This window comes from Diadema setosum, chromosome 12 (genome assembly GCF_964275005.1).
Source record: "Diadema setosum chromosome 12, eeDiaSeto1, whole genome shotgun sequence".
NCBI lineage: Eukaryota > Metazoa > Echinodermata > Echinoidea > Diadematoida > Diadematidae > Diadema > Diadema setosum.
Window position 1 is genome coordinate 9,774,969 of NC_092696.1, and position 72,089 is coordinate 9,847,057.

Sequence of the window (72,089 nt, forward strand, 5' to 3'; positions counted from 1 at the left end):
ATAAAGTGTCAATAAGCACAGTAAGAGTAAAAGACACAGAAGTCTGTCCAAAGTCAAAACAAACAGACAACAAACTAAGATTTTCTTCTTTTTTTTTGCATGTGTTTGCTATCAATATTCTGCATAATGTATAAACAAAGTACACAGTGTAATTAAAGTGAACCTCCCTCTCATAAGAACAGACTTTGATATCATATATCCATAGTATAACACGGAACAAACCTCAAAAGTTTAAATGAACTGTTGTATAGGCACTGCACTTCTTATTAATCTCTACGAGTCTCCATTACGCTGGGCGGAAACTTAAGATGCATTCCAATGAAAACACCTGCAGATTTGTCTCTTAACTCTATTAATGGTCCATGCCAATATGAACACTTGGAATGGTACAGTCACAAAAACAGTGAAAGTACAGAAATGATGTGAAACACTGATGAATCCACTGGAGCAACATCTATCACGATCATTGCATCCTCTAAACACACTGCAAACTGTATAATTTTCTTTCTCTCTCCCTCCCTCGTTTTGTTGTTGATTTTTTTTTTCTTTCTTTTTTTTTTTTTTGCAAGAGGAAAGGTGATGTTTGCGTCGTTTCTGTTTGACAGTGTGCATACAAATTTCTGGACCAGCAGCAACAGTTGGCATTTTTGGTATTGGCTGGTGCAATACAAAAGAGAAAGCATGAAAAAGCTCCTACTGCGGCATCAATGAATAACTGCTCCTGAATTTGCTCACAACTTTCTTCAAACTCCCACAAAAGTCAGGTAAACCTGACCAGAGCAAGTTTAACTGCATCGATTCATGCCCCCATCAACTTCCAGATTCACGGCTGAAAAGTTCGTAATTTACAGACGAAATGAAAAGGCAACACTGTCATACAATAATGATTGTACATAATAGTATAGTGAGAAATAAGTTATGCTTGCACACCTAACAAGTATCAGAATACACAAGCAAAGAGGATCACAGTTCTCATTTCAGACTGACCTGATTTTACATTCAAACAAGGCTCAGAGCCGACATCTCATTGCCTATCAGGTTTCACTTTCTACATGTGTTCAGGCAACATGGTACAGTTTCATATAGACATGTACATTTGGTCTTCTGAGTAACGTGTCGGCTTGGTGACAGAATGAAAATTTTTTTTTTTTAAACAATACGTGTCAATTCATCTTTGAAAGTTGTCTTGGAAACACCAACAGCTTTTGACATTGCCCAAGTGGTACGGACTTGATACTCATACATACAAGTGCAGATACATGTAGCAATGCACAGTTGTATTACTACGCGAGAAGAAAGTAGCAACATAACCTTGTACATATCAGTGCACTTTATAATGCATATATTTTGTACATGAGAGCAAAATTTGGAGCAAAGTGTTTCTGGTATACCCAGTAAATCAAAAACATATATCAACCGAATACATGTGCTTGCATGATAATGCAGCAGTACTGACACATGCATTTCTTGTAATTGTGACATGTAAAATTATTTCCCCTTCCAAAGAAACCATTGCAAGAATGAAATTGCAACTCCCTCCATTTTAATCACAAATGGAAATAAACCATTGATGCCATTTCTTGCAGCCAAAGCAGTTGAAACAGGGTCAAACTTTCTTGGGGTACATACAGTACATGTTTGTCATATCTTAAGAATAAAATCCTGAATTCAGTTCAGTTCAGTTCAGTTCATTTCTTTTCTTTTTTTTTCTTTTGCGGGCATATCAGTATGTTAAAACACATGACCTTGATAGCCTCACTTCCAGGCTGCTGTCTAGACACATACTCTGCTTCATGATGACCTCGTGTAATCCCGCTGAAATGACTGGGAGCACCGTAAGGCAAGCTTCTGAAAGCAATTTCCTCGTCTGCCAACAGTCCCCCATCCAAATCAGCAAGATTCCAAGGAGCAATTGCAGAGATGACCTTGTGTTACATTCATCTCACTGGGTAAAATACTTCCCAATTCAGAGAGATTTTTTAATATTCTCTTATTTCAGACATGAAGAGATATTGCAGCTCTCAGAAAGGTTCTTGCACATTCAGATATTTTACTTTTTTCACTATTATCTCTTAGTGAAACTTTTTTCTTTTTTTTTTTTCTAAATTAACTTGCGATGGAAAACCAGTTGCCAGCAGAGGCATATCATCTGTCGGCTAGGGTTTGACAAAGAGAAGAAGAAGCAATATGGATCTCATGGTTACACTCTCCTCCATATTTCTACCCTTCAGCTACAAGTAAGCCAAAACAGATATGCAAAATCTTCTGCTTTAAAAGTCTGCTTTTGGTTTTGAATTGTTCATTTTTGTTTTGGAGTATGTTGGAGATTTTTTTTTTTTTCTGGGGGGGGGGGGTGGGGGCTTGGCCTCAAATACAAATTCATTGTGAAACCTGATGCAAACTAATGATTACACTGGATTCTGGAAAGATAGAAGATACTAAGAACACTTCTGATGGAGTTGAAATTAAACACATGCCAAGCAGACATGAAACTTGTGTCAAAAGAGACAGATTCCTGGCTTAGCAATATCAAGCAAAACACAAAACAAAAACGAGAAAAAAAAATGGATAGGCAACATAAGCACAGAAATCATTAACACAGAAATGATTACCATCATCGCTACACCTCAATGTCACAATAAAACTTTCCAACAAGTTTATGATTTTTTTACACAGCATGGAATGATAAGAGCCTGATAAATTCCACCTTCAAAACAAACTTTGCACAAAAATTCTATAATTCAAAATTAATTTTTGAATTCAAAAAGATTTGAAATAATCTGGCATTAACAACCTCAAAATGCATTCTTTCTTTCATGTCCATTTCTTTTTTCTCTTTTTTTCTGTCTCTTCTCACCTCTTGCATTCTCACATAATCGAATATCAATATCTGCAAATGGTGTTTCCTTGGATACGAATACACAACAGAGATTACCCACTAAAATCATTTCCTGGATTAATACTGCTGAACAATCACATGTTAAGAAAGTCACCTTGTAATGATCGAGTGCATATCTCCAGCACACATATTATAGTTATCCTGAAATACAAAGATACTGTTGCACCAGTCAATATGACTATATACATGTACTTGCAAGGCATACAATGAACTATGTGGTAGGGAGTACATTCGAGATATGAGGTTTCCATGGGGGGGGGGGGGGGGGGGGGGGATGATTTTGCCATCATCAGCTGTTGAGGAAATCATCCAGCTCGTCGAGGAGGTTGTCGTCATCATCATCCTGTGCTGCCACGGCAACCGCGGGTTGGTTGTCGAGGTCGTCGTCGTCGTGCTCTTCCAAAAATCTGTCGAGATCCTCGTCGGTCACACTCGCTAACCTCCTCGGGGACAGCTTGGTATCACTAGGCCTACTGAATAAGAAACATATTATGTTGTCATTAGTGAAGAGGTCAATGCAAGTGATACTTTGTACAATGAGTATGTGGTGCATCGTTACATTACCTGTATAAAGTCAGAGGTAAAAGGAAGAGAATGTGCGTAAAGCTGACTTGGGCAAAATAACCTACACAGTTTTCTAACTTTCAGTTTATTATTTTTTTTTTTTCCTGACAATGAAGTAAGCCAAGTATATATTGATTCAAAGCTTATAATCTGGCAATCAAAAAGCGCATCAAAAATGCTAGTATGTGCATGTCCTTTTTACATCAAATAATACCCTCTCCTCACAAGTAAACTTCTACTTGCAATTGCACCTGGCAAATGATACATAAATATGTTGGTGTTGTCTGATGTTCAGGGGCATTACTGATTGTGTTCAATGACATTAATTGATTACCTCCAGCCCTTGTTCATTTCCACCCAATTGAACTCTTACTTCCTTAGGGTCAACAAGATGTATCTTGGGGTTGTAGTAGAAAGTTTTCTGCTTTAAATGAATGCATTCTCATCTCTATCATGAATCAACCTGAAGTTGCAGACAAGGAAAGTCTCCAAGGAGAAGGAGTAAAGTGTGTGGTATCACACCCTAATGATAGAACAACAAGCCTACACAATCCTACCAGAAAGTTTAGGAGAAACAAATGAAAGGAAAAGAAAGAAAATGGTGGCTCACCGACGGACGGACGCTGTGGTCGTATCAGCCTCCTTCTGAACAGCTTTCTCCATATCCTCGCCAAGGACATCTTTCTCTGCAACATCCACCTTGGTGCTGTCCTCCTTCGCCTCATCTTCCTGGAAGCCAGCTTGGTCGAGGGCTGATGTGGCTTTGGTATCGTTGCTAGGCGTGGCCACCGGGATGTCCTCAGTAGTGACCGCATCACCAGGCACCACCTGTGGAGGAGAACTGGGTGGTAGATGCCTCTCCTGCTGTGCCTGTTTGTTTTGGGGGTTGATAGTTTGCGAGAAGGAACAAGAAAATTATCAATAAAGTGGAGGGAAGGCATGCTCCAAAAACCTTCACTCCTGAATCACTAATTTCATTTCTACTGAAAGTCCTGCCTATACTTATTGACAAGACATAATGGGTATTCCTCTTTTTTGTTTTCTTTTTCATCAAGTATCAAAAAATTCAATTCCAGGGCTGCTAACATTCACATATCAACATATGACAGGTACTTCACACATCATCATATGACAGGTACGTGGGTGTCACATGCATCTCAATATCTCAATCAGAAAATAAGAAATAATCTAAGTCAGGGATATTTTTTTTCTTCTATTACCTATTTCTCTTATCAAGATGTGAAGAGTTAATGAAGTTTTCAGCCAGCCTCCTGCAGGTTTAGGGAGAGGTGATAGTCCAGCTATTCAAGATCATAATCAAACAGCACCTTCATTGCAAAACTACTCTACTAGATTCTTTTTCAGAAAGGCACACATTATTTGATTGTATTCAAAGTCCCAAGCACTGCTACCAAGACACAATCTATCAAAAACAAAATTCCACACAATTTCTTTCACAGTCGATTTGTAGGTGTTGCACTGTTGCCATGGGAACATCCATCTGATGTTGCAGTGGTTACATGGTACTCCATGACTCTGGGATCTCAACCAACATACATGTAAGCCATTGAATGTCAATATCATTCTCTATCCTTTCTTACCTTCTCTTCCACAGCTGCCTCACTAGGTGTCGTAGTGTTTCCCTGAGATGTCTTTGAGGCCTGTCTACCTCTCCTTGCCCTCACTGGCTTCGTGGTTAATTTCACAGCTGTTAACACAATCACAAAACCAAAACAAAACCAGAATGAATGTAAAGTTGAAATGACTTTGGGCCTCACTAATTACAGATCTAATCCTAATTATCTTACATTCTCTATCCTCAAAACTCATCTTCACAATCTTGAAATGGATCAAACTTTTATTTCAAGAGTGAATAGATAAATTTCATTACACGTCAGTATCGCATCAGTTCCTAACTGTGTAGAAAATGGATGCAAAATGAAGAGAAAAATGTACCAGAGACCATACACACTACAAACCATACCTTGGAATGTAGTCACTTTGTTGGTTTCTTTACAAAGGTGATAATGTCAAAAATCCAATTAATTGATTTTGATCATGAAAGTCATTTTGTGAATAAGCTTTACATTTACACAAAATTGTTTCATGTCTTTTTACTCACAATCTACTCCTGCTCTCTCCCCCCCCCCCCTTGAAAAAAAAAATAATATAATAAATAAATAAAAGCTATTGAAGCCAGTGACTCCTAAGAACTATGCATTGAAAAAAGAAAAAAAAAAACAAAGGCAAACACACAGACACAGGAGTGGGAAAAACCAGGCAAATCTCAGCAATGAAAACTGAGATATGGTTTCTCAGCAAAGATAAAGAAATCACATAGAAATTACACTCTCAGGACATTCTGAGATTATTGGTAATGTAAACAGCTACTACATGTCGGGGGGGGGGGGGGGGGGGCAATGGCTCAAGGATTTGGTACGCTGGGTGGCAACACAAGAAAGAGTCAGACTTACGGGGTCGTGTTATCTTTCGTAGTGAACCCAGCCCGGCTTGTGAAGCTTCCCTCACATCTCCATCCTCTTTCCTCTCATCTGAGATACTGGAGGAGGAATCTGGGATGCTGGCCTCCGGGCCAGGCGTTGCCATGGTTACCTCCTGCTCTACCGGTCCAACAACCACCTGCTGGTCCTCCACGGGTGCACTGTCGGCAGTCTTCCCGTCTCTCAGCTGCTTTTCCCTCCGAATCTCATCCAGGGTCTTGATCTTGATCTCTGCTTTGCTCAAGGCGGGGTCCGCCGCCCTGCGAGTTGCTGTGGTGATGGAATCGCCAGATGGGGCGAGGTTCCATAGTCTGGCCCGCCTCTCGCGTCGCAGCTCATCTAAACTCTTCTTCTCAACCCCTTCGCCAGCTACAGTGAACATGAAGTGAGAGGAAGATGCTGCCATTCATTAATGCACCAAAACCTGACATGTTCCTCAACAATTCTGCAACCTCTTTCAAAGGTCAAGCAGAGGCCAATTAAGATCGGTAACAAAATTACTGTAAAAAACATAATTTGTTATCTTCACATTTCAGAGGGGGGAGTGAAGCTTTGCATATAATAAACGTTGAGTCAATTGCTGGAAGAAAATATGGTACTGCCTTTTTTCTGGACTTTGGTATGCAAATGCATCATGCCAAAAAAAAAAAAAAAAAAAAAAAGAAGTTCTCTCTGCATGGGGTGCTCTTTGACAGACTTCATCATGTGTGCTGATTTTGTGATGCTGTGAAAAGTGCTAACATTGTCTATAAATCTTTTCACTGTGAAATATGAAATAATTCCAATGAATCGTCAGTTCTCCTGACCTTTAACTACTGGCTTGTCAGACTTGGTGTCCGTCCTGCTCCAAATCAGGGCTCGCCTCTGGCGTTTCCTCTCCTCCTCGTTGTCGGGGGCAACTGCATCATCTTCTGAGGACGGCTTGGATGCCCCTTCCTCTGTAGATGCAGTCACCTTGGCGGTGCTGGTCACCTGACCAAGACGCTGTTTCTCTGCCCTGATTTCAGCCAGACTCTTGATCTACAACAGATTAATTTGCATATTGAGTGGCAAAAATCAAACAGAATTACAAATATTTACATGATCTACAGCAGATGAATATAATTGATGTAACTATTTTATTCCACCTGACCAGATTTAGACAAATAACACTGACTTTGGTAAATGGTAAAAATTAAACTTTAAAGTAGAAGTTGTGTAATAACTAGCCAAAAACTGGGTGGTTTCCTCTAAAAATAAAATGAACCTACCAATGAACACTAGAAACCACAATATCAATGTAGGGAAAAAAATAAATATTGGGTTGACAATAATTGGAAAACAGCATACATGAAATGATCAGTTGACTTTCACATGACTGCTATTTGTAACTGTACACAGACATTAGTATGTACGTAGTAATGAGCAATTTCAATGACATGCGCACCCTGATTGACATGTTACAACACTCCACAGGCATATCTGATATGAGCAATGATTATGTTATCAAAATGATGCAGTCACAGAAAATTGGGAGGGGTCAATTCCCCTTGCATTCTATTCCAGGTCCACAGAAAATTCAGGCAACTGTAAACTCAATGTGCTTCATAGAGTCGGAGATTCATACCTGGATAGATGGAGCATCGCCTGCAGCGTCCACTTTCTTGGTCCGAATGATGGACAAGAGGGACTCTGTCCCCTTGTTGGCACTCTCCACTGACTTGGAAAGATTCAGTCGACGAACTTTGGTGGCAGGTTGCTCCACGTCCACCTAAAATTGAAACATTGCAAAGTTCAAACAATAAACAACAGGAAAAGATATTATTCTTTCATACATCTAATGTCTTTGACGTAATTTGAAAATCTTGAGGTTTTAATTTGAATATCTTGGGGCTTTACTGTTCATTGTCAAGAGCTCTTAAAGAGCCATTTACGGTGACTTTTTTTTTTTGGGGGGGGGGGGGGAGGGTTCAATATTTTAGACACATGCTATTCTTGGACCTAATGCCATAATAACATTTGTTGAAATTACATAGGGCTTCAAGTTGAAGACTTTTAGAGCTACATTGTACAGCCTGGAAGAGTTTCAGTTCATGGTTGTGTCCATCTGCCCAAACTTGGTGAATTTTGCGCCTAAATGTTGATTTTACAAAGTTACAAAGCAAAATGACTCAAATTATGAAGATAAAAGAAGACTGCACAAAGGATGAAGCAGGTGTTGTACGTATCAGGTCGGTCTGCAGGGAAACATTCTGGTTCTTTGCAAAACAACTTAACTATAACGGCACAAAAACACTGCAATCATAAAGAGAGTATGATGACCTATTTCTTTGTGGCACTACATTGTATAGTATTTAGGATACATGTCCTCCATGGTAAAGAATACACATACATATGTCCTTCACATCAAGGACACCAGCTTCTGTTAATACTAAATAAGCATACCTTATCTGTGGTATTGATTCTCCGAATCATGGGCTGAGATTCTGGCTTCATCGTCACTAGAAATAAAAGTCAAGGCAATTAGAGTTGATGAGTTGGAGTGAACAAAAAAGACAACACAAAACAAAAACAAAACAAAAATAGAAACAGCCAAAACGATAGTAGACTGGTTCAGCACATGTGGAGACCATTGTAAGTGTGAGGGAAACATGTACAACTATCTAAACATCCTCTCACAATTTCAAAATATCAAAACACTACTGGTATTCCATTCAAGAGTGCCAGAAGTAACAACTATACCACCCACACTTATTGTCCATGTCTTGGTTATGGTGAGAAACTCCTCATCAAATAATGATGAGATTACAATATCTTCATGCTCAATAGTGTCTTGTTTACTCTGCATATCAGGCACAACATATCACCAAACAAATTCACTCGCCCACTACCCCACAAAGTCATGACAGTCACTTCTCTTGTATTACCCTCTTCACATGCTATCCATATTTGTAGGCCATATCTTGTCATGGGTGAGCAGACCTCCTTCAAGCATTCTTTGTAGCTACAGAATCACAAAATCTTTTTCTCTGTCCATAACCATGTGTTACATACTTGAAGAGAAAGATTATATTTTTTATTCCCTCTACCTCTTGAAGCAGCTGCTGGAGGCTTGTAGAGTGCAATCTCCCTCTTTTTCCTCACTCTCCTCCCAAGGGCAGACTGCACTCCTTTCTCGGGCGAGTCGGCTGCATCTTTGTCACCTTGCGCTTCATCGCTCTGTGGTGAGACTGGTGCGCTCAACCTTGCCTTCTTCTCCTGCCTGATCTCAGCCAGGGTCTTTATCCTGCATCGTGAAAGTCCACATCAGAAAATACGGAAAATCACCGAGTCTTCTTTTAGGCATAACAATAGGTACATTGTACAAACTTCATTTATAAATACCTGTCATTTTCTGCAAAAGAGAATTAACCAGCGGTAGTAGAAGCAAATTTGGCAAAAAGTATCAAACACATGTCATTCTGCTTGATCTAATAACTCTGAAGATCCAACAACTGTTCAGAAAAAAAAAAAAAAAAAAAAAACTATTAGACACTCCATTTCAATCATTCCTAATGTCGCTGCATTTATCCAACAAAGCAACAAGCTTTGTGTAAAAATTATTCTGTTCCCAAATGAAAAGAAAAAAATAAGGAAATACTAGTAGCCATGCACAGATTGCCACCAGTTTTGCAACCAGATCCCGCAGGGTTTGTTTTGGAATATTTGTGACTCTGCACCTCAAAACAAACAAAAAGTCGCCAGACATGAATTTTTAGTTAAGACCATATTCTGAAAGAGCAGACTTTAAGCTTTAAAATGATGTATAACTCAAATCAAATGGACTCTCCTAACCTATCTAAATATTGGAAAGAACGCACAAACTCAGGAAAAGTGTGAACTGAGAAAAGAGGCTCTGAAGTACAGTGTCTATTCAAGCGCTTAATCTTTACCAAACCGTGCTGGCTGCGCGATGAATGGGACAAAAAACAGGAAGTAAACCACCAGAGTAACAACAATGAAGGAATTATCAGATTAAACTGAAATTAGGCATGCCTCATAAACACATTCTGTCCATAATTAATGCCAACTTTCAAAGCAGTAGTACTATCCTTTCAAAAGTTATTAGAGTTGAAAGTGAAGAGTGTGGACAAGGTTTTTCAGAAATGAAAAAGGGATTCTAAAGACACACCTAGTCACACTATTCTACCAAAAATGTTCGAGATAAACTGCTAAAAAACACACTTTCCTGCCCGTTTTATGATACCAAATTTTAGCATAATGTAAAACAAGACCCGCTCTTTCAGAAAATATGAAAAAGTCAAGTTTGACTAGGTTGACCCATTTCACTTATTTTTTAGTCCTCACGCAAAATCAGTGTGTGCGACTTTATGTTCGTTTTGAGGTGCACGGTCACATTTCATACCTGATTTCTTTTGGTTTGCTTTCCTTCTGGCTCTCATCTCCCTCATCCTCCTCTTCTTCCTCCTCTCCCTGTGAAGAGCTCTCTGCTCTCGTCTCTCCTGTCCTGTTCTCGCTGTCAGAATCTGATCCTGCCTTCCCAAGGCGCCTCAGGAGCTTCTCTCTCCTGATTTCCGCCAAGCTCTTCACCTTCACACCTCCCTCCGAGCTGTTCTCGGCATCTCCTTTGTCTGCATTCAGAACTTTCACCTGGCGTGAGACCAGACGTCGCCTCTGCCCACTGGTGGCACCCTCCGCCACATTTGATGCCTCAGTCTCGGATTCGCCTGCCTTGATGGGCCTGCCTAGTCGCGCTAGCATTCTCCCTTTAGCTGTGGTCTCTCTCTCCTCCTTATCATCTTCCTTTGGTCCTTGAGGTTGCCCCGCCCTGATTGGGATACCCAACCTGGAAGCCAAGCTTCCTCCCTTGGAGCCAAGACCACGCCCTGGTAGTGATTCCCCTCCTTTACCGATGCCAGCATCTTCCACTTTCACTCCCAGCCGCCCGGCAAGACCCACCTTCTGCTTGGCGGGAGAATTGTCGGCTACTGCCCTTCTGACACTGTTTTCATCCTTCTCAGCTTTGATGGTTATCCCTAGCCTGGAAGAGATTGTCCTCAGTTTGCCGCTGTTGTCCTCGGAAAGAACAGCACTGTCCTCGCTGGCACCCTTCTTTGCAATTACGCGCTTTGTCACCTGCAGCTTCCCCTGGCCGGGCTTGGCACCCACAGCCACTCTTCCACTGAGCAGCCCCGTTACCGTGGAGTCCGGCTCCACCTGCCTCCCGCCTCCTCCGACCAGAATGCGCCGCACAGTCATGCTTGGCTGGACAGCCTCCTCCAATGATCCATCACCGAATGCTTCCTCTTCCAGCACTGGAACCTGCATGCCAATGACCAAACACAGGAAGACATTATATGCAGAGACGTTCCGCCTGGGCCATGGTGGAGTTTCCCAACATATCACTGATACGTCTTACACACACATACACTCCACTGCACTTTTTTTCTCTCAAACATCCAGTACGGACTCAAGTCACTATTTAAATCGCGTCCAGTAAAGACAGGTCCCATGCATCAAATGATTCACTTTCCAGTTTGTCAAATCGAACAAGTATAGAAGCCGAGAATGATTACTGGTGCATCCTTAAAATAACCAAATAAAAAAAAAAAAAAAGGCCGACTGACAGAAAGAGTTGGAACAACAGATGGAAACTACCAAAGAATGAAAAAAAGAAAAAAAGAAAAAAGAAAAGAGAAGTACTCTAACCTTTAGTTTCTTCTTTGCACCTGCCTCTGGATCTAAGCTACTTCCCAGCCTCTTTTTCTGTTCTTTCCTGATCTGACTCAGACTCTTGATGCCAAAATCATCCTTGGGCTTTGAGGGGAGGCCAGCTGCAGGTGAGATGGTTCCATTGTCCTCCTCCACCTCCATTTTCTGAGGGTCTGCGGGATGGAATACAATTATGAGGGAAACCTTGATTTCTACTTGTCATATCACTCAAGACATTAGAAGAGACCAATGTTGCTGGCACTGCTCAATACAAGAGAAGAAAGAAATAACTCCTACTTGATGCAATTGTTGGATACAGGTTCACAGATGATTTGAAGAGAGCCCTGATCCTTGTGATGGCACAAAGTGATGTATGATGAGATTGTATACCTGTACACTAACTGTGATCCAACCTGTGCATGTCCTGCATTTCTATGCATTCAATTTTTCACTTGGACTTTAAATATATACAGGGACATGAAGAACATTTCACAAGAATAAGTCATAATTCATAATATTAAGTTCGCTCAATTTCTCTAGGTATGACTTCATAGTGTAACAACTTACCAACATAATCAAGAATCGGCAAAGTACTGTATAATATCTGATCTATGTATGTGTTGGGAACTTATACAGAGGTCTGAGCAACCAAGCCTTTCTCAAATTACACAGCATCACTTGATCTGTTGGCACTGGATTGGGGCTCTGTGAGAAAAATATGTCACCAGAAAACTGCCTGTTTCCACATTCTCAGCCAAGGAGTTAAAACAATTTGACAGCACGAACTACCCCCCCCCCAACAAAAACACACTTTTACCACCAAAGTTACACGTATTATAAATGCCATCCTCTCCTACCAAATAACACAGATTCTCAACCTTCCATAACAGCTAGTACCATTTCATTTCTCCATAAAGCAGCACCACTCTTCAAAACATCATCATTCTCAAGCTAAAGGTGAAAGGTGACTCAAGCTAAAGGTGAAAAGGGGGTCAAGTGATGGGGCAGATTCAGTGGAATCACACGACTCAAAAAAGGTCACGCAGCTTCTCACCTTTTCTGCTAGTGCTAACCGAGATGATTCTGCGGCTGAAGAGCGGCGCTCCTCCTCTTCTCCGATTCTCCGCAGTGTCCATCTTCTCCACGCCATCCTCCGTGACGTGGCCCCTCTCTATGTTCTTCTCGCGGCGGATCTCGGCCAAAGTCTTCACTTTGACTGTCAGAGGCTTGTCTGTACAGTAGTATATCAGGAGAGGAATGCCAACATGAGGAAGGAACTGACGTTTTGGGAGCCTGGCACTCGAGCAATGCAAACATCTCTAATCATTTAACATCACAAACATATTACTTTAGATGCACATCACATTCAAACAATGAAACTGCTCGCAAGTCTTTGATTCTAAAATACAGACATCCTTTAAATACAGTATAGTACCACAACACACTGAAAATTATCATTCTATGAGTGTCTTGATGATGTACTCAATAAGAGTGAAGTTTCTAATATTTTCCGAGATTTTCACACCACTGTAGTTAAAAAAATGTAAAACCTACGTAACTAAATTTCATCTGTCATTGCAGCCAGTGGACACTAAACCAGAATAGTAACACAAAAAATTGAGCACTAAAATCCTCTTTTTGTTACTTTGAATGGTTTCATTTATGCACATTACAAGACACGAAAGAACAGTTTGTCATTCTGCAAACCAACAGTCTGAAAAACACTGCCAAAGGAACTCTGCTCATCACCCTCATTATCAAGTTTCAGCAAGAATCTTGAAAAGGTTTTGATGTTCTACTTGAGATGATTTTTTTCCAGAATGCTATGATGTAAAGAACACTGAACGGCATCATACTGGACGTGCGCTAGATGAAATATCATTTATAATCAGTGCTTACCATTAATACTGCTCCTTACCGTTAGTGCTATCTGGCCCCGCCCCTCCGCCAAGTCGCGAGGTCACCTTGAGCGGGGAGACGTTGTCGCGGACAGGGTGCTTGTTCGAGGGACGCAGCGGCGATACCAACAGCTTCTTGGATGGGCTGCCATCCACACTCAGGGTACCCAAGCTCTCATCATCTGTCACCCACAATCACAGTCATAAATTAAAACACAAGGGTTATACACCGTTTTACTATCAGTCAATTCAGACGCTGCCTTGTAATGACTGACTTTTTGATCTACTCTGATGACAAATGTGATATTTTACACGCAGAAGAAAAAGAGATTGTTTGTTTTGTTTTATTTTGTTTTTTGGCAGCAGACATAGAGCTTTAATTTTACATCCCAAGAGACAGTATCATATGAAGATAGTATACACATAGGCCCGAATTCACAAAGGTGGTACAAGTGAAACCATGGTTTAAACCATGGACAAAAACCATGGAGCGCCAAGTGTCGCACGGAATATTTCTTTACGAAATTAGTCATTTCGTCGACAAAATGATCGTTTCGTTAACGCAATTATCATTTCGTGGACGAAATGTTCATTTAGTAACAAAATGTTGTCATTTCGTTACAAAATAATCATTTCATCGACGAAATGACTGATTTCGTAACGAAATATTCCATGTGACACTTGGCGCTCCATAGTTTTTGTCCACGGTTTAAACCATGGTTTCATTTGTACCACCTTCGTGAATTCGGGCCCTTGATTCTTTGTGAAATAAAACTTCAAAAGCAAATTAGACTTTCTGTGCGTCATAGTAGTATGAAGCTGTGATAGATTTCCAAATGAAAAGACGAAATCATAATGAAGTATTCATTCTGCATTGCTACTTTTCTTGCATAACACTCAGCAAACTCTGGATGAGATTAGCATACTTGTTTAATATACAAATGTAAACCTCACTGTACTATACTCTCTTAACACTGACTAGTCCTCAAGCTTCTTATCATTGAAGTTTGCAACTTCACCTTTTGAAGATTACAGTTTAACAACCAAATCAGTATTCCACAAGGGAATGTGTATTTCATATCAACTTGAAAGTATACTTTAAATTCTCTCCAAAAAATTGAAATAATTATAGGACTTTTCCCCAATATAAATGTCCATATCACAACTTGATGTTTGGTTGCAGTTGTTTGTAAAATTAATGATCCCTGTGGCATCCATAATTTTGATGATGTGAAGAAGATATTTATTATGATTATGCAAGGACGAGAAGATAAAACTGTACAGAATAACAGTTTCAGGTAAAAATTCTGACACCACCACAAGGTACAAGTCGCACCGGGATCACGGATCAAAGGGGCACACCTTCACTATCCATAGGGGTGAAGACCACTGGCTTCACGGCAGGCACGTCAATAGCTTCTTTGTCTTCGGCCATGGAGGGGTTGCTGGGCGTGGCACCAGGTACAGCCTGCTTGACGGAGATGGGGAGGGGCCTGCTGGTGGCTGGTGGGAGTGGCTTGGTGACTTTGCAGCAGAATAAGAGCCAATCAGAGTTATCAATTGCTTTTAGTCACCAGAGATCCACATAATGAGATGGAGTACCTGACATCTTCATTTGTATTAATGTTCCAAACCCCATCTGTGCATACTTATTCCGCAACAATCTTTGGATCACCCTTTCTTTACACACAAGAAAATATTGCTTGAGTTACACATACAAGAGCCTCAGCCACAGTGTCACAAAAAACAACAATAACAAATTAATAATTACTGTGCCTATTTATTTTGTATCTTTCTTAATCTTTTCCTTTTTAAATGCAAACTATTCTGGGGCATTAGATGTTATCTGTTTGTGGTAAACAGTTCTCACAGTTCTTATGTTGAAATTAGTCCAGCAGAGTACATCAGCAACGTATAAATTAATTCAAAGAAGTATTCCCGAGACTTGACAGCTTATGACTGTAACTGTCAAACTTTTAGGGCGCTCAACCACTTTCTAGACACTCAAAGGGTGTGTCATTGCCATAGCTTCTTTTAACCCGCTGTGTAAGGGAACCTGGTGGCCTGTGTATTAACCTTATTCCCACCGGGGGGGGGGGGGGGGGGCATTTTGGCCCCTCCCCCCCCCCCTCGACGTTTCGCGTGATTATTCCGCAACGCATGATGCTCTTGCCGCCACATTTGATGACTTTTTTCTTCCAAGTAGAGCGCAACTTTTGAGACCAAATTTGTCGCTCCCGGGCATACCATTTTGAAGCCACGCCCCTTTGAAAACAATTTGTCGACCCAAAAATTGCTCAAAAACATGATTTTGAGTACAAATCCAATGTAAATTGTGTTTTTGCAATTAATTCATATAAAAATAAATATTTTCACTTTCAATGGCTGATATTGATTTATTTTAGCCTGATTATGCTTTAAAAAGTTTCTGCGACAAATTTTGACGAAAAAAACAACAAAAACAAAAAGTAAAAAACAAGGAAGAAAGAAATAAGAAATTCAATAAACAATAAAATGCATAAGAAATAATTATGAAGCCGAATTTTTGCTTCAATATTATTGTTGAGGATATTGAAAAGAATATGTTCACCAAAAATTGGAAGTCTTGGAGCTTTATCTTTTTTTTTATAGGCAAAAAAAAAACAAACAAATTGCATAAATTAGCATAAATTAATATAAAATACAAAAATTAAAATTAGAAAAATCTAACTATACAGTCTTGTAAATTACTTTGGCCTCTACCTTAGTGCAAATTTTCACGAGGATCGCGCAATTCACGACTCAGATCGGGGGGGGGGGGGGGGGGGCGCTGAAAAGGCGGTGGTTTCAAGTCCCTCAAAAAACCTGGTGGGATTAGGGTTAAGAGGGTAAAACTGTAAAGTCCGAATTCACGAAGGTGGTACAAATGAAACCATGGTTTAAACCATGGACAAAAACCATGGAGCGCCAAGTGTTGCACGGAATATTTTGTTACGAAATTGATCATTTCGTCGACAAAATGACCGTTTCATTAACGAAATTTTCATTCCGTGGACGAAATGTTCATTTAGCTACAAAATGTTGTCATTTCGTTACAAAATAATCATTTCATTGACGAAATGACTGATTTTGTAACGAAATATTCCATGCAACACTTGGCGTTCCATGGTTTTTGTCCATGGTTTAAACCATGGTTTCATTTGTACCACCTCCGTGAATTCGGGCCTATATGTCTGTAAGCTGGACTCACCAGGGCCAGTGATGGTGGGGAGTTTGTTGATGAGAGACATCGATGAGGCAGGCAGACTCTCGGAGGAAGTGGATTTCCTGACGTGCTTAAAGGGACAGTGAGGTTTCTGGCATCCCATCGGCTGGCTCTCCCAGTAGCATGGGATCTCTGCCCGATTTTTCTGTCGGGGGGGAAAAAAAAAAAGCAGCTTGATGTTACCCTACTTTATAAACTCTTGCAGTGCTTTGTTCTGTGACTGGCAAGCATGTTGGAATGTGTTCTTTGCGGACTGACACGGATGCCTGGAATCTAATTGCCACTGATTAGAGATTCTTAACCCGTTGAGGACAGACTGATTTTGCTACAGCACGCATTTCCAATAGACACCTGCCCGAGTATAATACCTCTTCAAGCACTTTGGCACCGTATGACTATTAAAAACTTCTGGATATGAAGTGTATTGTTGTGTATAACAAAACATGCAAAATGTCTTTGCATGTAGGGATAACATTTACAAAACCGTAACACCCATGAATAGAGGTGGCTTGAGTGGAAAAAACAATAACAAATTTAAATCAAACAAACAATCAAGAAATAAACACACATAGGGACTGGATTTTTCTCCCTGAGCCTACTCACAGTGATTTCCATGTGCCGAAATGCACAGTTGGGTCTAAGGCACTGACCATTCTGCCAGTTGATACAGACCACCTCATTTCCCAGCGCTGGTTCGGAGTGGCGGTACGGGCAGCTGGGTCCCTGGAATGACACAAATTCACAGGAATCGGGTATTAAAAAAAACAAAGAAACATAAAAAAAAAAACACACACACACAAACAAGCTATGTTTACTGGTGTGGTTCATATCAGGCAACAATCACTAGGTTAAACCTTGTTAACGATTCCTCACATACAGTGTACATATACCTCTGGCAACACCAGATTGATAGTAATGGCAGGGTCCCCAAAAGGAGTTTCAACAACTCCACAGACATTGAATACTCGTGTTAAATATAAACATGGCTAAACATTTCTACACAGGTGATTAATTTTTCATGTATTGTAAAATACTTCTCTATACAATCAGGGTTGTCCGAGTACATGAAGAAAAAAAATAAGGAAAAATCTGAAACTTATGAAAAAAAAAAAAAAAAAAAAAAATCCGAAGTGCATTAACTGTGAACATTTCAATGGATTTGAATTCGCAAAAAAAGTCTAAAAGAATTCTTTACACAGAGTACAAAAATGTGTACAGAATACAGTACGTATCAACAGTCCTAGCCCTGTAGAAACCTTCACAGGAAGAATAAACTCTTTTAATTTATGATTATAAACTGAAACGAGGAAAGGTTGGCCCAATATCAAGCTTTCAAGAGCATGAAAGCCACACCTTTGACATGCACATACTTGTAGCCACCCAAGTTTGGAAACTTACCTTTGTGCAGGTGGAGTAGAAGAAGAAGTAGCAATCGTCTCCAGTAGCTGACATGGTTGTGGACGATATACTCTGCAGAAGCAGACGATCCTTGATCATTCAAAAGCACAGACGTTCCAAGGTGAGAAATTCCCACATGTGGTCACTCGCTAATGTTCGTTTCACTGAGCGTGTGCAGATGCTCCAGTCGGCAGAGCTACTAAAACTTGATTGTCTGTTCCGCTAAAGGTGATGATGCTCCCAGGAATGCATCCATCCCCTGCCTACATCTGAAGTATCATCATTGCTTGTCCAACTGATTTTAAGTTCTTGCTCACTTCAAAACAAGTCCAAAAAAATATCCTTAGCTTAATATTTCCTTTTGTTTGGTTGTATCAGATTTTTTTTAACACACTAACAGAACAGAAATTGATACCTTATTTGTTTATTTGTTTGTTAGAGTTCTTGACTGTCCACAACATTTTTCATCCAGATGACAGAACCATCATAAGTTCATACTGATGTCTTCATATTCTACACTGAATTGCAGATCTTCTTGATTCCAAAAGTACATAGAAAGAGAGACAAAAATAATAGAGAAGACAGTACAGTTGAGTGTGTGATATGAAGATGACGACTTGAGAAATCACTTTTGCTCTCAGCTGTCAGTTCCTAAATTAGTATTTGGACTTTGTTGATAGATGGACACACTTCCCCAATGTTTGAAAGCTGTGTTCAGAAGCACCAACTGATGTGCAGGACTCGCTAACAGTTTTTTAGCTGTTCCAACGTTCAAAAGCAGCTAATTTGGAAAACACTTTGTCTAACCCAGAATTCCAAAGCTCCTCAGAAAGATGACAATTTCTGGTTATTGGCAACGATGGGGATGACTGGTAGAAGCTCAGAGATGGGGCCTTGTCTGTTGTCCTCCACATGCAGCTGATACCGGTGTTACGACAGGGGTACACAGGTGGGTGTGGTCACACATCAAACAGGCAAGTTCGCATCCCTCTGAGCTGTTTTGGCTGAAAGAACTGACAAATACCATTTACAAATCATTAATAATATCACACTAAAATGTATTCATCACGAGAGCATAGTGAAATATAGTACAAGAAAGTTTCTTTTTAACTGTTATCACATGATAAGACTGGACAATCTTTCGATCAATTTATTTATTTCTTTTTCTTTCTTTTTTTTTGACGACTCTACAGTTTTAGAGGATGGAAGAAATAAATCATTTTTTAGTCTAAAGCATGATACAACTTAGTCCATTTGTAAAGATACAGAATTGCAGTCACCTGATCTGGTAACCTGAAGATTTTAATTTTTGAAAATAGATCTCCTCCCCCTCCCCTTCCCCCACACCCAGAATTAAATCATATCTTTCCCTCATGAAAGTATTATGTTTATTGTAATAAACGTATATGGATTACTACCCCAGGATCATATTTTGGACCATTATCATTAGGTGGCTGAAACTCTCCTAATAATACATGTATCACATACCTGCCAACATTTCAAGATGAAATATCTTACTTGTGGATTGCAAAAATTTTATTTTATATGCAAACTGAAGTTAAAAATCTTACTTTGGGTCAAATCTTCAGAAAATACGCATGAAAGGTGTATCTAAATATTTTTTTAAAAATCTGATTTCTCTGACAGAAAATCTGATTTTGCTATTTTCAACGTAAAAAATCTTACTGAATCTGATAAAATCTTACTAGTTGGCAAGTATAGTATCACTTCACATATTTCACTGAGGTTTTTTTAATAAGGCTTACAGACATGTCTTAACCTGATAAAATCAGGACTGCAAGTTTCAGATTTGTAAATATACATGTATGTGATCCGCACACTCACCTTTTCCTCCACGTCCAAGCTGACGTCCAATCAACTCTCTGCCTACAGTGGTAGAAGAACGAGGCAAGATCAAACATCAGACAAGTCAGGAACCCTGGGTTGAGTTGCCCTTCGTCACAGCGCTCCGAACCTCTAGACGATGATACCCGAGGGTTCGAATGGCAACTGCTTCCATGAAAAGATCCTTACATTCCTTGTTACAGATGATGTGAGGCTCTGGTTGAGAAATGCTGTAAAGAGCCTAAATCCGTCGAGCCAAGCAAAGTTTCATCTAAAAGTGGGTGGGCATTAGTTTACAATTCCTTGACTTCCACGACGCTAGTAATGAAGACACAATGCGATGATCCATTCACATTAATACGCGGCACGCGAGATTAAAATGTCCTTGCTTCGTACTCGTCTTTACGCGATTATTAAAGCACGTCGCCAGATATTCCATGATCGGGTTATTACAAATGTACGTTGGGTTCACAGAGGCGAGTAGAAAGGGTTAATTTTGCGCATGTTGTGCTGAAAATCTATCGCTAAATGGACATGCATGTTTTAAGTTATTAACCATTTAGAAAACTAAGAGAGGCTCTCAGAAATTGAACTGCTTCCTGCTAGGTAGGTGTGAGTGGTCATTATTAGTGGCTACTATTAAAGGTTTAGGAACTTTTGTAGGATACGAAACAATATCCATTCACGTTGTACCTATTCTGACGAAGATCCTATCAAACCAAGCACAGCTCATTTACGTTGTACCTGCTACTTTTTTTTTCTTTTTTTCTTTTTTTTCCTTTTTTTTTTTTGGGGGGGGGGGGGGGGTTAATAATATAATGCAGATTCAAGTTTAATTTGTTTAAGAGGTGTTAAAAACGTTGCCCATATGTACTAGTTCCTCACTTGTGGCCAGATCAATTGTTTTTATCCCTTGTCATGCAAATGGCTTGTGTACAGCTAGCTAACAATGTAATTTGGATCTCGACCTATATTGCTCAAATACATTGTCGATACATCTTAAAGACAGCATATATGTACTTATGGAATTTCTGCTCCCTTGTTCACTCAGTTCTACCGCGAAAACATAACAAGAGAATAAATTTACCCTCCCTTTTTCCCCCATTCCACCACGAAAATGTGACACGCGAATAATATTGCAGATTACTGCATAAGATACAAATATAGTCTCATCCGCAAAGATACAGTTGTATGTGCGCAAAATTGTCCATCTCCATGGCATCTTGTTTCTTTCTAACAGTCACGATTTAGAAGATATACGTATGTTGACCGTCCGCAAAAAGAACCGCAACAAGAACATCTGGAACTCGGTGTAAAGTAATGTACACTCTGGAACATCACATGTCACACAGGGATGAACATCGTAAAAACACAAACGTCTACGTCACAGAAGCACAGAGTCAAAGGTACAATGTATGAAGAATCTGACAATTACCCAGTAGATAAATTCCATTTCATGTGAATGAAGGGCTTGTCATGATTAGCACACAGAACTGGATGTCCGGCACAAATTACAGTCCCTGTCTCGCAACAGAAAGCCCTTTTCAGTGTGACTGAGTAGGGGATTTGCACTGCACATTGAAAGTTTCACTGCACACAGAACTAAATATTTCTCATGCAGATTTGCATAAGAGCACTGCATGGTTTTCCAGCCCGGCAAAGCGATGGCTCCATTCATTACCCACAGACTTGATGCATACGTGCTGTTGAATCAATCGTACATTCTGCAACAAGAGGACCGTATCCTGTACACGACTCTCTCTGCAATACGGCTAGCATAAATCCTGCTGCTGTTTTCCATTCTTCTGCGGCTCTTTTGAGACTGCGCTTGGCCACACACTTTCTAAATACACACATGTTGATGGCAATGATGGCGTGAAATAGGTTTGTTTATTGCCTCTCCCCGCAGATTGACACGGCCAATGTCTGATCCATCCATTTCACAAAATTTAAGATAAATAAATGCAGGTTTCTCCCTTTGTTACTGATTTTGTGCTTCATACAATAAGTGGATCCGTTTCATTATGAGTTGGTATCACACGTTTTTGTATTGGCCACACTCTCATTGCTGAATGAAAACGCTGAGTGCACACGCGATCGGCTTTGACCTTCAGTACGTCTATCCTGGCCGTCCTTGCAAAATTAAACTCGCATGATGAAAACGTCCGCTACCTTTTCAACTATCTCGGAGCTGCAAATACTGCTTTTGTTTTTACAAGCAAATTTTCGCGAAGGAAATCGGTATGTCTGACTATTTACACATGTATGTTGCAATTAATCTTCCAAAGAATGAGCCTCTTTTTTTATTTTTCATTTTCAACACTCACACCTACCTGTCTACTACTAGCTTGAACCTGGTATGCTTGAAGAAAAGACAATCATTTCTTTTTTATGAGCAACCACAAAATAAAGGAAAATATCAACACGAAATGAAAAGATGTACATCGTAAAATGTTAAATGTCTACCATATGATAGATGTTTTAAGCAGTACAAAATGTACTATAAATCAGCAAATGTTTGTGCATTAAACTGAGTCATGAAATGTCATGTTTACACTGGTAAAATTGTGACAGTTTGCACTTAAATATTTTTCTAAGCACTATTACGAGAGTACTTACAGTAAGCTCTCATGATTTATACTGTTCATTCTTCTCTCTTCTTCTTTTTCTTCTTTTTCTTGCCCCATTTTCTACATATCTGTCTTCTTCTTCTTCTTCTTCTCCTCCTTATTCTTTTTCTTCTTCTTCTTCTATCAAACTGCCTTTCATTTGCTGTTGCTTTTGCATTTCTCCTTTCTAACCTCTCAGAATTTGTAGTTTCCACTTACAATGTAAAATTTGTTGAGCACTTGTCAATCTTAATATGGCAAAATGACTGAGACAAATTTAGAAATTGGCCTGTGCCTTCGAGCCTTACCACATCAAGACCAAAAAATCATAATATAGAGTTGCATTAACCTAGCTTGCCATTACAAGGATTCTGAGTGAGTGTTATGTCAAATTCTTCTTGAAATACTTTTAAAAGATACAAATTTATGTCGGACGGACGGACACACACACACAAAGAAGAAGAGAGCAAGAGGAATCCAATAACAGAAACATATTACGTCAAAAAGGTACTTACATAAATTTTTTTTTTTTTAATGTAAGCAAACCGGGAATGCTCTATTTGCAACCAACTTTTCTCTAAATCAAACAGTCAGTGCAAAAGGGTGGTCCACATTTGGAGACTCAAACAAAAGAAATGGGACAAATCATGTAAGAAAAGGAACAAGAATTCTTCTTGACTTCGTATGAGTAAGTCTACTTTCCCGGACATTTTTTTTTTCTCGTTGTTTCTAACATTTGGCATGAAGTTGATGTAATTTTTTTTTTTTTCAATGGAATCGGCACTATCATTTACAAAAATCAAAACATGTCGTCCCAAATGCAGATGCTTGGGCAGCAGATCATGACTTGTATTTCAGCAGCAAAAATTAATTTTCCTTGATTTGATTTTGATTTGACTTGATTTTGAGTCAAGCCACCTGTTGGAGAAAATTATAATTTGAAAGAGGGACAGCTCGACTGATGAAACACACTGCCATAGGTTCTGCCCTTTCTTCATCTTAATATTCACTCAAGTGGGTGATAGCAGCCAATTCCGCCAGATTGTGGTCAGCCTTTCTCGAAGCCGACTGCATCTCTGATGAAACGCACAGAAGTGCTCTGTCTCCTTACCCGTCTACTCACAACATGGGACGTCATATCGGTCACTCCCTGCTCTGGACCTCTTGTGTGGGACGACTGAAGACCTGTCAACGATTATTCCTTGCTTCCTATTTGAAGAAAAACAAACAAACAGATATTCAAATGATCCCCAGCGAGTGAACTTATAACACAGTTCCTCAGTAGGCCTACACCTCTGTACTTGTTTTACATACGTTTGTAAGTGTAATTACCATCAAGACTACGGCGTTGTAGCTCTCTTAGTGCCTGTAAGAGGTAAGAGCCAAGAGCGATCACAATACACTGTGTAGTCGGTGTAGAACCTTCGGCGCTCAGGCGAGCTAAAAACCTGCACTGAGGTTTGACCTCCCGTGCCAAAATTTGACCGCACGCAAAAGCATATCTGCAACAAGGAAAAGTAGAAATTACGCGGTGCGTAATATATGTCCCCGCCGGAAGTAGCATTTAGTAGCAAAATGTACAATATAGGTAAAAAGATCAAGGTCAAAGGTCAAAGAAGTCAAAGGTCAAAATTCTATGTAGAAGTTTTGAAGCCCTCACCTAGTGCCATCACATAAAGCAAACAGAATCGAAATCGGGTTAGAAATGGCGAAGGAGTAGCATTTTGTAGCAAAATGTACAATATAGGTCAAAAATCAAGGTCAAAGGTCAAAGAAGTCAAAGGTCAAAATTCCGTGTAGAAGTTTTGAAGCCCTCACCTAGTGCCATCACATAAAGCAAACGGAATCGAAATCGGGTTAGAAATGGCGAAGGAGTAGCATTTTGTAGGTAATGTACAATATAGGTCAAAAATCAAGGTCAAAGGTCAAAGAAGTCAAAGGTCAAAATTCTGCGTAGAAGTTTTGAAGCCCTCACCTAGTGCCATCACTTAAAGCAAACGGAATTGAAATCGGGTTACAAATGGCGAAGGAGTAGCATTTTGTAGCAAAATGTACAATATAGGTCAAAAATCAAGGTCAAAAGTCAAAGAAGTCAAAGGTCAAAATTCCGTGTAGAAGTTTTGAAGCTCTCACCTAGTGCCATCACATAAAGCAAACGGAATCGAAATCGGGTTAGAAATGGCGAAGGAGTAGCATTTTGTAGGTAATGTACAATATAGGTCAAAAATCAAGGTCAAAGGTCAAAGAAGTCAAAGGTCAAAATTTTGTGTAGAAGTTTTGAAGCCCTCACCTAGTGCCATCATATAAAGCAAACGGAATCAAAATCGGGTTAGAAATGGCGAAGAAGTAGCATTTTGAAGCAAAATGTACAATATAGGTCAAAGGTCAAGGTCAAAGGTCACAACTGAAATTCTGTATAGAAGTTTCAAAGCTCCCATGTAGTGCTATCATATAAAGCAAACAGAATCAAAATCGGGTTAGAAATGGCGAAGGAGTAGCATTTTGAACATTTTGATCACACACGGACGCACGGACGCACGGACGGACACACGGACACACGGACGCACGGACGCACGGACGGACACACGGACACACACACGTACGGAGCCCGTTTCATAGTCCCCTGCTCGAACTCGTTCGGCGGGGACAACTAGGCTTTACATGTGATGTAATCAGTGGTAAAATTCTAAATGGTTTTATTGTCGACTTATGGGCGGCTTGCTCTTGATTGTTACACTCGAGTCTTTGCATTATGGTGCTGCAATGGGAACAATTCCTCAATCCACTGCTCACCCTCACATTGGCTTGTACAAATGATGTGCTAAATACTATAAATGTGACCGTGCATCACAAAACCAACAAAAAGTCGCACCCCTTCATTTTACGTGAGGACTCAAAAAAGGTGAAACGGATCAACCAGGTCAATCTCAAGTTTTTCACATTTTCTGTAAGAGATTTTGTATTCTTCTTCTAATACATTTTTCCTAAGTTTGGGATCATAAAATGAATGAGAAAGTGTGTTTTCAGCAGTCTTTCTAAAGCCTTTTTTTTTTCGTGTGTGTGTGGAGTTGTGAGATTAGGTATGTCTCAATGGCCCCTTTTCATTTCTTGGAAATCCTTTGCACACTCTTCACTTTCAACTCTAATAACTTTTAAAGAGATAATGCTACTGCTTTGAAAGTTGGCATTAATCATGGACGGAATGTGATAATAGAGCATGCTTAATTTCAGCTTAATCTAATAATCTCTTCATTGTTGTTGCTCTGGGGTTTACATCCTGCTTTTTGTTCCATTCATCGTGCGAGTACCCTTTGCGTTTGGTGAAGATTAAGTGCTTGAAAAGACCCTGCACTGCAGCTGGAGCCTCTTTTCTCAGTTCACAATTTTCCAGAACGTGTGCTTGAAGCCTTTCCAATATTTAGATAGGTTAGGGGAGTCCATTTGATTCGAGTTATATATACATCATTTTAAAGCTTAAAGGGACTGTACAGTACTGGTTGAGGTAGGGATTCATGTTTGGAACATTCCTAAGTGAGATAATGAAAATACTTCTATGAAATATGAAAGAGCATGTAATTTTAAGAAGGATTCAACGTTTATTTGATGAAAATTGGTTTTCAAATGGCTGAGATATCCAAAAAAGTGCTAATAATAAAAGGCGACATGCCCCAACTTTATTAGTATCTCTTTGTTTCACCTTGTTTTTGGATATCTCAGCCATTTCAAAACCGATTTTCATCGAATAAACTTTTGATACCCCTTAGAACTGCATGCTCTTTGACATCTCATAGAGCGGTTTCTGAATATCTCACAAAATGTTAAAAGCTAAATCTTCACCTCGACCAGAACTGTACACACCCTTTAACGTTTACGAGTCTGCTCTTTTAGAATCTGCCCTTAAAGGGAAGATAAACCCCAAGAATAATGTGGATTGAGTGAAAGCAGCAACATTAGTAGAACACATCAGTGAAAGTTTTGAAGAAAATCGGACAATCGATGCAAAAGTTATGAATTTTTAAAGTTTTGGTGTTGGAACCGCTGGATGAGGAGACTACTAGAGGTTATGACGTATGAGTGGACTACAATATCAAGAAAATATAAAGAAAATACTACAAAAATCCATTTTTCATGAAAATTACAAATTCCATCAACTTGATATTGACATATGTTAAGGGTAGCAATTATTCCCCCTGCTTTCTGAAAGCGGTTGGTCCACTGCTCTTTCATAATTCTAGAAAAGTGAATTTTTGTTGAATATCCTTTATATTTTCTTTGTATTGTTGTCCACTCATACGTCATATCCTCTTGTAGTCTCCTCATCCAGCGGTTCCAACACCAAAACTTTAAAAATTCATAACTTTTGCATCGATTGTCCGATTTTTCTCAAACTTTCACTGATATGTTCTACTAATGTTGCTGCCTTCACTCAATCCACATTGCTCTTTGGGTTTACCTTCCCTTTAACTAAAACACTATGTCTGGCGACTTTTTGTTGGTTCTGTGATACAAGGTCACAAATAGAACAGCCTGTCAGAATTTGAAGTTGAACAGACCTCCATTCTGGCTCCTATCCAAATCATGTCAATCTCAGACTCTACCTCTACCCGATATAGGTCTAGGCCTACCCAAAATACCCATCACCGCCCATATATCAGCGGTATACCATATAGACTAGGCCATGCATGTGCCATCCATGTCTACGCCGGTACAAAGTAGATCTACAATCTAGAGTCAAGACTCACAACTGACTCATTCACCCAAACTTGCACTTGCAGTTGGACACTTGTACATGCTTGACCGAAAGATCGGTCTGTACATGCTGTAGCTGTATCTGGTCGTCAGGGTCCAGGGAAATGTTCCGTGGAGACTGCGTCTGGCTTCACGGATCCCCTCTCATAATACTACGGAGAGCGATAACGTCAAAATAAAAATAAAAGACTCCTCCGGACAGATGGATCTTTCTGTCTAACAATCTACATAGACACATTGGCATGCATACACTTACAGCACCACCGAGCACTCTCCGACTCTTGCTCTGAAACAGTGCCTTACTTTAAAGTAATCATCTCGTCTCTCGTAAACAAGCATTCATTGGCATGCATAAGCAGATAAGTGTGTGGCGTGTGTATCTTTTCGCCATGCATCATACACTATGTCTATGTGTCGATGTAGTCAAACAGGGGTGCCAACGCTGGAAACTAGTTGAGAGTTAACCCCGTCGCGGGGCGCTGTAACACGGTACGTATTTGTCCGTATGGGGTCGCTGCTGCAGTTAGTTGGTACATTCAGCATGCGAGAGACTAGACTCCCATATGGCATAGGCCTAGGCCAATGCTATCCGATTAACGTTAGCAGATGAGTGAGATCAATAGAAATGCATGCAAATGAAATAAAGTTTTAGAGTGATAAAGGACCAAAGTGCGCGAGTCTCACGCTCAATGCGTGAGAGTTGGCAGCCTACCTTTAATATTATTACCGGGTAGTAAATTATAAATTTACACTTCAGTCTTCACACTCACTCCAACACTCACCAGGCAGTCCCCTCGCTCTACACGAGTCTTGAGCATGTTGAGCTTCGAAGGACTTTATGAACTGATGAAGGATGGTATTGCAGCCAAACCAGAGTCAGAGATCCTAGGATAGGATCTTTGGCCAAACTTGAAGTAACATTCGGCGATTGCAACAATCAATACCTTTATCAAAATCGTCAAAGCTTATAAGAGCCAGTACGGCAGTAGCAGTGCAATCAGACGATGGTTTTTCGTACAATTTACGACAAACATCCGACAGCAATCTACACTCCTTGTTAGTGTACGTCGAATCTACGTCAGTCTACGCATTGTACGCGGCCGCACGTTTACTTGCACTAGGAACACAGCAACCAAGTCGTGCCAATTCACCTCGCCCCAATCACTCGGAATCTATGTTGTTCATTGGAATTTGTGCATCATCTCCATAAGCCACATCAATTCGTACAGCGTACAATATTTACACTCTTAAGGTACATGAACAACAAAACAAACTTGACACTGAGTCTGAACAAGCAATGAATAGGATTACTACAAAATGAGTATCACGATGGGGCCCAGTTGTGCAACCTTGTCATACATGCACTTTTTTTCTTTCTTTCTGTTTTGTTTTTAATAGAAAAATCAACTTAACACGTACAGCATCACATGGTGATAATTAACGAGAGGTTTGATTGTAATGCATGTTTATAAAAAGAAGGAAAAAAAACTCTTCTCATTTTTTTGCTGCCACTTTTATCCAAATCCGTTTAAAAGCAAAGAAGAAGAAGAAGAAGAAGAAGAAGAAGAAGAATAAAAGAGCAGCCCAAGGGTGACTTAACCCCCCAAAACACACACACACACACACACACACACACACACACACACACACACACACACACACACAAGGGCTATTTAAAAAAAAAATAAAATAAAAGTTCAATAACCGATCTGTTAGGATCTTTTCCCTCGAATATCTTTAATCAGGTGTAGTTTTCAAATCTCTCCCCATAACAATCCTGAAAGTGTTCCGGTATGGGGTCCGTGCCCGAAAAATTCCGGAAGGGATAGGATCCTAGGGGTAGTACAGCTGTTTCTTGGTAGTGCCCCGATTCTGGCCCTTTATACTTGATGTGCTTATGATAGTCTGCATGTTTTGCTGAGAAACATGCCATGCTGGCTTTCTTAGTTGCAGGAATGTAGGCCCACATCAGTTTTCTCTGGTACATTCAGCATGCGATCCGAGTCTCTAAATATAATCATTCATGTCCATTCAAGTGCTGAAAAGAATTGTGATTAACAATCTTCACCTGTCCGACCCGCCACCCGTTCTCCTTCATTTTAGGGATTATTTTGCTATAGCTCGTCTTTTTGTAGTATACCTGTGGTGGTGGTGCACTTTATGGGGGTGGGGATGGGAGGTTCCCTTTCCAAAGCCATAGACATGCTATACACGTGTATATTCATAGGAGGTCAAAATCCTAACTCACTGCATCCATTAAAGGGGTGGGATTGTTCTAGTTGAGATGCATGGGGAACCCAGATTCATGATGCTAACTTTTTGTGATATACCAAAGAGCATAAAATTCTAAGAGGAATTCAAAGTTTATTTGATGAAAATCGGTTTTTGAAATGGCTGAGATAATTATCCAAAAACAAACTACAACAACGGCATGGTTCCAATAAAAGGTGGGTACTTCTAATAACATTATGAAGAACTCTTTGTTTTTGGATATGTCGGCAATTTCAAAACCGATTTTCATTAAATAAACTTTGAATTCGAGTCGTAGAATTGTATACTCTTTCATATTTTTTCATAAAATATTTCTCAATATCTTTAAAAAAAAAGTTGGGAACCTAAAGCCCATCTCAACCACTATTTACCCAAATACCATTATGTGGATTGAATGAATGCAGCAGAATTAAGTACAACATATCAGTGCAATAATGAAAATTGGATAACTCGTATTCAAAAGTTAAGATTTTTTTTTTCTTTTAATTTTAGTGCCGTCACGGCTGGATGAGAAGGCTACTATCGTTTGTGACATCACAAGGAAGGGTGGAGGCAATATAAAGCGTGTTGCAATTCAATTATACTTTAGTCTGACAAAAGGATTTCAGTAGCTTATAACACTTGTCAGAAAAAAAAAAATCTGACAAAACGCTTTATGAAATGCCTCCAGAACAAAGATTATGGAGAGAATTTCACAATACTGTATTTTTCTGCCATGATAAAAAAAAAGAAATTGACTTTACCTCTTTTAGAAAGCAGAGGGGACAATGATACCCATAATGGATTATGTCAAGAACAAGTCAAAGGAACTAATACTTTTCATTCAAAAAAAAAAAATTATTATCATTCTGTGAATTCTCTATGTACTTATAGACTATAGCTCTTGAGGTTGTTCCATAATGGAAAAAAAAAATTCCAGCACAATCATTACCTCCCTTAGAAGGGGAGACAAGAGTGTGATCATTACTCATCATCTGCTTTCACCTATTGCGCGTTGTGTGAAGGGTTTTTTATAGCTTCACAGTGCGTGGGCTGGGACGTGTTGATGGAAAAAAAAAAAAAAAAAAAGATAAATACATGGCGAGATGATAGCGACCGAATTAATAATGGTCGTGTTTCAAGGGAAGCAAGCCGAGTTTTTGGCATTGGTGTTATATTGAATCCTGTCAGTAGAGGGCGTTATGTACGTTTTTCTGACCGACGACCTTTTTCCCGTCGGCTCCTACATTCGGCCAAGTATGTTTCTAGAACCCTAGAGAAATCTGCTATAATCTCCTCAATCTCAAGGAACTGAATGTAAATTGTCATGTTATATAAAGAATCGCAGATTGCCCAATGATTCAGTCCTATATTGAGATGACTAATGGAGAAATATGAGTAAGAACAGACCATTTGGTTGTCATTGTCCCCCATGTTCGTATTTAATTGCGTCCGAGCCGTTCTGTAGAAACCAGCAGCTATGTGTTTGAAGATTTTCCTATTTCGACACAACTGAAAATGAACTCCGATTTACAATGTCTTTATCAACATATCTATCTTCTCAGTAGTTCTCAAATACTCGTACTGATATTGCTACTTGTACTCGTTGCGAGTCGAGTAGCAAAGATTTACTCGGTCTGGGCCTATTGAAATATTATTTTTGTAGTTTTGGACTCGATTTGAGTTGAACTCCGGCAGTTCCCGTTTTTAACACTGTAACGTTAGCCTTCACTAACTGCGTTGGGTCTAGAGTGTACACAATCAAGTGACACAGTGCACAGCTCAGATATTTTAGTATTTACGGCAGTCCAGCTGCAGCAGGGTGGTTGATCAATCTTGTAAATGCAGCCCGGGCAGCTTATATACCGATGGAACCATACATTACAGGCACAGCCACACACACGCATGTGATTGTATATCCATCATCATGCCCATGGCCCAAGTAACTGGAATTACTAAGAGCTCTAACGTTACTTTTCTAGAATAATAAGATCAAGTGGCTGGATCTGGATACACACTCACAGCCCCACATGACACATGCGCGTGACTGCCACAGGCACTGTGGAGTGTGGAATGGAATAGATCTCTAGCGTAACATTACATTAATATTAGAACCACCAGTTTGCGGACACTTGGGACCTACTAGCTAGGGGTCTAACTGTTACACTGTTGGGCCCTAGCTGTTGTGCGATATTTATTCAAAATACACACAGAATTATATCTGCAACAAGGTAGATTTCTAGTAGATCTAGATCTAACAGTTAGGCCTATACAGATCTAGGAGACTAGGGACCTAGGGTAGCACCGTGCACCCCCAGTAGATATCTATTCGGTCACTCTTTTGCAATATTTTTCAAACTTAAAATAATACATACATAGGCCTAACGTTAGGCCTACATCATATCTACAGCAATGTATGTGAAATATATCAAATTTCTTTAATCTCATTTTTCATTTTGTTAAATATCACACAGAATTTCACAAAATCCCAAAATATATCACCTTGAAAATTCCCCAGAATACGGTCACCGCGACCAGTATTCAGTCACGCGATATGCGTGTTCAAAGTCAATGCGTGTTCAAGGCAGCTGAAAAATGCGCCGCACGCTAACTTGTTGGCGCAAAATTGCATCGGCGACGTTGCGCCGCCTGTTGGTGACCAAAGTCCGAATACTGGGGAATCGGCACTTGCATTCAAACCTTTTACATTAAGACACTGTATCGGCACGTACGGAAATTTTGTTTTTCCTTTGCGTTTTTGAGGATACCATCACACTCCAAGCTTGCGATAAGCAAAAAATCCCGCGAAAGAACGGCGTATTTCTCGATTTTTAGCGCTTTTTCCGGGACCCGTACTCTTAAAACTGGGCTCAATCCGCGCGCGCTTTTGGAAAGTAGGAGCCTAGCGCCGATTCTGCACTTTTGACGGTAAAATTTGGGAATTTTGATGGATTTTTGGAGGGGGCTAAGGGAGTTTCAATCTTACTGTGAATGAGTGTGCAAGTATGTGAATTGATGTGATTTGCATGTGTTCTGACAGTTGAACTTACTGGCGGATGACAAGTGACAAGTGACCGAATACTGGTGCCCTTACAATGTACCCTTGAACTCTAGGCCTATGTTTAATAAATAGAATCTAGATATGAAACTAGATTATACTGTTATCTTAAATGTTGATTTTGTTAAATAGAAAATCATGAAATTTTACAAAATTCCCCAAATTTTCACCTTGGTAATCCACCAGAATCCGTCCACCCTCTCCAGAATCCAGACAGGCACGGTCTAGGCCTATGCGCGTTCAGTGTCAATCGGACAATACTGGTACGACTACAAGGCCGCTGAAAAATGCGTCATGCAACACCTTGCTGGCGTAAGGTTGCACCGCGGACATTGCGGTAATTTCTCCAGTTTTAGTGCTTTTTTGGTGACCCCGATTCTTCACAGGGGGCTGAGATTCTAATTTGCGCGCACTTTGGAAAATTTGCGCCAATTCTGCATTTTAGATGGCAAAATTCGAGATTTTAGATGGATTTTTTGAGATGGCTAAGGCACTTTGCTATTGTGAACGACTGTGCCAGTATGGGAAATGCTGTAATATGCATGTTTTGTAACAGTAGAATTTGCTGGCTTGTGATAAGTGATAAGTCACCGTGTCCGGATTCTGGAGGCCGGCCGAAAACTAGGGGTTTTACTCTAGATAGACTCTATTTCTAATAATAGGCCAACCACCACTATGCACTACTCACCAGGTCAGCAGGATACAGCCGTTGCCACATTGTCATTAGCATTTAACATGAAGTGCTATGCAGTTATGCTTAAAACTCTCGCACCAAGGTTCGACCTGAGTTCTGTGCCAAAATTCGCCGGCTCACAAAATTAAAAGTGTAGGCTACCATTCCTACGTATCTCAGCAGTCATATTTTGGTAACCATTGCGATTGGTTAGGCTTTGAATGCCTTTTTAATGGTCAAATTAGCAATATGGGCAGCTTGCTTTCTAGTCACACACATGTGGCTGTATCCAGCGACTCAGGTTATGGATCATACAACCACACATGTGTGGCTGGATGAAAAGATGCACTCATGTGGCTGTATACAGTTGGCAAACAGTTCTTGTTCTCAGCAGCAGCTGTGCAAGTTTCATCACTGTATTATTCACATGTAAGACATAGACCTACGACATGGTCTACTTTCTAGGCATAGACCACTTTCTTGCAAGTTGTGTGTGGACAGTTGCCTTGATGTGGCATCATCCACAACTGGCCGACTGGATTATGACAACAGCTATGCTGCCATGAAGTTTAAACATTACTAGAAGTACCCATACCTATAGATAGACTGTAGAAATGTTGATTCACATGCAGTAACTGTTAGTGTAAATATTTGGGGGAAAAATATACCGGTAAACAGATTGCAGTTTCCACATTTCCTTGCAAAGCAAGTGAGAAAGTTTTTTTTTTTTTTTTTCCCACAGTTGTTAAAATTATCTTACAGGGCTGCACACTGAACCATTTCTTTCTACTTGTCAGACCTGTCAGTCAGACCAGTAGGTTTCCAGTTTTTCCCGTTTTTACTGGTCCATTCCTGAAAAAAGCTCCTGGTCCGACAGTGATTTTTACTGGTCAGGGAACGTCGGCCAGTGCCAATGTGCAGTGCTGGTATCTATGAATGTGTATCCATTGGTAATTGCATGCATAAGATAAGTTACAATTGCAATAAAGTTACAAAATGTATTTCATTCTTCCACATTGTTCTTTGGCAGGATGTTGATGCCCAAAACAAGCCGGGTCGCTATCTACGAGAACCTCTTCAAAGAGGGTGTGATCGTTGCAAAGAAGGACTTTCATGCGCCCAAACACCCCGAGCTGGAAAATGTTCCAAACCTCCATGTCATCAAGGCTTGTCAGGTGTGTATAGCCATGTACGTAGTGTAGAGGCGTACTGTGTACTGTATATGCCATATATGTAGCAAGTCTCAATTTTTGCAAATCGGGACTTCCCGACAATTTCGCGAGTAGTTAAACTCGCGATTGTGGAGTACTGTACGTACTGAATGGAGAAATGTATAATATGTGCGTCACATTCATATCGGGATCAGTATTTTTTTGTGTGTGTCTTTAATTTCGCGAATAGCACCTGACTCGCGAAATTCGTGAAAATAAAAACCTCACAAAATATTCGGCATATACAGTACTTGGTTAGGAGGCCCTCCAACACTCATATGCTCTAGAATTCTTGAGGGTAGAGTTTAAAAAAAGAAAAAAAAAAGAGCATAGTTATAGTGAACATATTTTTTTTTTAATATCTGTATTTCTGTTTTTGTTTTCATTTGCTTGAGTGATTTGATTTCTGCATCTCATAATTTTGATAGGAAAGCCATTTTTTTGATATTTTTATTCACATTTAAGAAAATATGATTTTGAGCAGTGTGCACCCTTGGACAAGGTGTTTTACCAGTATAGATCTCACTTTACTCAGCTATATGAATGGGAACCTTGCAGTAATTATCTTACTGAAAGTGGCATACTCTTCAGCATAAACACTTGAAAATGCTCTTCCGAGTAATGAGATTGTGTTATTGAAAGTAATCAATGGATTTCTCTTAAACAGTCACTGAAATCTCGAGGCTACGTCAAGGAGCAGTTTGCCTGGCGCCACTACTACTGGTACCTCACCAATGAGGGCATCCAGTACCTCCGGGATTTCCTCCACCTCCCTCCCGAGATCGTCCCCGCCACCTTGAAGCGGGCCCCGCGCCCCGAGACTGCCCGCCCCAAGCCCCGTTCCATGGACAGCCGCGGGCCCCCAGGTGCCCCATCGGACGGCCAGAGACAGGAGTACAGGCGTGGACCAGGTGAGGGAATGTAGGCTATAGGTACTCATGGACATTTTAACCAATGGGTCATTCTCGTTTTGCGGACATGATGAAGATACTAAAATTTCAAGACTTTGACCTCTATGTCTTCATGTGATCATATCACTGCAGTGCCCCAAGTATCATAATATTTTTTTTTTTTGCCTGCTATGTGCTGGCATACCTGTTGCTGTACATGTACATGTTTAAAGCTTAGGTGGCTCACACACTCTTGAGGAGATTGCCAAATCAGGTTGATAGAATATGTCAGATATCCAAATTTGGCACTACATGTACTAGATTTACCTGTACAAAGCTCGTACAGTAAACCTCACCAAAGTCAAATCCAAAGGGACTGTAGTGCCCCAAGTATTGCAATATTTTGTGCCTACTGTTTGCGGGCATATCCTTATTTGCTGTGCTTGTTTACAACTTAGGTGGCTTGGACACTCTTGAGGAGATATCTAAATCAGGTTAATAGGATGTGCCAGATTTCCAAGTTTTTCACTGCTAGATTAACACTTAACAAAGCTCGTACAGTAAACCTTGCCTAAGTGAAATCAAAGGAACCAGAGAAAAACCCTTTCACTCTTGTGAATTTGGACTTACTGGAATTATTGAATTTAATTGATTAACAACTAACATAATATGTTTACATTCATCTGGAAATTTTTCTTCAACCTATACCAACTTTTCGTCTCAAACTAAGGTTGTCTTAGATGTGGCTGCCTGTAGTTTGGGAATGTTCAATATCAGTGCTTATTTCATGTACCATGTAATTACAGAAAAGAAATTGCGCACCATATCAAATTCATTTATATATTTTCTTTCAGGTGGACCAGACAAGAAGGGCGATGCAGGTGCCGGGGCAACTCAAGACTTCCAGTTCGTAAGTGTCTTTTGGGGCATTTCTGATAAAGTAAGGCAGTTTATAGTTGTGGGTTCAAGTTTACTTCTATGGTGCTACAGCTGAAAGCTCTATAGAGAGAGGTAAAGCCCCGTATACAACCGTAAGAGCGTGTTACAGCTCAGTGGTGTACAGTGCACATAAAATTGTCTGTGGTAGGCCGTGTTTGAGCTCTCAAAAGTGAACGAAAACGAACCAATGCAATGCGTACTGTACCATACTGTGCCAGATTTGGAGCATTAGAACGTTCTGTGGAGAAAGCATACCCTGTGAGTTATTTTTAGAGGGGATCACACATTTTTAGCTCACCTGAGCCAAAGGCTCAAGTGAGCTATTGCGATCGCCCTTCGTCCGGCATCCGTCGTCCGTCGTCCGTCGTGCGTAAACTTTTTACATTTTCATCTTCTTGAAAACCCCCCAAAATGAAGGAATCTTTAAAAATCTTCTCTAGAATCAGAAGTTATAGAGCTAAGATAATACTATTAGTGAGTACATTAATGACTGTAGTTTCAAGTTTGTTCATAGCAAATCCAGGGGTGCCCCTCTTGGGGGCAGGGGGGGGGGGGGGTTGGGAAGGTCCAAATGGGGGCCTGAATTGTACATTTTCATCTTCTTCCTGAAAACCTCATAATGGATTTCCGTCAAACTTGGGAGGTAGCATCCCTAGGGGGTCAGGATCTCAATTTATCAAAATGGGCACCATGCCCCACCCAGAGGGCCCCAGGGCCCCCCCCCCCAATCCCCCCAAATTAAGGAATCTTAAAAAATTTGGGCCCTTATTGTGCATTTTCATCTTCTACTTGAGAATGCCTGGTCAAATTTTAGTAGAGCTGTGAATAATTTAGATTAGTGACTGCGTGAAAGGTGAACTTGCGATACTCGGGTGAGCGCTAGACCCGCGGGTCTCTTGTTTAGCAATATGATCATTTACCTGGCGCGCTTCAGATGTCCCAAACAAAGAAATAAAGTCTGTGCATTATGACGTATGTGGATATTATGCACATTCTTCTCCTGCCAACTTCTGATACGGTTATGGTACGCTTTTGGAGCACATCAGGAAATGGTCCACTTTTGGCTTGCCATAGTATGGTACAGTACACTTTCGCAATGTTCGAGGGCTCCTCTGGTGTAGATACAGTATGGTATGCTATGCTTCAGGAGAGCACTCAAATGCACCCATAGATGTCTAATACAGTAGTGGGTTCTGTATTAACCACTGTAGTTGCCTTACCACTCTTTGTTTAATGTGTCACTGCCATAGCTGAGATTGTAAATTCATATAAGAGCAGAGTAAATGGCTGACTTTAACCTCAACCCTATTACTTTGGTTGTTTATGGCATTGCACAGGAAGTTGTAATCAATTTTTAATTTTCTTTTGTGGAAGTACAGACAAAGTTGTGTTAGATTTGAAATCATGACGAAGCTATTAAAGTCGGATGCCAAGGTATTGCTATGAGGTGATTGCTTAGACTACAGAAATATCCTATTGCATAAGTAAAACTATTGTAGTTATTTTGTTTTTTATTATTTTTTATTATTTTTTTCTGTTGGGGAATGTGCCAATTTTTCCTGTCAAATTGCTGAAATGCTGATAGTGCACATTGATAATTATGAATAACATTAATGTTGCACTAAATACAGGAGTTTCTAAGCACATTGGTACAGATTTAAAACTTTGAATTTAGGTCCAACAGAAGTTTCTGCATAGTTGCATTAACTGGAATGTCTCAGACAGTGGGGCTGTATATTTCCCAGAATGATGATTATTTTTTTATTGTCAGATTTAGATAGAAAATGTCAACCTTGAAGTACTCGGGCTATTAGGAGAATATCTTTTCTTCCTGTTTTATATCTGTCAGTAGAGTACTTATGGCAGATGTAGATGTCTTAGATTCTCTTGTTGCCATTATCTTTAAACCCGTTGAGGAGGAGTCCCGAGTATGCTCGGGCAGGTGTCTATGGGAAATGCGTGCTGTGGCAAAATCAAACTGTCCTCAACAGGTTAAAGTCATTATTCTTGTATACTGTATTTTTGAATGTATTTATTTTTTCTATGTTGTGCAAATGGATGATTTGTGTTTCTTTTGGTGTGTTTGGCTTTGCAGAAAGGAGGCTTTGGGCGTGGCAGATCACAGCAGTCATAAGCTGCCGTCTCAAGGAATTGCCGATGCATTGTGTTCAGCGATTAAAGTCATGTTGTAATATGTGAAACACAAATCAGTCTACACCGAAGCCATGGCTATATCATTGAATCCGTGTCATGCGTTCAAGCTTTTGGTCAGGGAGTTGTTTCATCAACGTTAGTAAGCGCTGACAATTTCAGCAAAATCCTTGGTTTTGATTGGATGAGATGTGCTGGTCACTGACTGTTACTATGGTGATTGTCAGCACAGACTAACGTTGATGAAACACCCCCTGGTCAAAACAGCACACTGCACCCTGCCAAATTGTTTCTGTGATTGTGATTGCACTGTTTGTGTGTTTTTGCAAGGGATTATGTTTTTGTTTTGTTTTGTTTTTTTGCTAGTGATTGTTTTGCGTTAAATATCCAAAATACACATATCGTCTGTTGAGAATGAGAAGGGCTTTAAGTTGTCTTGAACACTATGGGTTTTGAGGCAACTTAACGCCCTTATCATTCTCAACCGACGATATGTCTGTATTAGAATGATATGTGTCTGTGAGTGTGTCCATTTTGTGTGTGTGTGTTGTTGTTGGTTTTTTTTTTTTTTGGGGGGGGGGGGAAGGGTTACAGGATTGATCATGCATTTGTGTACCGTGATACAGGCAACTCCTGTTATATCAAGGTCTTAAGGACAACAGTTTTCTTTTGTAATATCAAAATTTTGTTCTAGCAGAACAAATAGAAAAAAAAAATCCAATGTGTATTAAACAGAGTTGATATTTTTGTGTGTTGTTAAAGTCATGGAAATAAGAACGCGGTTAGATATATGGCACACATTACACTATTATGCATTGTTGTATGATTATTTGGGGAGCTGAATTTCACTTTCTTGTAATGAAATATTGCTATAATCACATATTCATTGTAACAGGAGTGCCCTGTACATGTGTACAACTGAACATGAATATCATTGTCAGAATTATAATGAATCATAATATGAAGTCAATTTAGATGGGATTTTTAAAGAGGAAATCCAGTCCAAATATAAGTTAGTCTGATAAAAAAGAGTAAAATCTTATGGCCCAAATTCTCAATGCTGGAATAACTATTCCGCTGAATAGTTATTCCGGGGAATAAGTTATTCCACCTTTGAGAATAGATTCTGGGGAATAAATCGCGTTATTTTACGTCACGAGGGCCTGATTTGCATAAGAGGCATAAGAAATCGGCAGAATAAGCGGTGTAATAAAGTTATTCCACCTTTGAGAAATCGGACCAAGGAGTTCCAATGGTAAAATTTGATCTAAATCGGATGAAAAGTAAGGAAGTTATGACATTTTGAAGTTTCATTATTTGGGGGGGGGGGGAACAGTTCTTGAGCAGTCAATATGAATACTGTAAAACATATAGATGTATTCACGGCATGATTTTTTCACGAATTGGAGCCAACGGCCTTTTTTGCGGCATGAAATTTGTGGAACTGCCACTGGTATTCAATGCATATAGTGTAGACAAGAACTTTTGCGTGCATTTTAATTTCACGAATCTTCGCGCTCGCGAAATTAAAATGCACGGATTCGCGATATTAAAATGCACGCAAACATTCCTCGTTTTACAGTATGCAAATGGCAAAGTGAGCATGTCATTCCCTCACAACTTACCATATACAGTACAAGTAGTTAGTACATCATATTTTGAAATTTCAAGTTTTTCATTCAAACGCCATTATGCCCGAGGCTCAAATCCTTGTACATGTATATCTAACTGATCACTATTCTGAAGTTTGTCAACCAAGAATAACGTCATGTTTAAGACTTCAATACTTGTAACAGAAACATTGAATTTTTGTCATTTTTTTTACTTTTTTGTACATGATCAATGGAAAATTGTGAGGGTATGACATATATGATTAGCTCACTCATTTGCATATTCATATCCACTGTACAAGAACTGTTTTGCAGAAATTAGCAAAAGTGAACTTGTATTATTTTACTCTTTTTTATCAGACTAACTTACATTTGGACAACAGGCACACACACACACACACACGCACACACCTACATTTGTACCTACACAATGGCTATTATGCATTCACTACATTACAGAAAGTGACATCACACAGAATTGAAAATTTGAGGCATTTGTGTTACATCTGGTTTTAACAAGGTGAAAATTTTAAATTCAAGTGTCTGTAAACGCATGGAGGTGATTAATGAGTGAATTGGGATATCAACCCAATAGGGTGCACACCAGCATCACATTTGAATAAGGAAGAACAATACATGCTCTTAATTGAATGGAACGTTACCTTCGAATACATGTACAATGTATTAAGAAAGTAGTTCCCCACCCCCTTCACCCAGAAGCATACACCACCCACTGATGTTCAGTAAACTTGAAACGAAACACTGATAACCAATAGGTAAAAAGAAAATGTATACCTTTCCAACAAAATCAATTTTCTGCTAAAGTACAGAAAAACAATTACAGAACACTGAACCAATAAAGAAGAGAGTTGAAAAACATCAAAAAGATAAATGACTATACACACTTTTTTGTATTCAGTTATTTGCTGTGTTTGTAAATGCTTTATGGTCGTTAAGCCCATTACTTGACTTTGCACTCCCCTATACACGTACATGTTTAACCCTAAAAAGACTGGGCTATTTTGGTAGCTCGAAAGATCTCGGCCGTGGATCGCGCGATCGCCGCGGAAATTTGCACAATGGTAGTGTACGATGTAATCTACAAGATCTTATATTTAAATTTTCCAAAATAGCCTTCTTTTATTTTATTTTGATTAATTATGCTAATTTATGCGAGAAATCAGACTCTTTGATCTAAATCAGTAAATAAAGCTCCAAAAGTGCTCATTTTTGGTCTAATCATTCTTTGTGGCATTCTTAGCAAATGTACTTGAAAAAAAAATTCAGTATCAAAATTAATTTCTTATTTATTTTATTGTTTTATGAATTTCTTATGTATTTCTTTGTTTTTTTGACCTTTTGTTTTTGTTGGTTTTTTTTAACAAAATTTGTGGCAGACACTTTTTGAAGCATAATTCTCCTAAAACAAATTAATTTTAGCCATTGAGAGTAAAAATAAGCATATTTATATGAACCATGTGAAAAAACTCAATTTGTATTGACTTTGTACACAAAATCACATTTTTGAGCCACTTTCGGCCTCACGCGCATGTACGAAAAGTTATGTAACGTCAGAACCGTACCCCTGGGCGTCACAAATTTGGTGTCAAAATGTGCAGGAAACTCGAAAGAAAAAAGTCATAGAGCATCGCAGCGAGAGCATTGCGTGTTGCAGAGTAATCGCGCGAAATGTCGAGGGTGGGGGGGCCTTTTAGGCCCCCCCCCCAGTCTTTTTAGGGTTAATATCATACACAATAATATCATATACTGGAATATGTACATCTTTCGTCTCTTCCACTTCTCATTATTATTATTATTAGTAGTAGTAGTAGTAGTAGTAGTAGTAGTAGAAGTATTATTATTATTAGTAGTAGTAGTAGTAGTAGAAGTATTATTATTATTATTATTATTACACTTATCATGTGTACAGGTACATGTATATAAACATCTCTACTTTTCAAACTTTCAAACAACAAATGACATAACCACTGTACAGCATTTATGCACAAAGCCTTAATTCATTCCTGAAGTCAGTGAATGAGATAACTTGATGCCATAAACTAATGAAAGTGGGACAGGAGAATGATGTGTTCTTGCAGCATCCCCAGTGCTGCAGTTAGAGAAAGAGATTCTATCCATACTCTCATCTAAAGTGATATCTGTCACATTTGCACCTCTGACATTAAATTGATATCCGTTATATTTGTCCCCCTCCCCCCCCCCCCCCCCAAAAAAAAAAAAAAAAATGTTTTGAGTTCATTAGAATATTAAGTGAAGTCAAGGCTCGGTTCTTAAAATAATACAAGAATCTAATGTACCGTATGTCCCCCCCCCCCCCACAAAAAAAAAAATGAAATAAAATAAAATAAAAATAAAGAATTACAAAGGCACCCTCCGCAACGATAGCTTTAAAAATAGTGAATCAATCTAAATACAATTTCAGGGTATGAAACTATAACTAATTGCCCACATCTTACAGAAAACCCCATTCGATTTGCTTCAGTGGTACGTCGAAGAGAAAAAATTAGGAATCTTGTAGAGCATGTCAGAAATCTCTTCCCTCCCCTCCAAGTTCTGTATATTGTGTTCACACATTAATATACATTTCCAAGAGCATCCAAGTGCTAAACTTTTGTTAAACTCTTTTGTAGTTTGTTTGTTTTTTGGTATTTGCACAGGCATATAGCCAAGTACAATGTATACCTAAACATCTCTCCTTCAAACTTTCTACATTTCAACAACACATAACATTTTTACTGTACATTATTTATGCACACAGCCTTAAAAGTCAATTCTAAAAATGAGTGGACAAGATTACTTGGTGTCATAATAAACTATATAGTGAAAGTGTGGGAGGCGTGAATATTCTGGCATCCCCGGCGACGCTGTCCAAATTCTCATCTTGCCATTATTAAATTGGCACCTCTAAATACTGCGCACACCTAACCCTCTGCCCGCCACAATAAATTCCTGTCCATATAGGTTTGTGTAAGGACAAGTCGACTTTCATACGTGGGGATTGAGTGAATGCAGCAATATTTACATAGTAGAACACATCAGTGAAAGTTTGAGGGAAATCGGACAATCCGTTCAAATCCTATGATTTTTTTTTTAAAGTATCTGTGCGCAGTCACTGCTGGATGAGAAGACTACTACCGTGTATGATGTCACATGCGTAGAACGGTATAAGGAAAATATAAAAAGGAAAATATAAAAGGAAGTATATATATATATAAATATATAAGGAAAATATAAAAAGTCCAAAAAAGGATCAGACGCCTGGTAGTTTTACTATAATTGAATGCTATCAAACTTTTGTTTTGTGATGTCAAAAATGTATTTGTCATATGACCAGTCCTGTGAAAAAGCACAATGTTTTTCGATCTGATCAATAAAATCCAGAAATACAAAAAAAGAATAAGGAAAATATAAAGAGAATTTCACGAAATTTCATTATGTTTTTTAAAAAGTGCACATTTCCTTTACTCGTAACTGACATAATTATGTTCAGGGTATAATCCCCTGCCTTCTGAAAGAGGCAAGTCATGTGGTCTTTTATTAGTCACGAGAAAAGTGAAAATGTGTTGAATTTTCCTTATATTATGTTTATATCGTTGTACACATGTGACGTCACAAGCTGTAGTAGCCTTCTCATGCAGCATTGACTGAGCAGAAACTTCAAAAATTCATAACTTTTGAACGGCTTGTCCGATTTTCTTGAAACTCTCACTGATGTGTTCTGCAATGTTATTCATGCGTTCACTCAATCCACACGCCTATGAAGGTGAACTTGTCCTTTCAAATAATGCACAATACTGTCTGTATGTATGTATACATATATATATATATATATATATATATATATATATATATATATGTATATATATATATATATATGTTTGCAAAAACCGATAAGTCCATTTTGAAGATTTTGAAGTACGGTCTCTGTCATAAAGTACAAAATAATACCTTTCAAGTGATATATTGGTCACTACATTATAAAGGTATATATTTTTGAAGTTATGGTCAAAAGAAGCATAAATTTTCTTATTATTCTCTTTATTTTTCTAGACCTTTAATGGCAAATATCTCATTTGACAAATATGGACTTATCGGTTTTTGCAACAAACCCTTCATATGTACAGAGAGAGAGAGAGAGAGCTTATTTGCAAAAGGGGCTAGATCCATTCTTGATGAAAATTGAGTTATTAGCATCACTGCGGAGAATTCCATTCAGTGAGTTAGTTACAGTGAAAATTTCAACTCTGGACAACCATTTGAATAGAAATTATTGCAAAATTAGATTTAGATTTCCCATACACTTGTGTGCGAATTCTCACAAACAAACCATTTTTTCTCTAAAGTAATAAAAGTGGATCTAGCCCCTTTTGCAAATAAACTCTTCAATATAATAATTATATTTATATATGTATGTATGTATATATAGGATTTCGTGAGAATATGTGATTTGTGTGAAGGCTTTTGGCATTGCTGCAACTGAAAGTGACGCTCGTAACTAACTTGTGTGTGTGTGTGTGTGTGTTTGTGTGGGTGTGGGTGTGAGTGTGTGTGTGTGTGGGGGGGGGGGTGGAGGTAGGGCCGAAATCGAAAGATAAGTTTTGATTCCACCCAGCGGAATGTAATAAAGATAAAATGTGTATTAAAGCGATACACCGTATACACATATAACATCGAAACCTTATGTCTTCTAGAACTAGATGGATCATAATTAATGTACACCACCATGATCAAAACGACTCTGTAATGATTTTCAGACGAACAGGTTTTTATAAAAGTTTCATCAAAATCAGAAGTACAATAAATTGCATGTAATATTTTCCTTCTAAACTACTTAAATTTGGCCAATGACTATTAGGCCAACTTCGGCAACTGAACGACACAGGCATGCCTACTGTATTTTTGAATATTCAGGCATTGTACTGTTCATGGTTCATTTTTTCGAAAGACCTTTTTTTTTTCATACAACTTAATACATCCCATTCAGACAAAAGCAAATTAAGTATTGCATTAGTAAGTAGTAATATACGTACTTGATTACACAAGTTTATGTTTGATTATGTTTGTCTGATATTTTCTTATTAGGCTAATGTGTATGCTACAATTACGTAGGCCTAAGTAAAACGAGAGAAAACAACACGTGGAGGGATTTGTCAGAATAACGCAAAACATTTAGTGGCTGCGATTTTCTTTGGAAAAGCACGTATCTCGAGAAAATCTCTCGATATTTTGAAGAGAGAAAAAAAAATAATGTGTGTGTGTCTGTGTGTGTGTGAGTACTACAGAACTGCATTGCCTATATACATGCAGATCATGTCCAAAACAAAAAACAAGATAATAATAACTAGAAGGAGACATAAGCAATTAGGATATTACGTTTGCAAAATTTAGAAATTTCAATTTTCTCGAATATCTAAACGTGCCAAGCAGATGTAGGGTTCCACCCCCCCCCCCCAAAAAAAAAAGAAGAAGAAGAAGAAGAAGAAGAAGAAGAAGAAGAAGAAGAAGAAGAAATTACGGCCTTACAAGGTATAGCCCTCGAGCACGTGCAGTTGAGGAGAAACTTGACTCAGTAATAAGAGAATGCTGGATCGTGGCGTTGTTGAGATTGGGTCCAGGATTTATCGTTGAAGCGCCAAAAATAGCTAGATCCATCCAATAGAGGGCGCCCTCGAAAAACTGTGCGTCATACAGGAACTTCCACTCGGTAAATGGGGGAGGTGTAATCTCCATTTGTGTCCCATTGGATGAGGAGAAGATGTTGAAGGCTAAAGTGTCCAGTGTTCTGTCGTTGGCTGAATAATTATTGTATGACACGTAGAACAGCCACTGTCCTGAAAGAGCACAGCGAGAGAGAGAGGGAGAGAGAGAGAGACAAATGGGGAGTAATCATTCACAACCTGTTTTTTTTTTTTGTTGTTGTTGTTTTTTAAATTGCAACTGATACAAAATTGCCCTACTTACAATTGCTGCCGGTGGGCGGAAGCTATAGGTGGTCTAGTGGAGATGACGGCTGTCCGGAGATCACTCCCCAGGAGGTTGTAGGTTCGAATCCTGTTCAAATATATAGCCTACGTACGCCCATGATTTCATTTATCATGGCTACTAAAACGCTGATCAATTTAGAGCTTATTTAATACGTCGTGTAGGGCAATTTGTCAATCAGTTGAAAAAAAAAAAAAAAAACTTTTATCCCACTTAGGCCCTACTATGAGGTCATTAATAATGTATATTAAGTACGCCATATGTGACTCTTAAATCATCAGCCTAATCGCTCAAACTCCATGGCTTAACTTCCAGACCTTTACCAGACGTTAAGTGGGTGATGTTCGTTCAACCCGAAAAGAACCTTATTTCATGTCGGGATTAACGGTGATGACGGTCATGGGGGGGGGGGGGGGGATCGGAAATCATTATAAAGGTTTATATGAGTTCATTCACGCTCAAATCAAATTTAGTACCTTATTAATTTTGCATGATCAAGAAGAAGCTATTAAAACACTCATTAAAGGGGTAATCCAATCCAATTATAAGTTACTAGTAGTATGATAAGAAAGAGTTAAATAGTACGAGTTCAATGGTATGATTTGGATCGAAACGGATGAAAAATAAGGAAGTTATGACATTATGAAGTTTCTCTTTTGGGGGAAGCAGTTCTTGAACAGTCAATATGAATATGCAAATAGAAAAGTGAGCATGTCATCTCCTCACAACTTACCATATTTATAGTTTGTACATAAAATCTTGACATTTTTGGTTTTTCATTCAAACGCAATTATGCCAGAGGCTCAAGAAATCCTCGTATATCTAACTGATCCCTATTCTGAAGTTATTCAACCAGGATAACATGTTTATGACTTCAATGACAGAAACATTGAATTTTCGTCTTTTTTTTTTACACAATCAATAGAAAATTGTTAGGGATGACATGGTTAGCTCATCATAAATATGCATATTCATATATCCACTGTACAAGAAGTCATTTGCAGAAATTACCAAACTTCAAAATGTCATAACTTCCTTATTTTTCATCTGATTTCAGTCAATTTTTTACCGTTGAACTCGTAAGATTTTACTCTTTTCTTTTTTTTATCAGACTAATTTATATTTGGACTGTATAAATTTCAACTTTAAACCTGTGGTGCACCTGTTGCGTCAATGGTCAATACGTCGCAACAATGGGAGACCTGGACCACGAGGTCGTGTCCTTCATCTCTTAGCAAACTCTTCCTGAAGATGCCCTCATCCGTGCTCCAGTACAGGTACCTAGAAATACATTAGAGATGAAGACCTGTGTTGCTGCCCAGATAGTACATACTTAGCAATGATGATGATGATTGTCAAATTGAATGACGGACTGCATGGCATTATATTTTGTGCGTATAGATTTTGGTCTGGTCACCAATAGAGGGCGCAACTAAGGGATGTTGTTGTTGCTGTTGTTGTTGTTGTTGTTGTTGCTGCTGCTGCTGCTGCTTTATGGCGTACGATTCGTGTGCCGAATATTGACGCCATCATGCATTTTCGTACGGGTTTCTTTCTGGGTTGTTCTCGTAAATACTTTTCATCAGGGGTCCCAAGTCCGGCGTCAGTTAAACGCTCCTCCCACCTGAGGAGGACGTTATCTGGAGGAAAGTTTGAATGTAATACATTGTAGAAGTAACCGTGAAGTAGTAAACAGTTGCCAGCATAAGCTGTTCGCATAGTAAAGAAAGGATTACGTATGGAAGAATAAATGTACTCTGTTTACGTTTGTTCGATTGAGAGACCTACATAACCGTGTCATGACATCAGGTGAGGACGATCTTTCTCTGTGGAATAAGGCGGAAAGTATTGTACGTGGTCTCAATGCTAAATGCTACATTTTTATTCCCATCAACAAAAAGTAATGATAAATAAATGCAAAATATGTATTTTGTCAACTCATGTTGTTGAGCAATTTGAAAAAAAAAAATGCAGATCATGAAACGTTCCACAAAACATAATTTTATCTGCAAATAATGCGCTTTTTGCAGCAGAAACAAGAATAATGAAGCGATCGAAAATTCGATTAATAAAACACATTAGAATGCACCTTCTTAGACTGAGCACAACGTACTATGTTTCCTTTCAATGTCTTCTGTTAATCTTCCATCACGAACCCAGCCAAGCCAGGTTGGTCCAGATCCCTGCCCAAAGTGGGCTGACCAATAATAATCTGAGGCCGATGAGTAGCTGAGATTTCTTCACACCACGTGCGCCTCTCTCAAGTGTCATGTCAGTACTCGCTTGAAATGATGCAAGTTACTATCAGTCTTCTAAAAAAAAAATCATCCCAAAGTTGTTGGGTTTTTTTTTTTTTTTTTTTGCCATGCTAATAGTACTTTAGCACTGAATGATTAATGATGTCGTTAGAATTCTTCATATATTAAATATATGTTATAAAAAAATATGTTAAAATGTATGCTCGGTCCAGCATTGTCACGGGAGAGGTGAATTGCCATATGGCTTATAGTAGTAGTATATTAAAAAAAAAAAAAGTATGTTGTTCTCAGTTTAGCAATAACTTGCAGATGGTTGTGCGTTTAACATTCGTCAAGCTTCACTGATATCATGTCCTAACAATGTTCCTTGACTCACAGACTTCAAACACGCATTATGACCAGTAGATCTCGTTTTTGCCGATGCTGGGAAGACAAAGATCTAGAATTTTATCTCATGGCCTTCCCGGATCCTAAGAGATCGAGAAGCCGAGATTATAATAAATGTGCATGTATATCTCGTCTTCTTGCCTTGTCGCACCCGAGTAGTCGAGATGACAAGATCTTTGCCTTTGCCTTTTCGTCTTCTCGGACCAGAAAATATCGAAAAAGCAGAGAAATTAATTCAGTAAACGTTTAAAGATTCTTGGCAGTTGGGGACTCGAACTTTCAATTCATATAGGCACCAAAATCTGAGCCATCGCACCATTATACAAAGTAATGAAAAATAGACATGGAGAATCCATCCCCTCTATACTTTTACCCTACAAACAAGAAGAAGAAGAAGAAGAAGAAGAAAATTCTCTTCAGTTGCGGACTTTGCTTTGAATATAGTTGACATGTATTTTCACTCGATTTCTTTTTTAGAGATTAAGATGCCAGCAATCACACAATGCGGAACATGAATAGTCACATTCGAAAATTTTATGTCTGTTTTTTTTTTTCTTTTTTATGAACTTCCAGTATAAGATGTTCAGCTTACAAGGATATTTGCAAGATGGTTTAACAGTCAGTATTTCTTATTACTGCCAAATGAATATAGAGTAGACTGTCACTTTAAATGTTAATCTTTCGTCACTTAAAGGGGAAATCCAATCCAAATACGACTTAGTCTGATAAGAAAGAGTAAAATATACGACTTCAACGGTTATACTTTGATCGAAATCAGATGAAAAATAAGGAAGTTATGACATTTTGAAGTTTCGCTATTTTTGGGGGAAACAGTTCTTGAACAGTCAATATGAATATGCAAATGGCAAAGTGAGCATGTCATCCCCTCACAACTTACCATTATAGTTTGAACATAAAATTTTGAAATTTCGAAGTTTTTAATTCAAACACAATTATGCCCGAGGCTCAAATCCTTGGATCACTATTCTGAAATTATTCCACATTATTCCAAATTAAACATCATGTTTCACACTTCAATGACAAAAACATTTCATGATTTCTTTTTTTACACGATCAATGGAAAATGTGAGGGTATGACATGGTTAGCTCACTCATTTGCATATTCACATCCGCTATGCAAGACAACTGTTGTGTAATAATTAGCATAACTGCAAAATGTCATAATTTCCTTATTTTTCATCCGATTTCAGTCAAATTTTTACCGTTGAACTCGTAAGATTCTACTCTTTTTTTTTTATCAGACTAATATATATTTCGGCTTGATTTCCCCTTCAACTTCTCCGAAATAACCCGACTTACCGTCCGATCTCATCCACCACCAACGCACGCGGGGAACTTATTCCAGATACAATTATCTTCTGCGTGCAATTAAGTTCATTCAAAGAAGCGATTGTGTTGGTCCCACGAGATGAGAAGTAAATAGTAGAGGCGATCTTGTCAATGGTAATCCAGTCAAGTCCTGAGGCGATAATGATAAAGATAAGTATAAACATGATAAACAACGTAATGAAAACTAAATGCACCAAAATGCATACATATGGTAAAAAAAAAAAAAAAAACAATGTTAATTTCTAAATATCAAGGTAATGTCTTTATGTAATTCCTCATAAAAATTTGCATCAATCATTTGTCAATCCCCATGTCTATCTTTCTTATGATATAACATTCATCATCATTACAGAAATATTAAGGACGTTACATTAATTTCAGGAAATCATGACGTGAATGTCAAATGTTTCAATAAATTGAATAAAGAAGCCATTCTTAATAAACCGGGTCTTGTTACAACGCAAATGATGCTAGTGTTGTGAGCGTGTCCTAAGTGATGGACAACGCAGAAACGTAATTTGACAACAAAACTCATAACAAGACATATATAAAGAAGAATAAAAAGTAAAATGAATAATAAAAAGAGAAGAAAAAAAACTGCCGCTATGAAGATGGGGTGTATGATTCATCTAGATATTTTTTACCTTTAATAGGTGATTCATAACTTTTTTTTTTCAAGTTCATGTATAGCTTTCTGCAATTTCTTCATGAACTTGTAAGATGCGATGAGTTTTAAGGTACGTTTTGACATCGTAATTATGGATAACACAGGCTTGTCAAAATTAAATTTGATTTGTATGTTTTCTTGCAAAATGTTTAATAAGGTTACAGGTGTTGACAAAAACAGTAAAACCTAAAAGCGTGACAACCCTGAAAGAAATCTATAATATGTGACCTTACATCATAAAACCTATCACAAAAATAATGTCGCACCGCCTGATTTTACGTGAGGACTCAAAATACATGTAGGTGAAATGGGTCTTTCCAGTCAATCTTTAGTTCTTTATATTTGCTGAAAGAGCAATTATTATTTTACATTATACGAAAGTTGGAGATCATAAAACGAATGGGCAGTTGTCTTTTTATTAGTTTTTCTAGAACACTTACAGTATTTTGTAAAATAGTATGATTAGGAATGTCTTGGAGGCCTCCTTTCATTTCTTATAATTCCGTTACACAATCTTCATTTTCAACTCTAATAATTTCTAAAAGGAAAGCGCTACTGCTTTGAAAGTCAATATTCAGCTGATATTGGTAATGGATAGATATACTTCTTCTACATTTTTATTTCTACGTTTATTTCTACATCTACGTTCTTATACGATTGTTCTTTTCAGTTTGACTTTGCATACGTATTCGGTTATTTATCTATCTATCGTGTACTATTTCGTGTTGTTCTCTCTCTATGTATACATTGTACTTGTTATGTTTCATCATTCATATGTAAAAATCCCGCACTGAATTTCCTGTAAATAATGTTTTTATTGGACGATTAAAATGAATTGAATTGAATTGAATTGAATTGAATTGAATTGAATTCAACTTAAGTTGGGGATCATAAAACCAGGGCTGCCAACTCTCACTCATTGAGAGTGAGACTCACTCATTTTGGTCCTTTCTCAACTCTAAAACTTTATTTCATTTGCATGCATTTCTATTGATCTCACTCATTTTGACTCCTAAATTATAGCATTGGTCTACGGGAGTCTCACTCTCAACTAGTTTCCAATGTTGGCAGCCCTGTAAAACAAATGGGCAGATAGATAGATAGATAGATAGAATTTCAGCTGAATCCCTTCATGTATTGATGAAGTGCTTGTAGACCCTATCTCCGTACACACTATAGAGTGTGTGCTTTTTTCCAAAGATAAGTTTGAAGAGTCCATTTCCCTATCTATTGATTTTTACATCATTTTCAAACTTCAAGTTTGCTCTTTCACAATAATTATTTGTCCTTAGTGAAAAACCCATGACTGCTGACTTTTTCGTGGGTTATGTGGAGGGTCACATATGTATAAAAGAAGAGGTGTAATTGAATACCTGAATATAAAAACGACCCAAGTCCAAATTTGACTATTGTCTTAGGAGACCATTTACGATGCAAAGATAGATAATCAGTCAAATTAATATTTTACATATAAATGAGTATTATATAACATTCCACTGACTGAAAAAAAAATGAAACACTGGGAGATTATTTAATGGTTTCTATTTTTTTCCCTAAATTTTCCGTAATGGACTTGCCCCAACCCCCCCCCCCCCAAAAAAAAAAAGAAATGTATATGAAAAAAAAAAATAAAACATACTTTTCCCTTTACTCAAGAAAATACGCTCGGTGTCGTTGTTGAAGAGACTGGCCCGCCATATTCCGTGATCTGGAGAGTCCACTCCTGTCCAGTAAATCTTTTCCCGCCAAATGTTAGCGGTGATGTCAAACGGCTTAGGGGTATTTTCGCGGAAGATGCTGATCCTTGACGAATTCACCTTCCAGATCATATTTCTACCGAAGTGTGCAATGAATACCAGAACACCTGTTTGAATGATATAAAAAAAGAGGAAAAATGTCTGGCATCCCGATATCACTAATTTATTTCAAAATCCCAGTATACAACTGAAATACATGAACGTGGGAAACCCATTATACAGTAGCAGAAGAGTACAAACCATGACAAAATCTTATCGAATCATATCATTTTACTATGAGTAGGAGATAATCATATTCATATTTTGCAGGCTGGGTTAGGCTACCGCGTACGGTTGCAACCTGCTTAATTGGATTTATTCATCGCCTAACGATTTTTGTAGAAGCCTAGTGGGCTGTACATAAAGCCCGAGCGATGGCCCGCAGGTTTCTGCCGGATATTTTGAACGAGCTTCCTGGGTATAGATGTGACTGCCCCTTGGCCATCAACGACAACGTAGTGGCGAATCGGGGGGGCGCAACCGGCGCACGCCCCTCCCCCTTATTTTTCGTTAAAAAAGAAAGAAACAAAAACAAAAAGAAACAAAAAGAAAGAATATGAAATGAGACCCGGAAGTGACACCAGAAATATTAATTGCGCCCTCCCCCCTCCCCCTTTACAGAATTTCCGGATCTTAGATCCGACTACGACAGCGGAAATCAAAATCCCAGCACCTTTGCGATAATAAACTGTGAAACCATAGATTTTTGGACATTGTGATGAATATCTGTATCGTATTAAATTTGTATAGTTTGTCAAGTGGGAGAAATATGGCTTATGTGCAAAGTTCATAAGGCCTGTAATTAACGAATGACTTTCCTTCAATCTTATAGGGAACCCAAACCCAAAAGCGATGTGGATTGAGTGAAGCAGCAACATTAGTAGAACACATCAGTGAAAGTTCGAGGAAAATCGAACAATCGATGCAAAAGTTATGAATTTTTCCAGTTTTGGTGTTTGAACCGCTGGATGAGGAGACTGCTAGAGGTTATAACGCCATGTGTGATAACAATATAAAGAAAATATAAAGGGAGATCCAGAAAATTAACTTTTCTAGCATAATGAAAGAGCACTTGACTAACCGCTTTCAGAAAGCAGGGGGAATAATATTGCTACCCTTATCATGTCAGTATCAAGTTGATGGAATTTTTAATTTTCATGAAAAATGATTTTTTTTGTATAAAAAAATAAATTTCTGTGCTTTTGTCATTGGCGTTTAATTATTTCTTCTTCATATTCAAATAGTCAGTCGACGGCGAATGCTCGGTTAAATCGCTGCCCGAATGGTTGCCACCAGCTGGGCATCGAGTGTATTCCGAGTGCAGAGTGAAAAGCGAGCAGGCGCCACCGAAATTTGAACTCCGCGGCAAAACTTCATCAGCGACGGAGTGATCGCCTAAAAGTTTACGAGGAGTCAAAAACACTGCCTTCTTTTCAAACCTCATGACTGAGACTTATGATATCAGTTGGTGATGATTCTTGATATTGTAAAAAAAGAAAAATTCCAAAAGTTCCTTAAGTTCGTTTAAATTCGTTATTAATTGATGAGATCTGCACGTCCATGTCGACCTCCGATACTGCATGATTGATATAAAATCTGTTCATCTATACTCCATACAGTGAACAAATTAGACACACAGTTTGTGTTTAGGAAAATTTCGCTGACTGCCAAATTCTGATAAAGCATTAGTTGTTGACTCCAAGACATTAGATGGTGAGAGGATAGTGCATTAATCAGAGAATTATCTGACCCCAAATATCTCCTGTTGAATACCTTACCTTTTAATGGGTCTAACATTGTTGCGGTTGCATTTCCGATTGATTCCGATGTCACGCCAGCGTGTGCCGCGTCCTTTCTGGTAGCCTCACTCGTAACAAGATTTGTTGGAGAAACATGCCTCGACGTCGTTTCGATGGTATCCACGCTCGGTTGGGTGGTAGAACCTAAACAACGTTTTGTACCCGTAAATAAAAAGTGTGTGTGTGGATGAGGGAATGTGTGTGTGTGTGTGTGTGTGTGTGTGTGCGTGTTTGTGTGTAATTTTCTTCAGGGCATGCATTTGCGTTTTCAAATTCTCAGCAATGGAAAATTGATAAATTTACACGATACTAAAAACTAAAAGTGAGTTTATATAGAAGGTGTTACAAAAATGCACATAAGAAGGGATAATTCTTTGAGAACTCATCGCAACCAAAAACCCCTCTAAGTTACAATGATCCACATTCAATGTTCATTTCTGTAGACTTGTATTTAAAAAAAAAAAAACACTTCTATTGTTATGATTCTTAATGTTGTAAAAAAAGAAAAATTCCAAAGTAGGTGCTCATTGAACTCTTCTGTTTTTTGTTTCCGTCCTTGAAAAAAAAAATAATATGAATCACTTAAAATATTTTTATTTTCTTTTTCCAAGTAAGCAAATGCAAACTTGAAGCAGTTTCTACATTTTCTTTGCTAAGCAAATGCTATCAAATTGGTCTCTTTTCAATGCCATTTCCTTGTAGAAAGAGCTAGAAATGTCTATATGCGACTGGTGTGCCTCCGCAATCATGGTAATATTGCGTGGTTCTCTCAATTGGTCCAAAGTACATCTTGAAAATATAAGGCGACAGTTTCACATAATTGGCACAAAAAACAAATGAATAGATATGACATGTTTCTCACAAATGTTCAGGATTTACATTCCTTGAAAACCCAACGAAGAAGGGACGGCAGACATTATGTTATTGTGCTTTGTATTACGACAAAAAGCTAGATCAAGAGGATGCCATTTACAGGATAAAGGAAATATTTTGTGAACATCGATGAAATTACTCTAGCTTTGACAATAAATTTATTGGGACAGTATAAGTTGTTACTTTTGAACACGGGAAGACCAGGTAATTTCCAATTAAAGTATACTGAAGAATAATGAGTGTGAGCATTAACGGTTGATTACTGTATCACCAAATGCGCCAAATCTTGACGAAAGCAACATCAATTTTCATAAAAGTGCAATATCACACTTCTATCTGACCTCCGATACTGCATGATTGATATAAAATCTGTTCATCTATACTCCATACAGTGAACAAATTAGACACACAGTTTGTGTTTAGGAAAATTTCGCTGACTGCCAAATTCTGATAAAGCATTAGTTATTGACTCCAAGACATTAGATGGTGAGAGGATAGTGCATTAATCAGAGAATAATCTGACCCCAAATATCTCCTGTTGAATACTTTACCTTTTAATGGGTCTAACATTGTTGCGGTTGCATTTCCGATTGATTCCGATGTCACGCCAGCGTGTGCCGCGTCCTTTCTGGTAGCCTCACTCGTAACAAGATTTGTTGGAGAAACATGCCTCGACGTCGTTTCGATGGTATCCACGCTCGGTAGGGTGGTAGAACCTAAACAACGTTTTGTACCCGTAAATAAAAAGTGTGTGTGTGTGTGTGTTTGTGGATGAGGAAATGTGTGTGTGTGTGTTTGTGGATGAGGGAATGTGTGTGTGTGCGTGTGTGTGTGCGTGTGTGTGTGTAATTTTCTTCAGGGCATGCATTTGCGTTTTCACATTCTCAGCAATGGAAAATTGATAAATTTACACGATAAACTAAAAGTGAGTTTATATAGAAGGTGTTACAAACGGTATCTTTATAGTAATGCACATAAGAAGGGATAATTCTTTGAGAACTCACCGCAACCAAAAAACACCTCTAAGTTACAATGATCCACATACAATGTTCATTTCTGTAGACTTGTATAAAAAAAAAAAAAAACACTTCTATTGTCATGTAGCCATGATACAGTCACAAGAGAGTGATGAGAGATTTTTTTTTTTTTCGTGAGACCTTTTAAAGCTATGTTTTTAGCGATTGTTTGTTTGTGTGTGTGTGGTGTGTTTGTGCGAATATGTGCAGGGTATAGTCTATGCATACATGTGATGTTTTTGTGATTCTAGCGGCCGATGATTGCCTGCTTATAATACATCAGGGGCATGCCAAGTAACATGAAATAAAGTGCTGAGTTCCTTTCCCCCACTCTCCCTCTTAGTGGAGCGGCATAGCCGAACAATTGTGCATTTTGTGATAAAAGCACCAAATTTCGTACACAGGTTGACAATCACGTTCAGATCAAATTTAGATATTGGGCCATCGTAAATAGCGCCCTCAACGTCCATGGCAGCCATCTTTCAAGATGGCTGCCATAAATGCCATGTTTTCGTAGAATGTGCTAATTTTAGGAGAGAAAAGTAAACAAGATTTTGGTTACAAATGGGAAATTACATTCAAAATAAATCTAGATATCGAGCCATCGGAAATAGCGCCCTCAACGCCCATGGCAGCCATTTTTCAAAATGGCCGCCATTATTATGTCATTTTTTCAAAACATTTGCTACCTTCAGAAGGGAAAGCCAGTAAGACTTTGCAAACAAGTGGGAAATTACATTCAAAATGAATTCAAATATTTTGCCATTGTTAACTGCGCCCTCAACGTCCATGATAGCCATTTTTTTTAAATGGCTGTCTAATGTGCCACTTCTTCGATGATTTTGCAAATTTCAGAAGGGAAAAGTTAATAAGATTTTGCCCATAAATGTTAATTACATTCAAAATAAATCTAGATATTGGGCCATCGGAAATTGCGCCCTCAACGGCCATGGTAGCCATTTTTTCAAAATGGCCGCCATAAATGCCATTTTTTGTTAAAAAATGCAAATTTCAGAAGGGAAAGCCAATTTTTTTTTCTCTTTTGTGCAAACAAGCGGAAAATTACATCCAAAATAAATCCAGATATTTGGCAATTGAAAATTGCGCCCTCAATGGCTATGGCAGCCATTTTTTTTTTAAATGGTCACCATAAGTTCCACTTTTTCATTAAAAAAATGCTAATTTCAAAAGGAAAAGTCAATGAAATTCTGGTTATAAATGGGAAATGACATTTAGAATAAATCTCGATATTGGGCCATCGGAAATTGCGCCCTCAACGGTCATGACAGCCATTTTTCAAAATGGCCGCCATAAATGCTATATTTTCGAAAAGATTTACTAAAATCAGAAGGGAAAGCCAACGAGACTTTGCAAACAGGTGGGAAATTACATTCAAAAGTAAACTTATTGGGCCATTGCAAATTGCCCCCTCAATGGCCATTCCCTCAATGGCCATTTTTCAAAATGGCCACCATGAATGTCTTTTTTTCGTAAAGTGTTGCAGACGTCAATCAGGATTTCCACAAAGGTGGAAAATTACATTCAAACTGAATTTGATAATAGGCCATCCAAAAGTGCACCCTCAACACCCATAGCAGCCAAGTTTCAAACAGCTGGAATGGAGGCCCCCCCCCCCCCCACTTCCACCATTTTTTCCCAAAAATTTGCTGATGTCAGAAGGAAAAGTCAATAAGACTTTGCAAACAAGTTGAAAATTCTGCTCAAAAATAAATTTAAGTATAAGGTCTTCTTAGAAGGTGCCCTCAAGGGCCATGCTGACCGCCATGGATGTCTGCTTCTTTTTTATTTTCTTTTTTTTTTTGGAAAGATTTGCTAATTTCAGAGAGAAAATCAATGAAATTTGTACATATGTTGAAAATCATATTCAAAAGAAAATGATATATGAGGCCATTACAAATGGCACCATCAACGACCATGGCAGCCATTTTCCAAATGGCCACTATAAATGCTATTTATTTCTTGAAAATATGATAATGCCAGAAGACAATACAATTTCTTGTGGAAATTGACAAAAGACATTCAAATAAATTCAAGTTTGAATTTGAATTTGAATTTGAAATGAAGATATTGAGCCACCATTTAAACATCGTCCCCAACGGCTATGGCAGCTCTTTGTCAAAATGGCTTCCACACACTCCTTTTTTTTATTTGCCTATTCCAGAAGGAGAAAGCAATAGAAAACTGCTAAAGAGCAATTATATGTAATGCAATCTGGTGTTCAAAGAAATTTAAATTTAAAAAAAAAAAGGTTTCATTGATGGGTTAGTTCTAAATTCATGTTTTCAGTTTAGTTCTAATTGCAGTATTTCGCGTGTGACGGCTAACAGTATGGATATCAAATGTATGTGTTCTTATGGAAGCATAGCATAAAGTAAATTAACTTTTTTTTCGTAAAATGAAAGGCCATTAAGAATGTCTTAAGAATGTTTAGGAAGTTACATTTTAGAATAGATACACGTCATATAGTCCCATATATTCAATGATATGGTGTTGCTGTCAAAGTTGATACATGGCGCCATTATCCCTGAATATTCATATTACTCTTTTTCGGAAATTTTTCATCTTTGCCACCTAAAATATGCACTCGTCATTGGTGAGATATAATCGCTAAGCATTTGCCTTGTTTATTTTAGTTGTTCCTCAAATGATTTCTTTAACACCATATTTCAGATTACACAATGTCTCTGTGAGTATTCTACTGTCTTCTCCTTCTAAAGTTAAGCAAATTTTCAAAAAAAAAAGAAAAGAAAAAGAAGAGTGTATTGTAGCCATTTTGACAAATAGCTGAAATAGCCATTGAGAACACAGCTTATGATGGCTCAATGTTTAAACTTCTTTGTATGTAATAGTCAACTTGCGCAAAAAATGTTTATTGTCTTCTTCCGGCATTAGGACATCTTCATAAAAGAAAAATGGCATCTATGACAGCCATTTTAGAAAATGGCTGCAATTACCGTTATAAGCATTTTTTTTCTTCTTGAAAATTTGCGAAGGAACAATTTCTAGAGTTAGTGCAACCTGGATATATTGTTTGATTTTAAACATGATTTTCAATTTATGTATACATTTGTTGACTTTTCTTTCTGAAATTACCATTTTTTAAAACAAAATGATTATGACAATTGCAGCCATTTTGGAATATGGCCAATGGCAATGGCCGTTGAGGGCAGTATTATAATAATCTAATACAAATATTTATTATAATAATCTAATACAAATATTTATTATAATAATCTAATACAAATATTTATTATAATAATCTAATACAAATATTTATTTCAAACATGATTTTCAAATTGTGTGCAAAATCTTATTGACTTTTCCTTTTGTGAAATCAGGAAATAACAAATAATGGAATCCATGGTGGCCATTTTGAAAAATGGCTGCAATGGCCATTGAGGGCGCTATTTACAATAATGTAATACATAGGCGCAAGATATATTTCAAACGAAATTTTTGAACTGAGTGCAAGATCTCATTTTGAAAAAATGGCTGCCATGACCATTGGGGGCACAATTTGCGATGGCCCAATATCTAAATTTATTCTAAATGTTACATTCCACTCGTTTGCAAAATCTTATTGATTTTCCCTTCTGAAATTTGTAAAATCTTACGGAAACTGGCATTTATGGCGGCCATTTTGAAAAAAATGGCTGCCATGGCCGTTGAGGGCGCAATTTGCGATGGCCCAATATCTAAATTTATTTTGAATGTTATTCCCCACTCGTTTGCAAAATCTTATTGATTTTCCCTTCTGAAATTTTTAAAATTTTACGAAACTGGCATTTATGGCGGCCATTTTAAAAATCCCTGTCATCGCCGTTGAGGGCGCAATTTGCGATGGCCCAATATCTGAATTTATTTTGAATGCTGTTTCCGACACATTTGCAAAATCTTATTGATTTTCCCTTCTGAAATTTGTAAATTTTTACGAAAAATGGCATTTATGGCGGCCATTTTGAAAAAAATGGCTGCTATGGCCGTTGAGGGCGCTATTTGCGATGGCCCAATATCTGAACTTATTCTGAATGTTATTTCCCACTCGTTTGCAAAATCTTACTGGTTTTCCCTTCTGAAAGTTTTAATTTTTTTTGCGAAAAATGGCATTTATGGCGGCCATTTTGAGAAAATGGCTGCTATGGCCGTTGAGGGCGCTATTTACGATGGCCCAATATCTGATCTTATTTTCGGATGTTATTTCCCACTCGTTTGCAAAATCTTACTGGTTTTCCCTTCTGAAATTTTTAATTTTTTTTTTGCGAAAAATGGCATTTATGGCGGCCATTTTGAAAATGGCTGCCATTTCCGTTGAGGGCGCAATTTGCTGTGGCCCAATATTTAAATCTATTTTGAATGTTATTTCCCACTCGTTTGCAAATCCTTAATGATTTTTCCTTCTGAAATTTGTAAATTTTTACGAAAAATGGCATTTATGGCGGCCATTTTGAGAAATGGCTGCCATGGCCGCTGAGGGCGCTATTTACGATGGCCCAATATCTGAATTTATTTCAAATGTTATTGTCAACATGTTTGCGAAATGTTGTGCTTTTATCATAAAATGCACAATTCCTCTAATTTTTCAAGCTATGCCGCTCCACTATCTCTACCTATCTTTCTCATGAACAAAATTAACATGACATGTCAAATCAAGAATGAGCTTCACAAAGACAATGTTTTCGACCGGAAGAATTACCATCAGGATGGTGAGACAATGCTTCTAGCATTGTCTAGCGTGAAACATGCTGGAGTACCTAGCACCTAGCCTTTTGTCAAGGCCCTCTCGCTGTATGGGGAAGAGAGCCCAGCTGAGTGGGGTTGCGCGAGGGCCTTTTGAGATCTGCTTCGCATCCTTTTGTTAGCCCTTTGAATTACCGACTTTTGCTCCCCGATTTCGGGAGCAAAAGTCGGGGTCCAATCAGCGTGTCTGTCTGCTCGAACCCGATTTGAATAGAGCGAATGCACGCCGCTGCCGCAGACCTCACAGAACTCTACACACAGAGTGTGTAGTAGAGTTCCGTGGCAGACCTCCTCGGGTGGTCAGTGATGCATGCGAACAGGCATGACCACCAAGGCTGAGGATGCGGGGAGCGCGCCATTCCATTGGTTGACCGGAAGCCATTAAAATGAGTATTCAGAAGGGTTCACGTGTCATGAATAATAATGTGAAGCAGATCTCAAAAGGCCCTCGCGCTGGCGCGCTCGGCTGGGCTCGCTTCGCTCGCCCATTACAGCGAGAGGGCCTTGACAAAAGGCTAACTAGCACCAAGAAATAGCATCAAGAGAGAGATCGTACCTGTGCAATTGATCCCCTCTGCTCCATTACGGCAGTGACAGGTGTAGTCAGTAACTGCCTCTTCGCACCATCCATTCCCACACGGGTTCTTGCTGCAATCTTGAAAACAGAAAAAGGGCGATAGAAACCTGTTGTCGAAATGCGCGTGAGACGTCATTACGAAAGCCAAGTAATTTCGTTAAAAACAAAGACAAAAATTGTTCAGATCATTTGATCTTTAGTGCTTGTTTGTGTGTCTGTGGGTTTTTTTTTTATGTTTTGCTTTCTTTTCTCAAGCAAATATGACTTCTTCACATTCTAGGTTTCATAGAACTGACCTACTTCATTTTCCAAGGAAAATAATGATATGTACATTAATTCCATCACAGTGTATTTATGTTTTACAATTTTGTAACGTTGTCATGAGCTTCACTTCTTGATTCTCATCCTTGTGTCTAATCATTATGCGTTAAGCTCACACTGTCAGTCTTCGGACTTTTGATGAGTAACAATAAATACCGATTGAATTGAATTGAACTGAATTTAATTTAATTGAACTGAATTTAATTTAATTGAATTGAATTAAATTTATTTGAATCAAATTAAATTTAATTGAATTGAATTAAATAGAATTGAATTAAATTAAATTGAATTGAAAGTCAGAATGTAAAAGTTACATTGCTAATACTGGCTTTCCACTCGTTTTCTTCTCTCTTTTTTCTCTTCTTCTTATGATCTATAACTTTGTACAGATTTAAACGAGACGACACACGAAATAAATTGTCACATAGAAATGTGCTTATATTGTGGCCACTAGGTAGGAAGATGTAAGGCCTAGAAGGATACATTTGTTTTCTGAAAGACCACGAGTAGAAAGAATCACTTTTTAGGTACTTGTATTGGGTTGCATGATAATGTTTCACCAGTTGCATAACAAGATGTAAAATAACAAGCTCATTAATAGTGCAATGCAAGAAATAAGTCAATTCACTACAATTATCTGATGTAGGGCTGAGGTGAATCTCATGAACAAAAATGACAGCAGAAGAATGGATAAGAGGTGTGTAGGGTTTTTTGTTTGTTTGTTTGTTTTTTTCGTCCCCTTGAGAATGTTACAGCTTAATTGAAATAGAAATAAATTAATTATGGCCGTGGAATCACTTTTGAAAGGAAATCTTTGTCATCTTTTAGTAGGCGGTACGAATCTTACCCGGTATTCTACAGACACGACGACCCTCAGGAATACCTAGTCTGTTTCTTCTCTTACAGTGGTGGGCTATAAAAGAGGGAAATGGTATTAACTTCGGGATGGTTCCATTTGTACAACCCTTGCCCATCGGGAGGGTGTAATTCAGACTGTAGCCATCGGAGCACGTCGATCTAGGCCCTTCATGAGCTCTGGCGGACACTGCAGCTGTTAGAGAACAATATTATACATCCGTTGATATATGAATTATATGTATATATTTTGAGTTGTTCAATAAAGTCATTCTTATCGGCGAAATAATGCATTACTAGTTTATTTCTTGATTCTTCGCTATATATATATATATATATATAGAGAGAGAGAGAGAGAGAGAGATATATAGCTGTAGATATCGTTATATATACAAATGTCTAAAAATTATAAAATATATCATATTTGTACACTCAGCAAAAAAAGAAAAGAAAGTATACACTTTTTCAAGTTTATATTTCTCGTAGAATATTGACTAAAACTTAATGTATTATTTACCATATTGAAGGTAATTTGATTGGCTATAAGCTTAATAGGTCGACAAAAAGGGAAACTTTACGCATGAGTGAACACCTTTGTTTTTCTCTTCCAAGGCACAAAAGTAAACATTGCAAAAATGAACAATTTGTGATGCATAAGTGCTCTTCCATATAGCAATAAGAACAAAAGACAAATTTAACGCAATTAGATACATGAAATAAGTTGCAAAAATAAACCTTTGATCTCTACGATATCTTTGAAGTCCAAGATATCAATAAAGGCCAAAAATAAGGGAGAAAATAAAAAGAAAGTAACTTGGGTCAAACCTAAATTCAAATGAAATAAGAGGAGAAGCAATATTAACAAACATGATAGGAATTTAGATTTGTTTTCAAATTAGGAAAATTGTAAATAATATTCAGTTTTTAAATTTCATCTCATGAATTCTTAATTACTAAATAAAAAGAATGAAGTAAAGAAATTCTGTCTATTCAATCATCTTTATGCCAGTACTCCCTACATCGTTTAAGTTTAAGCCGACAGAAATTCTTATTTTCCCCCTTTAGTTTCCCACTTTTTTGAGGTTATAAAGAGATAAAGAGAACAAAAACTTGATTTTGCTATTTCATTCATGTCTCTCATCGTGTTAAACTGGCTTTTTGTTGTCATCTTGAAGGGCATTGGCAACGAGTTAATGAAAGACAACATGACTTGTGAAAAATTGAAATTTTTACTTTTGTGCCTTGGAGGGCAAAAAAGAATGTGTTCACTCATGCTAAATTCACTCAAGTTTCCCTTTGTATTAACCTACTAGCTTGATAGCCCATTAAATTACCTTTGATATGACATAAATAATACACTGATTTTTTATAGCTTTTTTTTCAAGTTGATATCATTTTTTTTCTTGATATTGTGTAGCATTTCTCCCAATAGCACCATGGTTGTCATATAATTACTAGTGGACCTTCGAATATTATGCGATTTATAAATCATGCACGCTCTGATCATTTACGATTGAGATTATGCCCACCTTTGCATCTTATTTACCATCTCTCTATATCTACATAGTTTACCATTAAACATATAATATAATTATATAAATATATAATAAATATGAAACATATTCAACAGTCAATATTTTAACGTCATTGTTGTCACTGTTTCCATTGCAGATCTGACGAAGGGCCCAGACCAGAAAATTAATTAAACGGGTTTATAGTGCAAACACATGTCGACTCCCAATGGCATCCCATCTATCTGTTGTCACTACACAAAAGTTTAAAGGGGATGGCTAGTTACTGATCAGTGGGAATCAGTGGGAATGCTGGGGGATGATTGTTCCAATCCTTGTGGGATTCATTTAAGCGTTATATATCTATTGTTCTGTGAAAATTGTTTGCTTCAGAATGGTCTCACATTCAAGTAATGAGCAGTTTAATGTTTCCAGGTTAGCATGCCTGTACAGTGACGGGGCATTAAACTGCACATTACTTGAATATGAGACCATTCTGAAGCAAGTAATTTTCACAGAACAATAGGTATGTAATGTACTCTGGAATGGATCCCACAAGGATTGGAACAATCATCCCCCAGCATTCCCACTGATTCCCACTGATCAGTTACTAGCCATCCCCTTTAAAGGGAATGAAACCCAAATATATATACTGGTCATGTAGGTCCTGTGTGGGATTTGTGATTGCTAATTCAATATTAGTAGTACACATCATCAAACAATAACTCTTGTCAAAGTTTGAGGAAATCGGAAAATCCGTTGAAAAATATGAATGAAAAAAATACATCAGTAGTATTACGCAGAAGACAGTGCAGTTGAAAATGAATTATCCAACCGTCTGTCTAAGATGGAAGATGAAAACAATCACAGCCACTTTGTTTGAGAAAACACAAGACAAAATTAAGATATTAGATAAAACCGTGAAAATAACTCAATGTTTGAACTAAATCAGTCATGTTACCTAAAGAGACGAGTAGTAGCGTACAAACGATGTAAAAGGACGTATTTGCAAGTCCCATTCCGATGCAGTTATCTGTAGAGAATATACATTGGCAGAAATAAATTACTTTGAAAATTAACTCTGGTCGATTCAACCACAACATTTCTTTAAATGTGTACCTGTTACAACAGTTAATAGCGTGACAATCATCTTAAAAAACACACACACACACACACACACACACACACAGTATCAATATATCAAACAGGTAATAGCAGTCGGAAAGGTAACTCTGAAACCAACAAAAGATAAAAAATGATGAAAATAACAAGCAGATAACGACAAACATGAAGAGATAAAGAGCGAAAAGGAGAAAGCGGTGATGGGATGGAGATGCTAGTTTAGAGAATTTGCGAATTGCCAAGAGATGTGACTGTAATTCCTGTATAAAATGGCTCCCCTAATATTCTGTTATAGGGATGGCATAGTGTCGGTTGAGATGGGGATTCAGGTTTCCAACTTTTTTGTAAGACAATGAGAGACCTCTTATGAAATATCAAAGAGCAATCAATTATTCCAAAAGAAATTCAAATTTTATTTGATGAAAATCGGTTTTGAAATGGTTGAGATATCCCCCCCCCAAAAAAAAAAGAAGAAGAAAGAATGAGATACTAATAGAAGGTGGGACCCACCTTTAATTGAGACCACTTTGTTTTACTTTTTCTTTTAGATAACATCAGCCATTTTCAGAATTTTCAGTTAAGTGAATGAATATCATCTCCTGGTTGATACATTAGGCTGACATCACACGTTTTTCTTTTCTTTTTTTTTTTATTCCCTACTGGATTTGTACTTTCGTCAGTCTCTGGTGAGCGCCACCCTCTTTTCATTTCAAACCTCATTCATAAAAAGAAAGCAATTGCCTTGGCAAATCGCGATGGGTATAAACAAAGTGTAAGAGTGTTTCATTCTGCTGCTTTGCTTGGGTTAACAGCATCCCACCAATTAATCCATCTCGAAAGCCGTTGCCTAGTGCTCAGTCACCATTCAAAAAGGAGAGAAATAAATAAATATGTCACTACAAAACATTATATTGATAATAATCCGTAGTGTCATTGGTAGCACATTACAGCACTGTGGACAAATTAATATTTTAGAATCAATTTCGAGAGATATACCTACCATGAACATAGAGCACCGCTACCAGACTTTTGCCGACAGCAAAAAAAAACAACAACAACAAAACAAAACAAAATAAAACAAAAACACACAAAAGTAAAAGAATAAAATAGATTCTTTCACTTTTGTTGTCGGTTTAAGCCTTGAACAGGTGCCTTTTGATATGTGTATGACAGGGTTTTTTATCTGTCATTAGAGAAATTAACATTATATTATTCATTTTGCACACAGCGTTGTTAAGTGCCATCAACAGCTATTCAGTGTATGACAATACATTGATAAGCATTAAAGCTTGTCATGACAAGGCAGGGCCGGCGGGAACCCCCCCCCCCCCCTTTTTTTTTTTTTTTTTTTTTTTTTTTTTGCACCGTACCAAGGAATACCTAAGGTGTCACCACTTTGCCCCCTCCCCCATTTTTGTTTTTTAATCCCGGGTGTGCGTAAGTGGTACTAGAAAGAAATTGCGCTGAAGGCCTATTTTCTTTTTTTTTTTTTTTTTTTGCTTTTCAGCTCATGAAACACGAAAGTGGGACCCCCCCCCCCCACACACACACACACACTTTTGAAAACGTTCCGCCGGCGGTGCAGGGGGTTTATGGTTTTGAACGATGACTATCCACTAAGCAAAGGTAACGTTCTGTCTGGTAGGCCTACTTCTCATATTCAACACAAATGGTAACTGAAACACCTTTGATCGCTTTGCCTGAATAATATACTCTTAACGGAAAGAGTTACGGATAGAAAGCACAGAACGTTGCTTCCTTAGCAAACCTTACCCCCTTCCCCCCCCCCCTCCGAAATTTGTACGACTTACTAATTGTCAATTTCCCTCTGCTTTACCCTCTGTGCATGCAAAAAAAAAAACAAAAAAAACAATAACAACAACAAGGCCTCGGTTAGAGGCATACTGTATAAAAAAGCGAGCGAAACTAATGTTCACTCATGAAGGAGTGAATTTCAGGAAAAAAATAAATTAAGACTGAAATCTTATTTCACTCCTCCAAGAGTGAACACTGTCACTTTTTTTTTCATATTCACACACATATCTCATCATCACCGTTTTCAAATACGACGTAACTATACTACTACGACGTAACGATAAATGTGCATTCAGGCACTTCAAATCATTGCACGATACTCATACGTCGTCAATCCAAACGGGAACTCTAGTCTGAAAGGAGGATCAACAGATAGCCAAGACGGACCGCACTTTAATACTCCATGAGACGATAACACACAATGTACAGTATTTTTTTTTTATGGCTTTATTTGCCAAGTCGTTTATTCTTCTCTTCTCTTTATTTTGTCTTTATTTGGTCATAATAAATATGTTTCACTGAAGTGAAGTCGTTCGAGCTGAGCCAAGATATTTGACTTTGCCAAATGCGATTAATGAATGTAATCTACAGTGATTACCATTAAATTCAAAAGGTTGGGTATGTATTTTTCCTCCATCTGATTTGCAAGTATTTATATTTCAAAAAACCTTAATCAACTCTCGTAATCTTTAACTAGAGATCATCAAAAGAACGGAAGTCTAAATGTCAATTATTTCATCTGCACAACATAAAACATAACTGAACATTTTTGAGAAGACGGACCAAAAGAGAAATAATAATTTCAAGCAAACCAATAATATCCTGCATAAACATGAAAGTAATTTCATTATTGTGTAGATTTCCAAATCTAAAACTAAATCATATTAAAGGTAGCGTGTGCAGATATATTTGCATATAATTTAAATTTGCTTCTTCCTTCGGCGAACTGGTGTAGCAATGAACCAACAGACATGAAAAGGATAAGAGGGTCTTGTATCAGGTGAAATTTCTCTTTCTCGGTCATGGGCTTTATTAATAGTACTGGAAAAGTACATTCCTATTCCGAACGAGAAAGCTGACACGTTTTTCAGGTAGACACTATAAAAGGTCAACTTAGTGAATAAAAGACTTAATCTTAACTTTGTAGAGCTGTGCTTGGATTAGGAGGTTGTATTTTACTACTTTAGTCCATGAGGCTTGAAATTGACACGAAACAAACTATAACCAAGAGGAGACAAATTGTGTATGATGCAAATTCCTGTCTTGGGAAATTAAAACGTTGGCGTGAATACACTTGTGTTTTGTAGCTTTAAGCAAAATAACCTTTAATTATAAAAACTTCAAACGAAGAGGGAGGATAGTCACCGTACAATGTGGTAGAAGGGCGTGGTCAAGAGCTATACGGAGAGCTGTCTGCGCAATCCAGAACAGTCGGAGCTCAAGCATACAAGCAATTCCAGTGTAAAATCAAAAGCAAATTCGATCAAAGTCTAACATAGTTGATTGCAAAGGATGGCGGCCTGATAGACATCCATTGTCGGTTGTCATAATACGCCCCATCATCTTCTACGCCGTAATCCAACGTGTAACGTTAATATGAAGTGTTTAAAAACGTATGAATTCCCTTTGTGGGTACGCCGATGCACCCATTAGACCCAACCCTACCACTATAAAGCAGAATATCAGAATACCCTTTTAACGTTCACGCCCAATGTCATGTATTTATGAAATCTTAAATCCTTCCACCGGTGTCTATCTTTTGAACGAAATTTTTCGATTAAAATGTCAATGTCTGACGTATGCTATATTGAAGTGCAATACCTCAGTGACATGGTGACTGTGGGAACGAGATGCAGCGTTCTTTAGTCACCATAATCCCAAACCCAGGTGGTATATCAAAAGGATCCTAGTGCCTCAATCTAAAGCTCTATTAAAATATATTGAAGCCAATCCTCTCCGGTTAAGGAAATCTTTCGCACCCATATGTCAAATAAAAGAAAAAATAGTGGACAAGTACGATCATCCTTGTTTGTCACAAGAGAGTATAGGGTCACATTTAAATTCCTTGCGGTCATCAGCTTGCTGTTCTGATTTATCTGACTTTATTCATAATGCAGATACCTTGAAAGTGAGCAAAGATGGGCACATGATAAAGGACATTTTCAAATTCAACTCTGATTGTTTAAACTTCCCGTCATTCGTGAGAGCCTCTTAAACTTTTTGCAAGATCAGAAACCACTTTATAGGGCTTTTTACACTTGTGTTTCTTAACCCCGGACTTTCTCTGACCCAGGACTATCGTTAGTCCCGTACCAATTTTTTCAGCTTTTTACACTCGCCAATTAGTCCCGTACTATCTCTTGTCCGGGGCTAAGGAGAAAACTGACCTTTTTACACTCGTCTTTCTTAGCCCCGGACTTTCCAAACCACATGAATATTCATAATTACGCTGTGTACTGTACACGTACACGCACGCACCGGCAGCACTTGATTACCTCGTTTCTGATTGGTCAGTGAGGGTCGCACTTCGTCTCCGTCGCTTAGCCCAGGATTATTTTTTCGTTCTGTTTACACTCACTTGCTTGGCACCGCAATTGCGGTGCTAGCACCGCAATTGCGGTGCTAACCCCTGCTATTTTGCAGGGCCAGATAGTACCGTACTATCGGTGGGGCTAGCCCACTTTGGCAAAAACGAGTGTAAACAGAAAGTGGGCTAAGGATAGTCCCGTACTATCGGTGGGGCTAAGGCCCCCCCCCCCCCCCCTTAGCCCCACCGATAGTCCGGGGCTAAGCAAAAATTTACAAGTGTAAAAAGCCCTTATGAAATGTTTGAGAGCATGATATCTAAGAGGAATTCAAGGTTTATTTGATTAAAAGCAGTCTTGAAATAGCTGAGATATCCAAAAAGAAAACAAAATGAAACAAAGCCATCGTTATAAAAGGTGGGTCCCATGTTTTATTAGGATCACTTTGTTTTGGAAATCTCAGTTATTTCTATATCTTTTGTGTTTACCAAATAAACTTTGAATTCTTCGAATTATATGCTCTTTCATATTTCATAGGGTGTTTCTCATTATCTTTTAAAAATAAATCATCACCAAAAACGTTCGAAACGTATAGTCCCATCTCAACTGAAACTATATCATCCCTTTAAGCCATTGTATGACTACCGATGGGGTTTCTCAGGCTCCGACAGCAACTTTGGCGAAATCTTTGGCAAGCCCCCCCCCCCCCAAAAAAAAACAACAACAACAAACAAACAAACAAACAAAACAAACAAACAAACAAACGAAACAATACATAACAAGACAAAACAAAACAAAACAAAACAACAACAGCAACAACAAGCAGAAAAAAAAACCCAAACAAAAAAAGCTACAGCCCGAAGATCTTACGATGGTTCATTGTACAATAAAGATTCATAACTTTGTGTCGCCTTCCAGTGTGGTTCGGGTATCATCATATGATCTTCTGTAGGCATCACATAGGCATCGCATTTGCTTCCGCTGTCAATCGGCATTATTCAAGTTCGAGGCCAACTTCGTGCGAAATGGAATAACCCATATTTCGCTTGACCATTCTGTGTCTGTTTCGGGACAGCACGAGACTCCACTTACAGGATTATACGCAAACTTAGTCAGAATAGCTGATCAACATGAAGTGCGTAGGTTGACTACCTTTGATTTTAATGAAACCAAAGTTTTCAGTACATAGCAAAGTCTTAAATGAAAAGTTTACCTGGAACTTTTTTTTCATTCCTCAAACGATTAAATGGGATTCATGAAGTTCAGTGAATTGTCATTGACAGTACTTGGTACAACAGTCTGCACAAAACGAATTCTTCAAAATCACTAATGAAAAGATTCACCTGAGGTGAGGAAAAACTTCCAAACTTTAGAAACTGCAAAGAGAAAATAAGAGTATTGATTACGTATTCTTGTGATATTTCTAGCTGATACTTGATCTCAGATAAAAATTGAAATACGATGTACGATAATTGATCGCTTTGCCCGAACACACCGAAGCCTTGTGGCACTCTTTGCATGCACATAATTTAAAAGCAGACAAAAGTTGACAATCATACTCCATCCAGTCCTGTGAAGTTCTCCCAAAATGTATTCTGCACCAGTCCCTCTTACCGCTATATCCATGCAATCTATCGTACTCTGTAATCGACTGGATTTAGATATACCTTCTTGGATGACAGGTTGAACCCCTCCCATCAGGTTGGTTTCTTATTCGATAATATAATAATGTTATATTGCCCTTTGCTTTGATTTTTTATTTGTCCTGGGTAAACCCATCTTGTTTCTTATTCGTTAAGAATATTATATTTTTTGACGTTTTGTTACAGTACACGTTTTCATTGATAAGAAGTGTTTTGACGCAACCTCTGCAATTCCAGCAACTCCAATTTTTGTCATCAACGCTTTCATAAGTTTGATTATTTGTTTTCAAGGCACACACACACACACACACACACACACATTTAAATGACAAGCTCTTAGTGGGCTTTTGCAATCTCCGTGGATGAAAATTAATCACCACGTGCTTACAAAGAAAAAGAAAAGCGAATTGTTCTGCGATTTTCTTTTTTTTTTTTAATGAAAACAGTCATTCACTTCACAGCTTCCTTTTTTCTGCAAATCTTTCGGTGAACTAATGTAGATGACAAATTCAGATTCAAATTCATAATTTTCACTCGTCTACACGTGACATTAGTCTCATATTGCCGTCTACAATATTACCGTAATTATATCTATGCAAAACAATACAGGCAGACGACGTACAAATAATGACA

The 72,089-nt window shown here is 38.2% G+C and overlaps 2 protein-coding genes and 1 long non-coding RNA gene across 3 annotated transcripts; 1 reads left to right on the plus strand and 2 right to left on the minus strand.

The window, feature by feature from the left end:
* Positions 1–1,691: 1,691 nt before the first annotated feature.
* Positions 1,692–18,769, minus strand: LOC140236346 (uncharacterized). Its single transcript, XM_072316303.1, has 17 exons — positions 18,196–18,769; positions 17,401–17,520; positions 16,783–16,942; positions 14,916–15,077; positions 13,574–13,735; positions 12,710–12,886; positions 11,653–11,828; positions 10,635–11,265; positions 10,349–10,541; positions 9,033–9,229; positions 8,389–8,444; positions 7,571–7,714; positions 6,771–6,984; positions 5,938–6,333; positions 5,065–5,171; positions 4,074–4,333; positions 1,692–3,372 (listed from the first exon to the last, which is right to left on the minus strand). The coding sequence occupies exons 1-17, from the start codon at positions 18,292–18,294 to the stop codon at positions 3,189–3,191; spliced, it is 3,438 nt and encodes a 1,145-aa protein (XP_072172404.1). The 5' UTR covers positions 18,295–18,769; the 3' UTR covers positions 1,692–3,188.
* Positions 18,770–30,796: 12,027 nt separating this feature from the next.
* LOC140235623 (small ribosomal subunit protein eS10-like) lies at positions 30,797–38,629 on the plus strand. The gene is made up of 5 exons (XM_072315630.1): positions 30,797–30,905; positions 34,410–34,554; positions 35,258–35,501; positions 36,335–36,390; positions 38,515–38,629. Exons 2-5 carry the CDS (start codon positions 34,411–34,413, stop codon positions 38,551–38,553), a joined length of 483 nt encoding a protein of 160 aa, XP_072171731.1. The 5' UTR covers positions 30,797–30,905; position 34,410; the 3' UTR covers positions 38,554–38,629.
* A 17,319-nt stretch (positions 38,630–55,948) lies between these two features.
* Positions 55,949–62,919, minus strand: LOC140236020 (uncharacterized). Its single transcript, XR_011901739.1, has 3 exons — positions 62,833–62,919; positions 61,644–61,742; positions 55,949–56,029 (listed from the first exon to the last, which is right to left on the minus strand). It is a non-coding gene; the product is annotated as an uncharacterized lncRNA (long non-coding RNA).
* Positions 62,920–72,089: the final 9,170 nt, after the last annotated feature.

Excerpts from the sequence above, each read along its gene's own strand:
- LOC140236346 (XM_072316303.1), bottom strand. The coding sequence starts at position 18,294 with ATGATCAAGGATCGTCTGCTTCTGCAGAGTATATCGTCCACAACCATG. Across the intron at positions 10,542-10,634 it reads GGCATCAAATGTGGCGGAGG|GTGTGAAGGTGAAGAGCTTG; the intron begins GTGCCACCAGTG and ends GCTCGGAGGGAG. Across the intron at positions 7,715-8,388 it reads GAATCAATACCACAGATAAG|GTGGACGTGGAGCAACCTGC; the intron begins GTATGCTTATTT and ends TTTCAATTTTAG.
- LOC140235623 (XM_072315630.1), top strand. The coding sequence starts at position 34,411 with ATGTTGATGCCCAAAACAAGCCGGGTCGCTATCTACGAGAACCTCTTC. Across the intron at positions 34,555-35,257 it reads ATGTCATCAAGGCTTGTCAG|TCACTGAAATCTCGAGGCTA; the intron begins GTGTGTATAGCC and ends TCTCTTAAACAG. Across the intron at positions 35,502-36,334 it reads GGAGTACAGGCGTGGACCAG|GTGGACCAGACAAGAAGGGC; the intron begins GTGAGGGAATGT and ends ATTTTCTTTCAG.